The sequence below is a fragment of the Zea mays genome, chromosome 5 (assembly GCF_902167145.1).
Source record: "Zea mays cultivar B73 chromosome 5, Zm-B73-REFERENCE-NAM-5.0, whole genome shotgun sequence".
Classification (NCBI taxonomy): domain Eukaryota; kingdom Viridiplantae; phylum Streptophyta; class Magnoliopsida; order Poales; family Poaceae; genus Zea; species Zea mays.
In genome coordinates this window covers 166,639,821-166,711,402 of record NC_050100.1, presented here as the reverse complement: position 1 = coordinate 166,711,402, position 71,582 = coordinate 166,639,821, and the positions used below count along the sequence as shown (strand labels likewise).

The 71,582-nt window shown below is 44.3% G+C and overlaps 3 protein-coding genes and 1 pseudogene across 5 annotated transcripts; 3 read left to right on the top strand and 1 right to left on the bottom strand.

Annotated features, from left to right (window-relative positions):
- Positions 1-26,378: 26,378 nt before the first annotated feature.
- Positions 26,379-31,025, top strand: LOC103627191 (endo-1,4-beta-xylanase 1). Its single transcript, XM_008647488.4, has 3 exons — positions 26,379-26,754; positions 26,978-27,565; positions 28,207-31,025. Exons 1-3 carry the CDS (start codon positions 26,587-26,589, stop codon positions 29,227-29,229), a joined length of 1,779 nt encoding a protein of 592 aa, XP_008645710.2. The 5' UTR covers positions 26,379-26,586; the 3' UTR covers positions 29,230-31,025.
- On the bottom strand, positions 29,514-36,142 carry LOC103627192 (ankyrin repeat domain-containing protein 50). 3 transcript variants are annotated; one of them, XM_035959189.1, is made up of 6 exons: positions 34,849-35,982; positions 32,885-33,945; positions 31,153-31,460; positions 30,411-31,046; positions 30,281-30,332; positions 29,514-29,773 (listed from the first exon to the last, which is right to left on the bottom strand). In XM_035959189.1, the coding sequence occupies exons 1-3, from the start codon at positions 35,965-35,967 to the stop codon at positions 31,451-31,453; spliced, it is 2,190 nt and encodes a 729-aa protein (XP_035815082.1). In that variant the 5' UTR covers positions 35,968-35,982; the 3' UTR covers positions 29,514-29,773; positions 30,281-30,332; positions 30,411-31,046; positions 31,153-31,450. The 3 variants fall into 3 exon arrangements, with proteins under 3 accessions (XP_035815082.1, XP_035815083.1, XP_020394131.2); XM_035959190.1 differs by adding an exon at positions 36,024-36,131 and having other exon boundaries at positions 29,545-29,773; positions 31,153-33,945; positions 34,849-35,641; XM_020538542.2 differs by having other exon boundaries at positions 29,545-29,773; positions 31,153-33,945; positions 34,849-36,142.
- Positions 36,143-37,168: 1,026 nt separating this feature from the next.
- LOC103627190 (R3H domain-containing protein 1-like) lies at positions 37,169-43,075 on the top strand (annotated as a pseudogene).
- Positions 43,076-43,274: 199 nt separating this feature from the next.
- On the top strand, positions 43,275-45,488 carry LOC103627189 (casein kinase I). Its single transcript, XM_020537746.2, has 8 exons — positions 43,275-43,843; positions 43,933-44,003; positions 44,297-44,358; positions 44,480-44,543; positions 44,626-44,723; positions 44,825-44,907; positions 45,001-45,107; positions 45,372-45,488. The coding sequence occupies exons 1-6, from the start codon at positions 43,817-43,819 to the stop codon at positions 44,851-44,853; spliced, it is 351 nt and encodes a 116-aa protein (XP_020393335.1). The 5' UTR covers positions 43,275-43,816; the 3' UTR covers positions 44,854-44,907; positions 45,001-45,107; positions 45,372-45,488.
- The last annotated feature ends 26,094 nt before the right edge of the window (positions 45,489-71,582 follow it).

Sequence of the window (71,582 nt, the reverse complement as noted above, 5' to 3'; positions counted from 1 at the left end):
GTCCATTGTGCCAATGTGGTCTCAGAAACAACCTAATGCTTGCAAGAGCCAAGAACGTCGTGACGTGCTTGGGCTGTAGCCTCGGCCCGACACGATTATATATTTTTATTTTACAAAAAACATATACACATATATACAATTTATATTCGATATTAAAAATATCTAAGCATGATGTTCTACTGGTTAGACAGCTTCACCCAGTGTCTCCCCCCTTCATCCATCAGAGCATGGGTTTGAACCCCACCTCTTGCTGATTTAATCAAATGGGCCGACGGGCTAACTGGCTGGCCTGACACAGTCAGCAGGTCGGCATGACGTGCCTGAGCCAGAGTTGTGGCCCGCGGGCGTCTGGTCCGTGTCGGGTCGCCGTTTGGCCATCTATAGGCGTGCATCGGGTTAGTTTAAAATAGCTGTGAGGGGTTATTTGTAAAAAAAAATGACGAGGGCGACCATTGAAACTGGTGCTTTAAGTATAATATAGATTTTGTAGAAAACATGATATCAGGATACATTTTACTATTTTTAATTAAAAATAGTAGTACAAATTAAAATTGTGAAAGGCAATCTTGAGTAATAATCACTAATCATCATTAGTTCGGTACATACAATTGTGGTCACGTTTGGTTCACATAATTATCACACGTAATGATAACATGATGGGTACAAATAACGTTAAATCATGTTTGTTTATGTCCAATTATAATCAAATATAATACTAAAAACTAATACCGATATATTCACACTAGTAGAAAAGCGCTCTAACCTTGGGTAGATTCTACTTTTTATAGGCGGTTTCGATTATCGCGCGCCAGTAATAATAAGTCGGTGGGCTCGAATAGGCAACCGCCAGTCAAAATCGTCCATCTCCACTAGCGATTAATCAAATCACATGTGACCTTTATTGTATAAATACTCTCGCGTCCTCCCCCGACAGGATTGTAACTAGTAGTCAACTTCCCTTGGAGGCGATTTTGGAGGTCCAGATTTCAAAAAATACAAAGGAGTATTTTGATCTTCATTTCAATTTTTTTGGAAGAAGGTTGCTAAGAAAGGCTGGTTTATGTTTCTCGCTCAATTTTAGCCACATTTTGGATCTATGTTTTTACCATGTGAAAGAGAAGAGTTAACTAGGTTATATGTTCTCTATTTCCTCAAATGAGGTTGCTTAAGATGGCTAGATTTTGTCTATCATTTCTCTCTTTTCATGTTTAGTTCTCAAATTAGTTTATCCATGATATACTTAGTTGTTAAATGAATGGTGTATGTGTTTTTATAGAGAGAGAGGAATGTAGGTTTGGTAACTAAGATTTTTTTGATAGTTGCTATGAAAGGTTGGTTTATTATGCTCTAATTGTCAATTTTGTTCATTTTTGCTTAATTTTAGCCACATTATGGAACTAGGCTTTCACAATGTGTTAGAAAGAAGAGTATAGCTAGGTTTTTTTACATATTTATTCAAATGAGGTTGGTTAAGATGGTTAGATATTATTTGTCCTCTCCCTCCTTTTCATGATTAGTTCTCAATTCAGTTTATCCAATATATATTTCGTTGTTTAATGATTGGTGCATGTGTTTGTATGGAGAGAGAGGAAGATAGGTTTGGTAATTAAGATTTTTTTTGTTTATTAGTTGCTAGGAAAGTTTGGTTTATGTTTCTATTGCCAATTTTTGTTTATTCTTCCTCAATTTTAGCCACATTTTGGATCTAGGGTTTCACCATGTGTTAGAGAGAAAGTGGCTAGGTTTTTGTCTCTATTTTTTCAAATGAGGTTGTTTAAGAGGGTTAGATATTGTCTCTCCTCTCTCACCTTTTGAAGTTTAGTTCTCAAATCAGTTTATCCATGATATATTTAGTTGTTTAATGAATGGTTCATGTGTTTGTATGTAGAGAGAGGAAGATAGGTTTGGTAATTAATATTTTTTGTTTATTAGTTGCTAGAAAATGTTGGTGATTCCATTTGAGATCATAGGACTTTATTAGGAGGTGTTTGAATGCACTAGAGTAGTTAGTTGGCTAAAAATTGCTAGCTACAAATAGCTAGCTAACTATTAACTAAACTGTTTGGATGTCTTCAACTAATTTTAGCAGTTAACTATTAGCTCTAGTTTATTCAAATACCCCTTAGTCAAGTATCCTTGCAACGTAGGAGCCACTTGCCCACTTATACAAAACGATTTATAGAGTTGACTCAAAATCTAGTTGACCTTGGAATCGTGTTTTAGAAATCATCAATTGGGCAAAACAACAACAAAGTTTTTAAATTTAGGGAAGCCCTAAACCCTAAACCCTATAGACAAGTCACAAGCGACATGATATTTGGCGTGAAATACTTGTGTGTGATTGCGAGGCTCAAAATTGCATGTACCTCCTACAACCACTCCACATCAAACTCACTTGTGTGAATAAGGGGTATATTCATTTCTGTTGTATTCACTTTACTATGCTTTGGAAGGAATATTTCAGACCCTAAACAAATTTAAATGAAAACCTTTGAATTGGCAAGTTGTAGGTATCATTGAGTACTAGAATTTCTTTTTGTGCTAGTATCTGGTGCACATGGAAGTTTAGTGCACATGGTGCACATATTAAATCAGTAACACTCATTTTAGATCTAACGTCTCTAGTTATTTGGTATATTTTGCTAAGGACACCCTCCGACGTGGCGTGATGTAATGGTGGAAGGTGTTTGATAGTCGCCTAGAGGGGGGGTGAATAGGGCGAAACTGAAATTTACAAATATAAACACAACTACAAGCCGGGTTAGCGTTAGAAATAAAAACAAGTCCGCGAGAGAGGGTGCAAAACAAATCTCGAGTAAATAAGGAGTGTGACACAAGGATTTGTTTTACCGAGGTTCGGTTCTCGCAAACCTACTCCCCGTTGAGGTGGTCACAAAGACCGGGTCTCTTTCAATCCTTTCCCTCTCTCAAACAGTCCCTCGGACCGAGTGAGCTTCTCTTCTCAAATCACTTTGGGAATCAAACTTCCCGCAAGGACCACCACACAATTGGTGTCTCTTGCCTCAATTACAAGTGAGTGTTTGATCACAAGAAAGAATGCCAAAGAAAAGAAGCGATCCAAGCGCAAGAGCTCAAATGAACACTACAAATCACTCTCTCTAGTCACTAAGGCTTTGTGTAGAGTTGGGAGAGGATTTGATCTCTTTTGGTGTGCTTTGCAATGAATGCTAGCTCTTGTATAGTGGTTGGAAGCTGGAAAACTTGGATACTATGAATGGTGGGGTGGTTGGGGTATTTATAGCCCCAACCACCAAACATGACCGTTGGTGGAGGCTGTCTATCGTATGGTGCACCGGACAGTCCGGTGTACACCGGACATGTCCGGTGCGCCAGCCACGTCACCAAAGCCGTTGCGATTCGACCGTTCGAGTTCTGACTTTTGGGCCCGCCTGGATGTCCGGTGGCGCACCGGACATGCACTGTAGAGTGTCCGGTGCGCCACTACGCGCGTGCCTGACTTCTGCGCGCTCTGGCGCGCATTAAATGTCGTTGCAGGTGACCGTTGGCGCGAAGTAGCCGTTGCCCCGTAGTTACACCGGACAGTCCGGTGTACACTGGACATGTCCGGTGAATTATAGCGGAGCAGCCGTTGGAAATTCCCGAGGCTGCCAAGTTCCAGAGCCGCGTCTTCTTGGAGCACCGGACACTGTCCGGTGTACACCGGACAGTCCGGTGAATTATAGCGTGCTGGCTCTGAGAAATCCTGAGGCTGAGGAGTTCAGCGCGAGGCCCCCTGGTGCACCGGACACTGTCCGGTGCGCCACCGGACAGTCCGATGCGCCAGACCAGGGAGTCTTCCGGGATGCCTTTAGCTCTCTATTTTGAACCCAACTTTGGTCCTTTTAATTGGCTTGTTGTGAACCTTTGACACCTGTATAACTTATACACTAGAGCAAACTAGTTAGTCCAATTATTTGTGTTGGGCAATTCAACCACCAAAATTATTTAGGAACTAGGTGTAAGCCTAATTCCCTTTCAATCTCCCCCTTTTTGGTGATTGATGCCAACACAAACCAAAGAAAATATAGAAGTGCATATTTGAACTAGTTTGCATAATGTAAGTGCAAAGGTTGCTTGGAATTGAGCCAATAAAAATACTTACAAGATATGCATGGATTGTTTCTTCATTTTAACATTTTGGACCACGCTTACACCACATGTTTTGTTTTTTTCAAACTATTTTGTAAATTCTTTTCAAAGTTCTTTTGCAAAAAGTCAAAGGTAAATGAATAAGATTTTGCAAAGCATTTTCAAGATTTGAAATTTTCTCCCCCTGTTTCAAATGCTTTCCTTTGACTAAACAAAATTCCCCCTAAATGAGATCCTCCTCTTAGTGTTCAAGAGGGTTTTGATATATCATTTTTGAAATACTATTTTCTCCCCCTTTTGAACACAATAAGGTACCAATTTGAAATTTACTAATTGAAAATCCTTAGTTTTAAAATTAGGTGGTGGTGCGGTCCTTTTGCTTTGGGCTCATACTTTCTCCCCCTTTGGCATGAATCGCCAAAAACGGAATCATTAGAGCCCTTGAAGTGCTTTCTTCACCTTTGGTCATAAATAAATGAGTTAAGATTATACCAAAGACGAAGTCCTTTTGCTCTCTCCCCCAAAGATGGAGAGTGGCTCGGAGCGACGGCGAAGGATGAGTTACGGAGTGGAAGCCTTTGTCTTCGCCAAAGACTCCAATTCCCTTTCAATACGCCTATGACTTGGTTTGAAATAGACTTGAAAAACACATTAGTCATAGCATATGAAAGAGACATGATCAAAGGTATACAAATGAGCTATGTGTGTAAGTTAGCAAAAGAAATTGCGCGAATCAAGAATATTGAGCTCATGCCTAAGTTTGTTAAAAGTTTGTTCATCAAGTGGCTTGGTAAAGATATCGGCTAATTGATCTTTAGTATTAATGTAAGAAATCTCGATATCTCCCTTTTGTTGGTGATCCCTAAGAAAATGATACCGAATGGCTATGTGTTTAGTGCGGCTATGCTCGACGGGATTATCCGCCATTTTGATTGCACTCTCATTATCACATAGCAAAGGGACTTTGGTTAATTTGTAACCGTAGTCCCGCAGGGTTTGCCTCATCCAAAGCAATTGCGCGCAACAATGGCCTGCGGCAATGTATTCGGCTTCGGCGGTGGAAAGAGCGACCGAATTTTGCTTCTTTGAAGCCCAAGACACCAAGGATCTTCCCAAGAACTGGCAAGTCCCCGATGTGCTCTTTCTATTGATTTTACACCCCGCCCAATCGGCATCCGAATAACCAATCAAATCAAATGTGGATCCCCTAGGATACCAAAGCCCAAACTTAGGAGTATAAGCCAAATATCTCAAGATTTGTTTCACGGCCGTAAGGTGAGCTTCCTTAGGGTCGGCTTGGAATCTTGCACACATGCATACAGAAAGCATAATATCCGGTCGATATGCACATAAATAGAGTAAAGAACCTATCATCGACCGATATACCTTTTGATCCACGGATTTACCTCCCGTGTCGAGGTCGAGATGCCCATTAGTTCCCATGGGTGTCTTGATGGGCTTGGCATCCTTCATCCCAAACTTGTTTAGAATGTCTTGAGTATACTTCGTTTGGCTAATGAAGGTGCCCTCTTGGAGTTGCTTCACTTGAAATCCCAAGAAGTACTTCAACTCCCCCATCATAGACATCTCGAACTTTTGTGTCATGATCCTACTAAATTCTTCACATGTAAACTCGTTAGTAGACCCAAATATAATATCATCAACATAAATTTGGCATACAAACAAGTCATTTTCAAGAGTTTTAGTAAATAGAGTAGGATCGGCCTTTCCGACTTTGAAGCCATTAGCGATAAGGAAATCTCTAAGGCATTCATATCATGCTCTTGGGGCTTGCTTGAGCCCATAAAGCGCCTTAGAGAGTTTATAGACATGGTTAGGGTACTCACTATCTTCAAAGCCGGGAGGTTGCTCAACATAGACCTCTTCCTTGATTGGTCCATTGAGGAAGGCACTTTTCACGTCCATTTGATAAAGCTTAAAGCCATGGTAAGTAGCATAGGCCAATAATATACGAATTGACTCAAGCCTAGCTACAGGTGCATAGGTTTCACCGAAATCCAAACCTTCGACTTGGGAGTATCCTTTGGCCACAAGTCGAGCTTTGTTCCTTGTCACCACACCATGCTCATCTTGCTTGTTGCGGAAGACCCATTTGGTTCCTACAACATTTTGATTAGGACGTGGAACTAAATGCCATACCTCATTCCTAGTGAAGTTGTTGAGCTCCTCTTGCATTGCCACTACCCAATCCGGATCTTGGAGTGCTTCCTCTACCCTATGTGGCTCAATAGAGGAAACAAAAGAGTAATGCTCACAAAAATGTGCAACACGAGATCTAGTAGTTACCCCCTTATGAATGTCGCCGAGGATGGTGTCGACGGGGTGATCTCGTTGAATTGCTTGGTGGACTCTTGGGTGTGGCGGCTTTTGTTCTTTATCCTCCTTATCTTGATCATTTGCATCTCCTCCTTGATCATTGCCGTCATCTTGAGGTGGCTCATTTACTTGATCTTCTACTTCATCAACTTGAGCTTCATCCTCATTTTGAGTCGGTGGAGATGCTTGAGTGGAGGAGGACGGTTGATCTTGTGCATTTGAAAGCTCTTCGGATTCCTTAGGACACACATCCCCAATGGACATGTTCCTTAGCGCGATGCATGGAGCCTCTTCAATACCTATCTCATCAAGATCAACTTGCTCTACTTGAGAGCCGTTAGTTTCATCAAACACAACGTCACAAGAAACTTCAACTTGTCCAGTGGACTTGTTAAAGACTCTATATGCCCTTGTGTTTGAATCATATCCTAGTAAAAAACCTTCTACAGTCTTAGGAGCAAATTTAGATTTTCTACCTCTTTTAACAAGAATAAAACATTTGCTACCAAAGACTCTAAAATATGAAATATTGGGCTTTTTACTGGTTAGGAGTTCATAAGATGTCTTCTTGAGGATTCGGTGTAGATATAACCGGTTGATGGCGTAGCAAGCGGTGTTGACCGCCTCGGCCCAAAACCGATCCGAAGTTTTGTACTCATCAAGCATGGTCCTTGCCATGTCCAATAGAGTTCGATTCTTCCTCTCCACTACACCATTTTGTTGTGGCGTGTAGGGGGAAGAGAACTCATGCTTGATGCCCTCCTCCTCAAGGAAGCCTTCGATTTGAGAGTTCTTGAACTCCGTCCCGTTGTCGCTTCTAATTTTCTTGATCCTTAAGCCAAACTCATTTTGAGCTCGTCTCAAGAATCCTTTTAAGGTCTCTTGGGTTTGAGATTTTTCCTGCAAAAAGAATACCCAAGTGAAGCGAGAATAATCATCCACTATTACAAGACAATACTTACTCCTGCCGATGCTTATGTAAGCAATCGGGCCGAATAGATCCATGTGGAGTAGCTCAAGCGGCCTGTCGGTCGTCATGATGTTCTTGTGTGGATGATGAGCACCAACTTGCTTTCCTGCTTGGCATGCGCTACAAACCATGTCTTTCTCAAAATGAACATTGGTTAATCCTAAAATGTGCTCTCCCTTTAGAAGCTTATGAAGATTCTTCATCCCAACATGGGCTAGTCGGCGATGCCAGAGCCAACCCATGTTAGTCTTAGCAATTAAGCATGTGTCGAGTTCAGCTCTATCAAAATCTACTAAGTATAGCTGACCCTCTAACACACCCTTAAATGATATTGAATCATCACTTCTTCTAAAGACAGTGACACCTACATCAGTAAAGAGACAGTTGTAGCCCATTTTGCATAATTGAGATACAGAAAGCAAATTGTAATATAATGAATCTACAATAAAAACATTGGAAATAGAATGGTCAGGATATATAGCTATTTTACCAAGACTTTTGACCAAACCTTGATTTCCATCCCCGAATGTGATAGCTTGTTGGGGATCTTGGTTTTTCTCGTAGGAGGAGAACATCTTCTTCTCCCCTGTCATATGGTTTGTGCACCCGCTGTCGAGTATCCAACTTGAGCCCCCGGATGCATAAACCTACAAAACAATTTTAGTTCTTGACTTTAGGTACCCAAACGGTTTTGGGTCCTTTGGCATTAGAAACAAGAACTTTGGGTACCCAAACACAAGTCTTGGATCCCTTGTGTTTGCCCCCAACAAACTTGGCAACTACCTTGCCGGATTTGTTAGTCAAAACATAAGAAGCATCAAAAGTTTTAAATGAAAGACTGTGTTCATTTGATGCACTAGGAGTTTTCTTCTTAGGCAACTTAGCACGGGTTGGTTGCCTAGAGCTAGATGTCTCACCCTTATACATAAAAGCATGGTTAGAACCAGAGTGAGACTTCCTAGAATGAATTCTTCTAATTTTGTCCTCGGGATAACCGGCAGGGTATAAAATGTAACCCTCGTTATCCTGAGGCATGGGAGTCTTGCCCTTAACAAAGTTAGACAATCTTTTAGGAGGGGCATTAAGTTTGACATTGTCTCCCCTTTGGAAGCCAATGCCATCCTTGATGCCAGGGCGTCTCCCACTATAGAGCATACTTCTAGCAAATTTAAATTTTTCATTTTCTAAGTTATGCTCGGCAATTTTAGCATCTAATTTTGCTATATGATCATTTTGTTGTTTAATTAAAGACATGTGATCATGAATAGCATTGATATCAACATCTCTACATCTAGTACAAATAGATACATGCTCAACGATAGATGTAGAGGGTTTGCAAGATTTTAATTCTACGACCTTAGCATGTAACATGTCATTCTTAGTTCTAAGGTCGGAAATAGTAGCATTGCAAACATCAAAATCTTTAGCCTTAGCAAGCTATTTTTCATTTTCAATCCTAAGGCTAGCAAGAGAAATGTTCAATTCTTCAATCCTAGCAAGTAAATCATCATCATTATTTCTAGAATTGGTAATTGAAACATTACAAACATGAGAATCAACCTTAGCTAACAAATTAGCATTTTCATTTCTAAGGTTGTCTATTGTCTCATGGCAAGTGCTTAGCTCACTAGATAATTTTTCACATTTCTCAATTTCTAGAGCATAAGCATTTTTAACCTTAACATGTTTCTTATTTTCCTTAATTAGGAAGTCCTCTTGGGAATCCAAAAGGTCATCCTTTTCATGGATAGCACTAATTAATTCATTTAATTTTTCTTTTTGTTCCATGTTAAGGTTGGCAAAAAGGGTACGCAAATTATCTTCCTCATCACTAGCATTATCATCACTAGAGGACTCATATCTAGTGGAGGATTTAGATTTAACCTTCTTCTTTTTGCCATCCTTTGCCATGAGGCACTTGTGGCCGACGTTGGGGAAGAGGATTCCCTTGGTGACGGCGATGTTGGCGGCGTCCTCGTCGTTGGAGGAGTCGGTGGAGCTCTCGTCGGAGTCCCATTCGCGGCACACGTGGGCATCGCCGCCCCTCTTCTTGTGGTACCTCTTCTTTTCTTTCCTCTTGCCCTTCTTGTCGTTATCCCTGTCACTGTCACTTGATAATGGACATTTAGCAATAAAGTGACCGGGCTTACCACACTTGTAGCAAACCTTCTTGGAACGGGATTTGTAATCCTTCCCCTTCCGTTGCTTGAGGATTTGGCGAAAGCTTTTGATGATTAAAGCCATCTCCTCGTTGTCGAGCTTTGAAGCGTCGATTGGTTGTCTACTTGGTGTAGACTCTTCCTTCTTTTCCTCCGCCGCCTTGAAAGCCACCGGTTGTGCTTCAGACGTGGAGGGACCATCAAGCTCGTTGATTTTCTTTGAGCCCTTGATCATACATTCAAAGCTCACAAAATTCCCGATAACTTCCTCGGGGGTCATTAGTGTATATCTAGGATTACCACGAATTAATTGAACTTGAGTGGGGTTAAGGAAGATGAGTGATCTAAGAATAACCTTAACCACCTTGTGGTCATCCCATTTCTTGCTCCCGAGGTTACGCACTTGGTTCACCAAGGTTTTGAGCCGGTTGTACATATCTTGTGGCTCCTCCCCTTGGCGAAGACGGAAGCGACCGAGCTCCCCCTCGATCGTTTCCTGCTTGGTGATCTTGGTGAGTTCATCACCCTCGTGCGCGGTCCTGAGTAGATCCCAAATCTCCTTTGCATTCTTCAACCCTTGCACCTTGTTATATTCCTCTCTACTTAGAGAGGCAAGGAGTATGGTTGTGGCTTGGGAGTTGAAGTGCTCGATTTGGGCTACTTCATCCACATCATAGTCTTCATCCCCTACGGATGGTACCTGTGCACCAAACTCAACAACATCCCATATACTTTTGTGGAGTGAGGTTAGATGAAATCGCATTAAATCACTCCACCTAGCGTAATCTTCACCATCAAAAGTTGGTGGTTTGCCTAATGGGACGGAAAGTAAAGGTGTATGTTTGGAAATGCGAGGGTAGCGTAGGGGAATCTTACTATACTTCTTACGCTCTTGGCGCTTAGAAGTGACGGACGCCGCGTCGGAGCCGGAGGTGGATGCCGATGAAGAATCGGTCTCGTAGTAGACCACCTTCCTCATCCTCTTTTTCTTGTCCTCACTCCGATGCGCCTTGTGGGAAGAGGACTTCTCCTTCTTCTCTTTGTGGTGTGAAGAAGATTTCTTCTCCTTCCCTTTGTAGGAGTCCTTCTTCTTCTCCTTCCTTTTGGAGGAGTCCTTCTTCTTCTCCTTCCTCTTGGTGCGGGACTCTTCCGATGAAACGCTCCCGTGGCTTGTAGTGGGCTTTTCGCCGGTCTCCATCTCCTTCTTGGCTTGATCTCCCGACATCACTTTGAGCGGTTAGGCTCTAATGAAGCACCGGGCTCTGATACCAATTGATAGTCGCCTAGAGGGGGGGTGAATAGGGCGAAACTGAAATTTACAAATATAAACACAACTACAAGTCGGGTTAGCATTAGAAATAAAAACAAGTCCGCGAGAGAGGGTGCAAAACAAATCTCGAGTAAATAAGGAGTGTGACACAAGGATTTGTTTTACCGAGGTTTGGTTCTCGCAAACCTACTCCCCGTTGAGGTGGTCACAAAGACCGGGTCTCTTTCAACCCTTTCCCTCTCTCAAACGGTCCCTCGGACCGAGTGAGCTTCTCTTCTCAAATCACTTTGGGAATCAAACTTCCCGCAAGGACCACCACACAATTGGTGTCTCTTGCCTCAATTACAAGTGAGTGTTTGATCACAAGAAAGAATGCCAAAGAAAAGAAGTGATCCAAGCGCAAGAGCTCAAATGAACACTACAAATCACTCTCTCTAGTCACTAAGGCTTTGTGTAGAGTTGGGAGAGGATTTGATCTCTTTTGGTGTGCTTTGCAATGAATGCTAGCTCTTGTATAGTGGTTGGAAGCTGGAAAACTTGGATACTATGAATGGTGGGGTGGTTGGGGTATTTATAGCCCCAACCACCAAACATGACCGTTGGTGGAGGCTGTCTGTCGTATGGTGCACCGGACAGTCCGGTGCGCCAGCCATGTCACCAAAGCCGTTGCGATTCGACCGTTGGAGTTTTGACTTCTGGGCCCGCCTGGATGTCCGGTGGCGCACCGAACATGCACTGTGGAGTGTCCGGTGCGCCACTACGCGCGTGCCTGACTTCTGTGCGCTCTGGCGCGCATTAAATGCCGTTGCAGGTGACCGTTGGCGCGAAGTAGTCGTTGCCCCGTAGTTACACCGGACAGTCCGGTGTACACCGGACATGTCCGGTGAATTATAGCGGAGCAGCCGTTGGAAATTCCCGAGGCTGCCAAGTTCCAGAGCCGCGTCTTCTTGGAGCACCGGACACTGTGTGGTGTACACCGGACAGTCCGGTGAATTATAGCGCGCTGGCTCTGAGAAATCCCGAGGCTGAGGAGTTCAGCGCGAGGCCCCCTGGTGCACCGGACACTGTCCGGTGCGCCACCGGACAGTCCGGTGCGCCAGACCAGGGAGTCTTCCGGGATGCCTTTAGCTCTCTATTTTGAACCCAACTTTGGTCCTTTTAATTGGCTTGTTGTGAACCTTTGACACCTGTATAACTTATACACTAGAGCAAACTAGTTAGTCCAATTATTTGTGTTGGGCAATTCAACCACCAAAATTATTTAGGAACTAGGTGTAAGCCTAATTCCCTTTCAGTGTTATTTATAAATTGCAATAATCAACCAGAGACGTTAGATCTAAGATGAATGGTGATGATTTAATATGTGCACCATGTGCACTAAGCTTCCATGTGCACCATATATGTCCTCTTTCTATTTTGGTATTTACTCCATCCAAATTCATTTGAAAATCTTGAAATTTAAAATGTAAGAAATTTGAAAATATATTTTCTTGGATAAATGATTTAAATGAACAAGTTATCAACTACATGTTGTATATATAGCTAGATCTATAACTTTGCTTTTGATTTTTACTCCGTTGATGGTCACTAAACATCATTTTGACAATCAATATTGCACCTAAATTGAAGGTATAGTCAACATCATAGTGATAATATCTATTTAAAATAATATAGTTCCACTTCTACAAGAAATAGTTTGAAAGCATGAACAAACACTCAAAAATCATCAAATAAAGCATCAGGAGCAAGTGTGATGTGTTAGGGACACTTGGTATAACTCACACATTGATTGAAGGGCCCACAAATTGGGTTTAGACACATGATCAACCATCAAACCAACCTAGGATCTTGCCAACGGAAATCTAGGAGCTTTGTGGAGCCTTGTATGCAAAGCTGGTGCATCTAAGGGGGTCAAATGCTCCCCCAATGTCTATCGACCCCATGAGGGCTCCACCACCTTTCACTCGGCTGCAAAATACCCCTAAACTTATACACTATAGATAGGGGATATTGGTGCCATATCTAAATCATCTTCAAGTGAAAGGAGAAGATCACTCCAAGGAAGTGATATAGTCCGTTGCTTTAGTAGTTAGACAAGTAGTGGGAGTTAGAGTCAAGTTGAGCTTCTGCATGGAGTGTAGAAGTAGTTTTTTAGTCTACTATAGCTTTTGTAGCTTTCCTATTTTGTAAGACTTTCCATGTTCAAATGTATACTTCTACATTTACTAATGCATTTCATTCATGTGCCCTTGCTTTAGTACTATACTTGGAGCTTCGCTCATTATCATAGTTAACTATCCTATTTAGTGTGTGAAGGGATCGTTATGCCTAAGGGGGTGCGAATTAGACAACTTAAAACTCTTCTTCTAAACTATGACCTCTAATTTTCTCCTAGTTAAAACCCATGCAATAAATTCTGTCCATATGTGCAACTATGGTTTTGCTAGATGTGTTGATATCTCTACCACAAAAATATGCAAAACTAGATTCCAATTATATGAACTTGCATATTAACTAATATAGGAAGGTAAAGCACACAACCAATGTACATAATATAAATATAGAAGCTTAATTGAGATAGAGATGTAAACTTTCACTGATGACTCTGGTATTTTTATTGAGGTATAGAGACGTATGCAAGCTCCCCCATAGTCCTCGTTAGAGCCTCTCGCAAGGATGTCCTCACGAGGGACAACCTCTAAATCAGGTAAGTCTATGGATTTCCTATAGACCTTTACTGTACACAAGTGGATATTTGAGATGGCCTCTCTCAGAACGCTTATCACCGTCTTCAATATCAAGCTTCTTTCCAAACCATTGTGGGCCTTGTTCTCTTTAGTATATGGTGGCGGCCACACCACAAATGCAATTAGTGTGGTCTTGCAAGACTACAAGCCCCTCTGATGTATACCAATGGTGCGTGCAAGAACCTAGTGGTAAGGAGTATGCAAACCTCACTAAACACTAGGCCTAAACCTAGAGTAGAAACTAAACCAATGGTCGAACTAACCTAAACACTTCACAAAGAACTTATGCTAATCACCTAATATTTCACTAAGTACTTAGATGGATAAAGCTACTAGAGATGAGCCTCAACTCAACTCATATAATACTTCCTTGAGATCCACATCCTCTTCGATGGTTATCCAAAGGGGTATATTTATCCTCCAAACCAAATGTTGCCATTAGGCATATGCAATAGCTTTTACAGAGTCAGCACACATGTCCAGTGCACCCGTCAGACATATTCGATGAGGTCACATCAGCTAGCCAGTGGTGAAATTCTGTAGTTTGGTTTAGGTAATTGTGTGAAAAAACAAGTGGACCAATTTTAGGTCCAAAGACTTTAGGCGTTCAAAGAAAACTATGCTGAGGTGTACAACTATACCCACACAGAGATTAGGAGTGAACCTACATATTAATTCCTAATAAGGGTTGCCTCTAGGTTCTAGCATTTTCTTAACATGCCTTTCTATCTCATGAATGATACAACAATAATCCAAGATATTTTCATGAGCTATCACATACTACATCCTGAGCTAAATGCACACAATTAGTAAATACCCATCTTGTAGCTCCCATATGCAACATGAGATCTATATGAGGGGTTACTCCAACTTACTATCCTAGGAGACAATCTTTACCTACTGAAAGTCGCCTAGAGGGGGGCGTGAATAGGCAAATCTGAAATTTACAAACTTAAGCACACACTACAAGCCGGGGTTAGCGTTAGAATTAAATTCGAGTCCGAAAGAGAGGGTGAAAACAAATCACAAGCAAATAAGAGCGGATGACACTGTGATTTGTTTTACCGAGGTTCGGTTCTTGCAAACCTACTCCCCGTTGATGTGGTCACAAAGACCGGGTCTCTTTCAACCCTTTCCCTCTCTCAAACGGTCACTTAGACCGAGTGAGCTTCTCTTCTCAATCAATCGGGACACTAAGTCCCCACAAGGACCACCACACAATTGGTGTCTCTTGCCTTGATTACAATTGAGTTGGAAACAAGAAAGAAGGAAGAAGAAAAGCAATCCAAGCGCAAGAACTCAAATGAACACAATTGTCTCTCTCACTAGTCACTATTTGATTGGAATGATCTTTGGACTTGGAAGAGGATTTGATCTCTTGTTTGTGTCTTTGAATGAAGTCTAGAGCTCTTGTATGAGGTTTGAAGGCTGAAAACTTGGATGCATTGAAGTGTGGTGGTTGGGGGGTATTTATAGCCCCAACCACCAAAAGAACCGTTGGTGAGGGCTTCTGTCGTATGGCACACCGGATAGTCCGGTGCGCCACCAGACACTGTCCGGTGTGCCAGCCACGTCACCAGGACGTTGGGTTCCGACCGTTGGAGCTTTTGACAACTGGGCCACAGGACAGTCCGGTGGTGCACCGGACAGTCACTATTCACTGTCCGGTGCGCCTTCTGGCGCTGCTCTGACTTCTGCGCACGCATGCGCGCACTGTTCACTTTTACTGTTCCATTGCAGACGACCGTTGGCGCTGTGTAGCCGTTACTCTGCTGGCACACCGGACAGTCCGGTGAATTATAGCGGAGCGGCTCCCAGAATTCCTGAAGGTGGCAAGTTTGGAGTTGGGTTCCCTGGAGCACCGGACACTATCCGGTGGTGCACTGGACACTGTCCGATGGCACACCGGACAGTCCGGTGCGCCAGACCAGGGCTGCCTTTGGGTTGTCTTTTGCTCTTTTTATTTGAATCATTTCTTGGATTTTTATTGGTTTGTGTTGAACCTTTGGCACCTGTAGAACTCATAATCTAGAGCAAACTAGTTAGTCCAATTAATTTGTGTTGGGCAATTCAACCACCAAAATTCATATAGGAAAAGGTGTAAGCCTATTTCCCTTTCAATCTCCCCCTTTTTGGTGATTGATGCCAACACAAGCCAAAGCAAATATAAAAGTGCAGAATTGAACTAGTTTGCATTAATATAAGTGCAAAGGTTGCTTGGAATGAAACCAATAATTATTTCTACTAGATATGCATGGATGTCTTTCTTCTTATTTAAAATTTAGGACCACGCTTGCACCACTCGTTTTGTTTTGCAAATGTTTTGGAAATTCTTTTCAAAGTCTTTTGCAAATAGTCAAAGGTATATGAATAAGATTTTGAGAAGCATTTTCAGGATATGAAATTTTCTCCCCCTGTTTTAAATGTTTTTCCTTTGACTAAACAAAACTCCCCCTCAATGAAATTCTCCTCTTAGTGTTCAAGAGGGTTTTAGATATTAGTTTTGAAAGGGGTTATACCAATTTGAAAATTTTATCAAAAATAAGATACCAATTGAAAAAAAATCTTCTCTTAATACAAATTTGAAAGACTTTATTTTGAAACTGGTGGTGGTGCGATCCTTTTGCTTTGGGCTAATACTTTCTCCCCCTTTGGCATGAATCGCCAAAAACGGATACTTGAGTGAAATATAAGCCCTTTTTCAAACTTTCTCCCCCTTTGGTAAATAATATAGGAGTGAAGATTATACCAAATTGGAGAGCGTTGTGGAGCGACGGCGAATAATGAATAATTTGATGGAGTGGAGCGGAAGCCTTTTGTCTTCGTCGAGGACTCCATTTCCCTTTCAATCTATGACTTAGTATAATATTCACTTGAAAACACATTAGTCATAGCACATGAAAGAAATATGATCAAAGGTATATAAATGAGCTATGTGTGCAAAAGATCAATCAAAGTTCCTAGAATCAAGAATATTTAGCTCATGCCTAAGTTTGGTAAAAGATTTCTCATCTAATGGCTTGGTAAAGATATCGGCTAATTGATCTTTGGTATTAATGTAAGCAATTTCGATATATCCCCGTTGTTGGTGATCCCTCAAAAAGTGATACCGAATGGCTATGTGCTTAGTGCGGCTGCGCTCAACGGGATTATCCGCCATGCGGATTGCACTCTCATTATCACATAGGAGAGGAACTTTGGTTAATTTGTAACCATAGTCCCTAAGGGTTTCCTCATCCAAAGAAATTGCGTGCAACAATGGCCTGCGGCAATATACTCGACTTCAGCGGTAGAAAGAGCTACAAAATTTTGTTTCTTAGAAGCCCAAGACACCAGAGATCTTCCCAAGAACTGGCAAGTCCCTAATGTGCTCTTTCTATCAATCTTACACCCTGCCCAATCAGCATCTGAATAACCAATTAAATCAAAAGTGGATCCCCTGGGGTACCAAAGGCCAAACTTAGGAGTGTAAATTAAATATATCAAGATTCGTTTCATGGCCCTAAGGTGAACTTCCTTAGGATCGGCTTGGAATCTTGCACACATGCATACAAAAAGCATAATATCCGATCATGAAGCACATAAATAGAGTAAATAACCTATCATCGACCAGTATACCTTTTGATCTACGGATTTAACTCCCGTGTCGAGGTCGAGATGCCCATTTGTTCCCATGGGTGTCTTGATGGGCTTGGCATCCTTCATCCCAAACTTGGTAAGAATATCTTGAATGTATTTGGTTTGGCTAATGAAGGTGCCCTCTTGGAGTTGCTTGACTTGAAATCCTAAGAAATACTTCAACTCCCTCATCATTGACATCTCGAATTTTTGAATCATTATCCTACTAAACCCTTCACAAGTAGATTTGTTAGCAGACCCAAATATGATATCATCAACATAAATTTGGGTACTAACAAATCATTAGCAATTGTTTTAGTAAAGAGAGTAGGATCGGCTTTTCCGACTTTGAAGTCATTAGAAATAAGAAAGTCTCTTAGGCATTCATACCATGCTCTTGGGGCTTGCTTGAGCCCATAAAGCGCCTTAGAGAGTTTATAGACATGGTTAGGATACTCACTATCTTCAAAGCCGGGAGGTTGCTCAACATAGACCTCCTCCTTGATTGGTCCATTGAGGAAGGCACTCTTCACGTCCATTTGATAAAGCTTGAAGCCATGGTAAGTAGCATAGGCAAGTAAAATGCGAATTGACTCAAGCCTAGCTACGGGTGCATAGGTTTCATCGAAATCCAAACCTTCGACTTGTGAAAATCCCTTGGCCACAAGTCGGGCTTTGTTCCTTGTCACCACACCATGCTCATCTTGCTTGTTGCGGAAGACCCACTTGGTTCCTACAACATTTTGGTTAGAACGTGGAACTAAATGTCATACATCATTCCTCGTGAAGTTGTTGAGCTCCTCTTGCATCACCAGCACCCAATCCAAATCTTGAAGTGCTTCCTCTACCCTGTGTGGCTCAATAGAGGAAACAAAAGAGTAATGTTCACAAAAATGAGCAACACAAGATCGAGTGGTTACCCCCTTATGAATATCGCCGAGGATGGTGTTCACGGGGTGATCTCGTTGAATTGCTTGGTGGACTCTTGGGTGTGGCAGTCTTGGACCCTCATCATCTTCCTTGTCTTGATCATTGGCATCTCCCCCTTGATCATTGCCCTCCTCTTGAGGTGGCTCATCTTCTTGATCTTCATCTTCATCCTCTTGAGCTTGATTCTCATCTTGGGTTGGTGGAGATACTTGTATTGAGGAAGATGATGGTTGATCTTGTGCATGTGGAGGCTCTTCGGATTCCTTAGGACACACATCCCCAATGGACATGTTCCGTAGCGCGACGCACGGAGCCTCTTCATCATCTAGCTCATCAAGATCAACTTGCTCTACTTGAGAGCCGTTAGTTTCATCAAACACAATGTCACAAGAAACTTCAACTAGTCCAGTGGACTTGTTAAAGACTCTATATGCCCTCGTGTTTGAGTCATAACCAAGTAAAAAGCCTTCTACAGCCTTAAGAGCAAATTTAGATTTTCTACCTCTTTTAACAAGAATAAAGCATTTGCTACCAAAGACTCTAAAATATGAAACATTGGGCTTTTTACCAGTGAGGAGTTCATAAGATGTCTTCTTGAGGATTCGATGTAGATATAACCGGTTGATGGCGTAGCAAGCGGTGTTAACCGCCTCGGCCCAAAACCGATCCGAAGTCTTGTACTCATCAAGCATGGTCCTCGCCATGTCCAATAGAGTTCTATTCTTCCTCTCTACTACACTATTTTGATGTGGCGTGTAGGGAGAAGAGAACTCATGCTTGATGCCCTCCTCCTCAAGAAAGCCTTCTATTTGTGAGTTCTTGAACTCCGTCCCGTTGTCGCTTTTAATCTTTTTTATCCTTAAGTTGAACTCATTTTGAGCCTGTCTCAAGAATCTCTTTAAGGTCTCTTGGCTTTGTGATTTATCCTGCAAAAAGAACACCCAAGTGAAGCGAGAATAATCATCCACAATAACTAGACAGTACTTACTCCTGCCGATGCTTATGTAAGCTATCGGGCCGAATAGATCCATGTGGAGTAGCTCCAGTGGCCTGTCAGTCGTCATGATGTTCTTGTGTGGATGATGAACACCAATTTGCTTCCCTGCTTGGCATGCGCTACAAATCCTGTCTTTCTCAAAATGAACATTGGTTAGTCCCAAAATGTGATCTCCCTTTAGAAGCTTGTGAAGATTCTTCATTTCAACGTGGGCTAGTCGGCGATGCCAGAGCCAACCCATGTTAGTCTTAGCAATTAAGCAAGTGTCGAGTTCAGCTCTATTGAAATCAACTAAGTATAGATGACCCTCTAACACTCCCTTAAAAGCTACTGAATCATCACTTCTTCTAAAGACAGTAACACCTACATCCGTAAAAAGACAATTGTAGCCTATTTTGCATAATTGAGAAACAGAAAGCAAATTGTAATCTAATGAATCTACAAGAAAAACATTGGAAATAGAATGGTCAGGTGATATAGCAATTTTACCCAATCCTTTGACCAAACCTTGATTTCCATCCCCGAATGTGATATCTCGTTGGGTATCTTGGTTTTTCTCATAGGAGGAGAACATCCTTTTCTCCCCAGTCATGTGGTTTGTGCACCCGCTATCGATGATCCAACTTGAGCCCCCGGATGCATAAACCTACAAAACAAGTTTAGGCCTTGTTCTTAGGTACCCAAACGGTCTTGGGTCCTTTGACATTAGAAACAAGCACCTTGGGTACCTAAACACAAGTCTATGACCCGTTGTGTTTGCCCCCAACATATTTGGCAACTACTTTGCCTGATTTGTTAGTGAGTACATAAGATGCATCAAAAGTCTTGAAATATTACGTTCATTTGATGCAATAGGAGTTTTCTTTTTAGGCAATTTAGCACGAGTGGATTGCCTAGAACTAGATGCCTCACTCTTATACATAAAAGCATGATGAGAGCCAGAGTGAGACTTCCTAGAATGAATTCTCCTAATTTTGTGTTCGGGATAACCGACAGGGTATAAAATGTAACACTCGTTATCCTGAACCATGGGAGCCTTGCCCTTAACAAAGTTGGCCAATCTTTTAGGAGGGGCATTAAGCTTTACATTGTCTCCCTATTGGAAGCCAATGCCATCCTTAATGCCAGGGCGTCTCCCACTATAGAGCATGCTTCTAGCAAATTTAAATTTTTCATTTTCTAAGTCATGCTCATTAATTTTGGCACTAAGTTGAGCTATGTGATCATTTTGTTGTTTAATTAAAGCTAGGTGATCATGAATAACATCAACATTAATGTCTCTACATCTAGTGCAAATAGTAACGTGCTCAACGATAGATGTAGAGGGTTTGCAAGTATTTAGTTCATCAATCTTAGCATGTAAAATAGCATTCTCATCTCTAAGATTGGAAATAGAAGCATTGCAAACATCTAAGTCTTTAGCCTTAGCAATTAATTTTTTATTCTCATTTCTAAGGCTAGCAAGAGAGGCATTCAATTTTTCAATCTTAGCAATTAAACTAGCATTATCATTTCTAAGATTGGCAATTGAATCATCACAAATATTTGACTTTTCAACCTTAGCAAACAAATTAGCATTCTCAATTCTAAGGTTGGAAATAGTGTCATGGCAAGTGCTTAGCTCACTAGTTAATTTTTCACATTTTTCTACCTCTAGAGCATAAGCATTTTTAACCTTAACATGCTTTTTGTTTTCTTTAATAAGAAAGTCCTCTTGGCTATCCAAGAGTTCATCCTTCTCATGAATAGCACTAATCAATTCATTAAATTTCTCTTTTTGTTGCATGTTAAGATTGGCAAAAAGCGTAAGCAAGTTATCCTCATCATCACTAGAATTTTCCTCATCACTAGAGGTTGCATACTTAGTGGAGGATCTTGATTTTACCTTCTTCTTCTTGCCTTCCTTTGCCATGAGGCACTTGTGGCCGACGTTGGGGAAGAGAAGACCCTTGTTGGCGGCGATGTTGGCGGCTTCCTCGTCGGAGGAAGAGTCGGTGGAGTTCTCGTCGGAGTCCCACTCCCAACAAACATGGACATCGCCGCCCTTCTTCTTGTAGTATCTCTTCTTTTCCTTCTTCTTTTCCCTCTTGTCATCGCCCCTGTCACTGTCACTAGAAATAAGACATTTTGCTATAAAGTGACCGGGCTTACCACATTTGTAGCAAACCTTCTTGGAGCGAGGTTTGTAATCCTTCCCCCTCCTTTGCTTGAGGATTTGGCAGAAGCTCTTGATGATGAGCGTCATTTCCTCGTTGTCGACCTTGGAGGCGTCGATGGGGATCCTACTTGGTGTAGAGTCCTTCTTTTCTTCTTCTATCGCCTTGAATGCGACGGGTTGCACCTCGGATATTGAGGTGGCACCTTGCTCGATGATTTTCTTGGAGCCTTTGATCATCAATTCAAAGCTCACAAATTTTCCTATCACTTCCTCGGGAGACATTAGTTGATATCTTGGATCACCATGAATTAATTGTACTTGAGTAGGATTAAGAAATACGAGTGATCTAAGAATAACCTTGACCATTTCATGGTCATCCCATTTGGTGCTCCTGAGGTTGCGCACTTGGTTCACCAAGGTCTTGAGCCGGTTGTACATGGCTTATGGCTCCTCCCCTTGGTGAAGCATGAAGCGACCGAGCTCCCCCTCGATCGTCTCCCGCTTGGTGATCTTGGTCACCTCATCTCCTTCGTGCGCGGTCTTGAGCACGTCCCAAATCTCCTTTGTGCTCTTCAACCCTTGCACCTTATTATACTCCTCTCGACTTAGGGAGGCGAGGAGTATAGTAGTGGCTTGGGAGTTGAAGTGTTGGATTTGTTCGACCTCCTACGAATCGTAATCCTTGTCCCCCTTCTTTGGTACCTGCGCTCCATACTCAACAATATCCCATATACTTTTGTGGAGTGAGGTTAGGTGATGCCTCATTTTATCACTCCACATAGAATAATCTTCACCATCAAACATAGGTGGTTTGCCTAATGGGACAGAAAGTAATGGAGTGCGTTTAAAAATACGTGGGTAACGAAGGGGCATCTTACTATACTTCTTGCGCTCATGGCGCTTAGAAGTGGCAGATGCCGATTCCGAGCCGAAGGTGGAGGGTGACGAAGAGTCGGTCTCGTAGTAGACCACCTTCTTCATCCTCTTCTTCTTGTCACCCTTCCGTTGGGACTTGATGGAGGAAGAGGATTCCTCCTTGTGCTTGTGGGCGGACTCCCTCGAGTGTGTTCTCCCCGAGCTTGCGGACTTGTCGCCGCCGGTCCCGATCTCCCTCATGGCGGATGCTCCCGACATCACTTCAAGCGGTTAGGCTCTAATGAAGTACCGGGCTCCAATACCAATTGAAAGTCGCCTAGAGGGGGGTGAATAGGCAAATCTGAAATTTACAAACTTAAGCACACACTACAAGCCGGGTTTAGCGTTAGAATTAAATTCGAGTCCGAAAGAGAGGGTGAAAACAAATCACAAGCGAATAAGAGCGGATGACACGGTGATTTGTTTTACCGAGGTTCGGTTCTTGCAAACCTACTCCCCGTTGAGGTGGTCACAAAGACCGGGTCTCTTTCAACCCTTTCCCTCTCTCAAACGGTCACTTAGACCGAGTGAGCTTCTCTTCTCAATCAATCGGGACACTAAGTCCCCACAAGGACCACCACACAATTGGTGTCTCTTGCCTTGATTACAATTGAGTTGGAAACAAGAAAGAAGGAAGAAGAAAAGCAATCCAAGCGCAAGAACTCAAATGAACACAATTGTCTCTCTCACTAGTCACTATTTGATTGGAATGATCTTTGGACTTGGAAGAGGATTTGATCTCTTGTTTGTGTCTTTGAATGAAGTCTAGAGCTCTTGTATGAGGTTTGAAGGCTGAAAACTTGGATGCATTGAAGTGTGGTGGTTGGGGGGTATTTATAGCCCCAACCACCAAAAGAACCGTTGGTGAGGGCTTCTGTCGTATGGCACACCGGATAGTCCGGTGCGCCACCAGACACTGTCCGGTGTGCCAGCCACGTCACCAGGACGTTGGGTTCCGACCGTTGGAGCTTCTGACAACTGGGCCACCGGACAGTACAGTGGTGCACCGGACAGTCACTATTCACTGTCCGGTGCGCCTTCTGGCGCTGCTCTGACTTCTGCGCGCGCAGGCGTGCACTATTCACTTTTACTGTTCCATTGCAGACGACCGTTGGCGTTGTGTAGCCGTTACTCCGCTGGCACACCGGACAGTCCGGTGAATTATAGCGGAGCGGCTCCCAGAATTCCCGAAGGTGGCAAGTTTGGAGTTGGGTTCCCTGGTGCACCGGACACTGTCCGGTGCGCCAGACCAGGGCTGCCTTTGGGTTGTCTTTTGCTCTTTTTATTTGAACCCTTTCTTGGATTTTTATTGGTTTGTGTTGAACCTTTGGCACCTATAGAACTCATAATCTAGAGCAAACTAGTTAGTCCAATTAATTTGTCTTGGGCAATTCAACCACCAAAATTCATATAGGAAAAGGTGTAAGCCTATTTCCCTTTCACCTACTCCATGAGCTACATCACTCAAGATTCAACGTTCACAATAACCTTACACCGTGTTGAGTTGAATCACAACAAATTATGTCAAATCAATTTGAAATTTGACCTTAAGCAAGTTCAAGGTTAATTAAAATTGAACCCTTGCAATTTATAATGTTGGTATACCTAGTGAAAAATATACACGTGTGAGAGTGAGTTCCCTCTCACATTCTAATGCTACCGATTCTAGCCAACTAAGCATATGAGTCATCCCAACCCATTTATTTGTTGAAGAGGCCAACATTACCTAGGTGAATTGAGCTAGCTTGATTGAAAGTATAGTTGATTAAACAACATTGGAATGGTATGCACATATAATGAACTTGTATAAAATAGGGATAATTGGGAATGATGCCTCAACTTTCATGAAGTCTGAGTAATCATGGATGATCATGTCAACTCATACACGTACCTCACATCATACCTATCCTGCAAGAAAGGGTTGAAGGGAATGGGATTGAGATTGGTGATGAAGACAAATGAAATCAAGCGAAAAAGATTCATAAAACTTGGTAATCCAAAATGGGGAACTTGTTGGATGAACCTATAGTACAGTTTGGTGTTCCTTTGGATAGTCCATGAGGACGTCGATAGGACCTATCTAGGTTGTTTTTTCTAGGTATGATGTTCTTGATGTTTGGTCTAGGATTTGTGAGTAATGTTTCCTAGGAGTGATTGGTGATCATCTAGGGGTATTTCAGTGAGGTATTGGGGTTGTGTAACCTATGGTTTAGCCTTGTATATAGAGGATGAAACTAGTGATTGAGATATGAACAAATCTTGAATAAAGAGATATAATCCATGTAATTGAACTTTGGTAACTTAACTTTGGTGGATGGGATACCCTTGGGTCATCAATCCCATGATTGTGCCTTGCTCCTTCTTGCTTCCAAATGAGAGAGACAGACTCGAAGGGATTTTTAAGATTACATTGCATGAAACATACACTTCCATGTAGAGAGATATTTGAGAAATTCACGATATGATTGAGCGAGAGTGGAGTAGGCCTTATGCTTGAGATGGATTGAGTTGCAAGCACCTCCAACTTCTGATCATGCACTGACCATACTGAAGCCATAGGTCGACAATGATAGCTATAGATACATTATTATTAGCGTCAGCTGATGCTTTTGACTTAGTGTTGTGCGTATTATCACTACTGGATCACCAAACCGACAGTGATAGGAGTGGTTGTTCAATCATGTAATTTTCACTCTTATGTAATTTTCCGAAGAGCTTTTCTTAGAATCTATATTCCTTGATAATCTAGATGTGATAAGAATTTGGATATCTTGGGGCTTACGTGTGGACGAAGATGGGTCTGCATGGTTTAGGGTTTAGGAAGTGGTGGATTACTCCTGTCGCGACGACTCGGTGGATTGTACATTCACGTTGATGTGCTGGTTATGCTACATAGTTACTAGGCATTCATCCATGTTCAACAAATGGCCCTCCCTACTAGGCTGAATCCAACAATTCTTCCTCTCAAATCCCCTATCTGTACTATCTATTCATATTTTAATATATACCTCCCCTTATTCCTCTCACTCTCCAACAATTCTCTGGTTCAACTTCCCATATACGCTCTAACTCAACTATTTAACATTTCTATACCAGTTTTTAAGGTTAAAAAATTATATAATATTTATACTACCGTAATACATATTGTTATCAGGTTATATAAACATGTTAATTTTACAAATAAATATAGCGATTAGCGAACGGGTGGGGATTATTAGCTTAGAGCTCCCCCGGCCGGTTCCGAGAGGGATCCGCAGACGTTCGGACGCCAAATAGGGTGAGCGAGCAGGGGAGTTTGAGTACCGCGGAGGGGGAGGACAAGAGTGAGCCGTTGGAGGCCGCCTTAAACTGGTCAGTGCACGGAAGTCGGCACGGCGAGAGCGATGTCGCGGTGCATCACCATAAAATATGTGCGCGCACACACACACACTGACACACATGACACAACACAATTCATGCACGCACGCGACGCTTTTGCTAGCTTTTAGCCGCTATCCGTGCCTTGAAGCCATGCATGCCGTAGCAGTCTTGGCGACGCTGTACGCCTAATAAACTGATGGGCGCATGCAGTGCGGGCGGCGGCTGCAACTTGCGACTGGTGCCTGCCATGCATATGCGCTCGATCATCATCTATATACTTGACCTGCACGCTCCATATAAACATGTGGTTTTGTACATTAACGTATATGCTTTCAACTGCCAAAGATTTATATGTACTTGATATAGAATTAATAAAATAGGGGTAGCGTGGTCGCTCGATATATATAGTTTATCCTGGGGTAGTTATGTTTTTCCAGCGGAAATAAATGATACTCCCTCCGTTTCTTTTTAGTTGTCGCTGGATAGTTCAATTTTGTACTATTCAGCGATAACTAAAACGAAACCGAGGGAATACTCTGCAGTGAACTGATGTGGCAGCAGGTACGCGCGACACTACCAGGTGCATGCTGTAATCGGTTTGTGACACACATGCAGCGATCGAATCAGTGTAAGAGAGACAGAGTATGTGCCGAGATATACAGTACAAGAGAAGAAACCTAATTGATAAACACCCACTGCTTGCTTTGAAAAAGGCATGTATACATCATCATCATCTCTAGAAATTTGTTGTGTCTGGCCAATTAGAGTGCAGCTGCACGTACGGGGTGCTCTTGCTTTGATCACCTTGAGTTTTTTTTTTAAAAAAAATAAGAATGGAGAGTGAGAGAGCGTTCGCTTGGTAACAACAATCGTCGCAACTAGCTAGTTGCTTGCAGTTTGTTCTTTGAATCAACTGGGGGTAACAAGTCAGTTGGTCTTTGCTGTACTACGTACGCATTGCCGCAAGCAACTCCAGCGGTAGTATACATTTGATTTTCCTGTCATGATATAGATAATGATGATATGTGACGGCCGCCGGTTGCCTTTAAATACGGCTGCGTCCTCGGGTCCCGTTTCCTCGCAACAAGTCAGGAGAGCAAACAAGTTTCCCCTCCATCCCAACACCAAACTCCTCCGACGACCCAGCTTGCCGACGACCATGGCCTGCAGTCCTCACCACCAGGTATGCAAACTCATGTGGCAGCTAGCAGGCCAGCCTGCTGCGTCGTCTGACGTACGTGTATAATTACCAACAAAGATGATATGATACATGCAGGTAGCGGCGCTTTAATTTCAATCCGCTGGCCGCGCGCTGCCACGCTGCCCACTTGTATTGCACTACAGTACAGTGCAGTTGCGGAAAAGAAGCGCATGCATACTTGTCCGTCTCATGATCTCTGTTGCAGGGTGACGTGGTGTTCGAGGCGAACGCCATCGGCTGGGCTCCCTCGGGCGCGCGCACGGCGCTGTCGCTGCGCCACGAGCGGGACCCGGCCAGGCTCCCCGCTGCCGCCGTCGGGGGCGAGCGCACGCCCAGCAGCGGCCGGTACGTCCTGGCGGCGGGCCGCGGCGGCGAGGAGGACGGGCTGCGCCAGGCGATCCCGCCGGGCGCGCTCAGGCCCCGGGTCACGTACCGCGTCGCGGGCTGGGCCAGCGTAGCCGTAGCGGCGGCGGAGGAGGAGGAGGAGGGAGCCCGCCAGCAGTACCGCCATCACCCCGTGCGCGTCAGCATCCGCGTCGACGACGGCGTGGTCGTCGAGTGCGGCGCTGTCGCCTGCTCGGCCGCCTCCGACTCCGACTCCGGGTCGGCGGCGGCAGGGTGCAGCAGGTGGGCGGAGATCAAGGGCGCGTTCCGGCTCAGGGAGTGCCCCCGCAGCGCGGCGGTGCACGTGCATGGCGCGCCTGCCGGCGTCGACGTCAAGGTCATGGACCTTCGGATCGTTGCCACGGACCCGAAGGCGCGCTTCGGGTACCTCAAGGACAAGACGGACAAGGTGAGCGACACGCGCTTTCTCGCTTCGTTTTATTCACGTACGTCCTGAAATGACCACCGGGTTATTATTATCTCCGACGACTAATTAACGTTACGTGTGTTCCTTCCTTCTAGTATTATCACGGCCAAGGCCAGCCAACCTAATGTTTCATACGTGCTCTTTCTAGTATGTCCACCTAGCAGCAGCAGCAGCAGCAAACCTGTTTGCCTTTGCTGTCATATATACTGCAATGATGATGAGAGTGAACATCAACTTGGCTTGACAAACAATTCCATCGAGGATTATCTAGTGCCATTTTGGTTGTGATGTGCGTAAAATTTAAAATAGCCACGCACAAGTGTCGTTTCCTGTGTCTTCCACGGCTACCGGGCCGGGCCGGGAGAAATGAAGAGTGCTGCATATCGTTGGTGTCCCGTACGCATTCTTCTCTTGTTGTTAGGCGTGCGCGTGTTGCGTTATGACGTATACGGGTGCTGACTGCGGACTGCCGATAGTGACCGCGCCAAATGAAGGCACACGTAACGGGAGTACGGGGACGACGACATTGTTTTGCTATTGCAGTTGCAGACCGGCCGGCCTCTAATAATCACTTAATTAATCAGTGCACATCACTCTCAAATATATGCACGGTTGGCATGCAGGTGCGCAAGCGTGACGTGGTCGTGAAGCTGAGCGGGGCGGCGGCGGGCGCGTCGGTGCGCGTGGTGCAGCTGGACAGCGCCTTCCCCATCGGCAGCTGCATCAACGGCACGGTGATCCAGGACCCTGCGTTCGTGGACTTCTTCACGAGCCACATGGACTGGGCCGTGTTCGAGAACGAGCTCAAGTGGTACTGGACGGAGGCGGAGCGCGGGCAGCTCAACTACGCGGACGCCGACCGCCTGCTCGACTTCTGCGACCGGGCGGGCAAGCCCGTGCGGGGCCACTGCATCTTCTGGGCCGTGGACGGCGAAGTGCAGCAGTGGGTCAAGGACATCGGGCGCGACGACCCCGACCAGCTCATGGCGGCCGTGCGGGACCGCCTCGGGGGCCTCCTCGGCCGCTACGCCGGCAGGTTCCCGCACTACGACGTGAACAACGAGATGCTGCACGGCCGCTTCTTCCGCGACCGCCTCGGCGACGGCGTGCCCGCGCTCATGTTCCGCGAGGCCGCGCGCCTGGACCCGGCCGCCGCGCTCTTCGTCAACGACTACAACGTCGAGTGCGGCGGCGACCCGGCCGCCACGCCGGAGCGGTACGTCGACCTCGTCCGAGCCCTGCAGCGGGGCGGCGCGCGGGTCGGCGGCGTCGGGATGCAGGGCCACGTCACCCACCCCGTCGGCGAGGTCATCTGCGACGCGCTCGACACGGTCTACGCCGCCACCGGCCTGCCCGTCTGGTTCACGGAGGTCGACGTCTGCGAGCCCGACGACGCGCTCCGCGCCGACGACCTCGAGGTGGTCCTGCGCGAGGCGTTCGCGCACCCGGCGGTGCAGGGCGTCGTGCTCTGGGGGTTCATGCAGGGCCACATGTGGAGGCAGGACGCCGCGCTCGTCAACGCCGACGGCACCGTCAACGACGCCGGCCAGAGGCTCATCGACCTCAGGAGCGAGTGGATGTCCGACGCGCGGGGCCGCCTCGACGCCGACGGACAGTTCAGGTTCAGGGGCTTCCACGGCACCTAAGACATCCTTTGGTGACCGGGGCCAATAAAACACAGGGGAGCTAGCACCGGAGGGGGCAAATTCCTGTCATACGAATTCCCTGGGTGGGCATTGCCCAGCGGGGCTGCGCTGCCCTGACATCCTTTGGTGCCCCATGGGTCAGCTGCCCTGCTGCCCTCTGGAGCCACACATCGGCAGCTGCTAGAAGTGTGATCATCATCAAATCACAAGTAAAATAGAAAAAATAAAAATCAACAAAATCAAACAGAAATTTGTACGCAAAAACAACAATATGCCCCTCAAAATTTGTACGCTGAAGCAACTTTCTTTTAAAAATAAACAAAATCAAACAGAAGTCTCCTAAGATTTTTTGATTCATGCCACTTAAATAAACAACTTTCTTTGACCACAGAAATAGCTCATAAGAAATTAGTGACAAATTTAACATATGTTTGACAGACTCATAACAAAAAAAAGTACTTGGTATGCCCAAAATGTTAACACAACAATAACGTTCTTTTGAACATCTTGTATTTATTGTCGCAGAGCTCCATCCATTGCCTCCCTGCAACAACAGAAGAAATATATACTATTAACCAAATCAGAAATTAAGCAAGAATCTGCGGGCAGTAGTAACTTGAGTGAGAAATTAGGCAAGAAGAAACAAGAAAAGTGGGATAAGGAAATTATAGATGGTTGTAGTGCAGTGTAGAATAAACAAGAAGAAACAAGAAAAGTGGGATAAGGAAATAAGCGGTTGACCTACTGTGTGACACAGTTTATAGAAAAGGATCTAGAGCTCGCAAGCCCAGTGATAATTGGTTTGTTAAGGTACTGGCCAATAACAAATTGTCAAAAGGAAGTGACGTTTTTCAGCGAGATCGAAGAGATCTTGGAGGCTACCAGCCAGACAGAATTCCAGAAATGCATAGAATAAGTAAGGCCAGCAGCAACAACAAGCTGTCAGCACCAAACAAGCATTTAGAAATAGTAAATGTGACCATACAACTGAAGGCTATTTTTCAATATGCTATTGGCTGAAAGAATATTATTGAATTATTTTTTTGCTTACCAGGAAACTAAAGGCTTGGTGGACATCTGAAAATATTGAGATTGGTGGACATCTGAAAATATTGCAGAAATTAGTAAATGTGACCATGAAGCAAAAAAAATTGTAGAAATTGAGTGCTTTATATAACTACCTGCTTGTGGATCTCGTTTCTAAGCCACAACAATCGGACACGTGGCCTCTGGCTGTTCAGAAATATTTCTCTGTTCTCCTCGCACTTAAACACACCCATTGCCGCTGCCATCTCCTCTTCAGTTATATCTTCCATCGACTCTAACACACGAACACACTTTCCAATACAATATTCTTCCTTCTTGTTACATCCCTCAGCTTGTTGATCAATCTGATTTACCACATCAAGCAACTTATCATTATGTTGCCTTTTGTAATCCAAATATTCCTCAAGAACCCCAGCAATCTGACTTTGCTTACGCTTCCTTCCATGACTCTCCGCTCGCTGTTCTGAAGATGCCGGGGTGCGGTCATGTCCACCAATCTCAACACGGGTACTTGAAGATCCCAACCCATGCAAATTTGAAGAGATTTGGTTCAAATCAGGGTTAACCCCGAGGTCATCATCAATCCTGAAAGAGCTCATAGCTTCAGCTTCAACTTCAGCTTGAATATGTAATTGTTGTCGGGATGATGTATGTTGCTGAGTTGATGTAAAATTGAGATCACCGGTGGCACAACTGCCATCATAGAGTGCTGACAACTGATTATACAAAGGGAATGGCCTTGACTGAAATTTCTTGACCTTTGGATTACTCTATTCATTATATAAAAAATATACTACAATTAGATTGTAACCAAAATCAAAAGTAAATAAGAATGATTAGTCGAATGAAATAAGAATGATTAGTAAAAAAACTTACAACAATTATATTTGCCCATATTGGTGGTTCAGCAATGATCATACCCATGGCCTCATTCCATCCAACACCACTTTGCTTGCGGGCTTCCTTCAGCACCTTATAGTTTGCCTTAAGTTCCTTTTCTTTTTCCTGGATCTGTGCCTTTGTAAACTTAGCCAACGGGCACTTCTCATTGAACATTTGTGTCATAGAACGCCAACCTTCTGGTGCCCAACCATTCTGGCCCCGGTACTTCACATGATTGTGCTCGTGCAAGATGTCAACAAGAACCTTCTCATAGTTCATATTCCATGAAGCTCTAGCCATGACTACATAGTATACAATAACCAATGACTATTACATCAAAATAATACTAATGATTATTATAATCATTCCACATCTGCATAGCAATTTGATCTCTAAGAGCATTTCCAGCATTGGACTGACTACTATACTGATAATTGCTATCTCCCTCTGGTAATTCAACAAATTGACTAGAATTGATGTTAGTTGGGTGCTGATCCAACCATCCATCTTCACCATTTAAACCTCTAATCATGTTATGAAATGAAACTGCTGCTGATGGAATCAAAACCTGAGTCTCTATGGGATAAAAGGTGCCCACTTTGAGGATGGGAAATCGCTTCTTCAAGACACCAATGGACCTTTCTATGTGGTTGCGAAGGAGGGCATGAGAATGATTAAATAACTCCTTATAATCAGCATATACAGTACTTGACCCTCGCCTTCGATATTCACTTAGATGGTAAGAAACTCCTCGATATGGGGCAACAAAAGAAGGAGTGTTTGCATATCCCCCATCTACAAGATAGTATTTACCATCTGGCACTCTGAAACCCTTTCTTAAAGCTGATTGAAGAACCCCTGCATCAGATGCGGACCCTTCCCACCCACATGAGATGAATGTGAAATTCAAATCGAAGTCGCACGCCAACATCACGTTTTGAGAAAGGGTTCCTTTTCGATTTCTAAATGGAGGGGCTCTCTCTTCACTAATAGTTATGGGGACGTGTGTCCCATCAATTGCACCAATACAATTCTGAAAGTAAGGCCAAAACCGAGGATTGGATGTAATCTTCACATGTGGATGGTTTACACTTGGGAGCTTCACAAATCTTTGAGTTAGAGTAGGGATTATACCAAAGAACTCGCTTATCTTTCTATGTATGGTTTCCCCGCTATGCTGAAATTCTTTTTGCAAGATCGCATTGCTAGCATTTTGAGATATCATGTACATGAATATCCCAAGATCGCATTGCAAGATCGCATTACTCGCATTTTGAGATAACACAAACACTAAGGGCTTGTTTGGTTATTCTCAATACACATGAATTGGATGGGATTGGAAAAAATTGTGAAGAAGTTTGAGCTGTTTGGGATTCAAACCCATCCAATCCCGCTCAATCCACATGGATTGAGAGCTAACCGAACAAGCCCTAAGTAAGCTCAAACCCACTCTCCGGCAACCACAGAGATACAAACCTGCTGCTGTGGCAGGGCGGCTAGATATTTAGAATTATCTGTGTCTGCTACCAGTGAAGCTGTAAAATGTAACCAGCTAGCTAGTGAGGGAAGCAAGAAGCCTTGTCGATGTTGCTGCCTATCTTAGGCCCTGAGGCGCAAGGACTGGTTCATAAGTCTACTGTTGAGAGATCCAGATTTCTTAGGTGTGTGCCTGATCAACCTACTGACATAAGGAGACTGATCGTTGTCCTGATGAACAGATTCGAACCTGTCAACCAAGGACGCCGACGACGACGACAGAGATGTCGAAAGTAGAGTAGAACCAGCTGGCTGTACCACTCCACCCTTCTTCACTGCTTCGCTAGGTGAAGCCCTGCCTGCTGCGTAGGTCCGCTTGTTGAACAGCGAGCCGATCCTGGAATACCTCTGCCTCAGCGGTGTCGGGGTCTCCTCGTGGCTCCAGGTCTTGGCAGAGTCCACAGACGAGGCATCGTCGTCGTCCAGACCCTTTCGGCCGCCGCTGCCTGACTTGTTCCATCCGCGGCGAGGCCATCTGAATAGGACCTTGATATGCTTCGCCGCGTCTTGGAAAGAGTTGAGCCTCTTCAGTTTGGGTCCATGCAGGACGTCAGCCCTAGCAATAACGGAGGAAAACGGTACTGCTGCTCCTCCTTCGCCGATGCCGCCCGACACGTCGACTCCAGCAGCGTGGAGAAAGAAGATCTCGCCGTCTGGTATCTTGAACGATGTCCCCGGGCTTCCTACAATGGAGTGCATCTTCAGCTGAGAAGCGATAGCCGACCTAGTCTCGTGGTCCCTTGAGCTTGTGAACCCACCGGCCAGGATCAGTTGTTTGATCAGTATCTCTGACGCCGTCGTCCGTGGCTGCTTCCTGAGTAGATCCAGAGGAGTCATGCCGTCCTTGTCGCAGATGTTGAGGTCAATACAAGGCACGCTCATCAGGAGCTTAACGACGTCCGAATGCAGGTTGCAAACCACGGCCAAGTGAAGAGCTGTCTTCCCGTCGTCATTCTGCGCGTTGATAATAGTGCTGCTGCTGATATCCACGATTGCTCCACTCGCTAATTGCCTAATGAGCTCCGTCTGGCGATCAAGCCTTTGGAACTCGGGAGTCCCGAAGCCAGTCAGTGCCATGTGAAGGAACGTGTCGCCGGCTTCGTTTGTTGCTGATATAAGAGACGGAGATGCGGTGATGAGAGCCTCGACCACTTGGACATGGCCTCGGAAGGCTGCTATATGCAGCGCCGTGTTCCCTTGGTCATCTACACAGTTCGCTATATCGAAAGATGCAATCAGATCCTTCACAACCTGCAGCGTACAGTATTTTTTTTGTTCATAAATTTAGTTTAGTAGTACTTTGTAAACTGTGTGTACATAGAAAATTGAGCACAGGACCCATCCCAAGGTCTAACTTTGGAGCAACAGAAATACAGAATGAAGGAAAATACTTTTAACCCTTCTAATCATAATAAAGAGCCATCTCGAATGATCATCCTTCAATCAGTGAACATAACAAACTACAAATGGTTCCATGACAGCAACATAAATGTACTAATGACTAGGGATGTCAATGGAAATTTCCATCGCCAAAGGCATCAATTTAATTCACGTGCTACCAAGCAAACCTTAAGTACCCTTTTGCTGTGAAATTTTGATGGCAGACAACATTTTATGAAGCTCCAATCCGGTGTTAAAAGATAATATGTGAATGCCAACAACAACAGGTACAACCATTAGATTAATCGAGTCATTCCACAAGTTTAATCCATATTCGCATGATCAACTAACAACCTGGCAATGGCAAGCAAGCATGTGCACCGAATCAACTCTAAGGGCCAAAGTGGGAATAAAGTCAAACAAAACAGGGATGAACAATTCTTAGATTATAGATCAGAGAAGCAGTATTGGCTTGAATCAACTTTAATGCTCAACATGTTTTGTTCACTCAATTAAACTATGCAAAATAGAACTTTTCTAACAAGCTGACAACCTGGCTAAAATGTTCAGTCATATTGCAAGTAGAAGCAAGTGAAAGGCAACATATGTTTGTACAGAATTACTAGTCTATATAGATCAAACCGTACGGATAATTTCAAATCAAGCACTGAAAATGTTAAACAGACGGGACATACATTGCATGGTGCTGCGGATGACGACGTCCATCCATCTTGAAAGAATAAAGCTGACAAGGAAAAAAACTGCAAGACATACCTCAACTTGGCCCTTTGCAGCCGCGGCGTGCAAGATCGTTGATCCCTGCGCGTCCCTGTATGCCGCGGCGTCGGAGCAGCCGCGCAGGAGGTCCCTGAGCACGGCAAGGCTGCCTCCCCTCGCCGCGGCGTGCACGGCGCGGTTCATCATCTCGCGCCTAAACTCGCCGTCGTCACCCCCGACCGGGCACGCCGGCGCCGCGGACAGCACCGCGTCGAACAGGAGGCGGAACACCTCGGGGCGTCCGCTCCTCGCGCCGGCGTACAGGATGTCGGTGACGCCGTACTCCCCCTCGCCGAAGACGAGCAGCGGCTGCGCCGCGAGCAGCTCCCGCGCGAACCTCTCGTCCCCGGCCGCGGCCGCCGTGTAGAGGAGCCATCCGCCGTAGCCGGCGCGGAGGAGGCGGTTGGCGGCGTCGCCTCCGCCTCCGCGGGATGGGGGCTGCTTGTCGTTATCGGGCTCGCAGTCGAGCAGCAGGCGGCGGGCGACGGCGGCGCGGTTCCTGGCGGCGGCGTCGAGGCGCGCGTCGTCGTCCCAGACGGACTCGAGGCGGCGGATGCGGCGGAGCGAGGTGAGCTTGACGAGGAGGTTGGGGTCCAGGCGCAGGAGCTCCCGGACGAGGTCGTAGTGGCCGTTGGCCGCCGCCCAGTCGATGGGCGTGGCGTACCACCACTGGTCGCCCGTGCTCTCCCACCGCAGCGGCAGGAACGGGTCCCCCGGTTGCTCCGTCGCCAGCTGCACCTCCATGGGCTCCAGCAGACTATACTGACTAAAAGCTGGGAGGTGGTTTGCGCTGTGGAAACGAACCATGGGAACCCAAGTAAAAATCAGGCGCCTGACCTGAGACGCATCCGGTTTCCGGAGCCAACCGTCCAGCAAGCTTTTCTGGCCGGCCCCGCCAAGAGGAGGAACACGGACACCACGAGCACGAGATGAGACGGCGGTATAAAGTGATGGAGCAGTTTGGGAATGTGAATGAAGGACAAAAGGCCCAGCCAGGACCAGGTCATTCCAGTCCAACCTCTCATTTTTTTTCTCTAGTAAAAAATTATGAAACACCATAGCAAGAGCCAGGAATGCAGGCGCAAGTTTTGCAGCGGAAGCAACGTTTAGATCCATAGAAGAAGAAAAAAAACAGCAAGTAAACAAGAGAGCAGGCACGGATTTGGGCTCACCTGCTTCTCCTGTTGCCTGAAGCTATTTTTACCGGCTGGCTTTCTGTCCATTTTCCCCCCTGCTATTCGGCATCAGTTTTTGTACAGCAACGTGGAGCACGCTAGCAGAAAGTAAAAAAAAAAACCTTGACGAGTTATTACACTTTATTTATACAGACAGAGAAAAATTCTGCGTCTTGCAGGCGTTCACGTACCGGCGTCCGGCGGTGGAAAGTTCGAGTGAGACACGAGAGACGGGAAGGGCCCAAGGAATACGCGCTCAGGATAATGATGTAGACCGGCATCTCGGAAGCCAGCTTCTCTCTTGCTTGCTATTTTTCCTTGGAAATATCGGTGATAAGCGAACCTACAAAAGGATAAGGTTGGGTTTTTTTCTCAGAGCCGATTTGATGATCAGCTTTCACGGAAAGATCCATACAGAGAAATCGTTGTCATTCAATTTTAAATAAAAAGAAGATTTTTTTTCTATAGATCTATTCGTGATCTCTGGACACCAAATCAACCCTCAGGATGTTAACCGCCCGTGTTGTTTTCGCTTGTGTTTGGATTCTCAATAAAAAAAACCAGAATTCCAATATTTCTTAAAAAAAATCTGGGACGTTGAATTCTGAACGAAAAAAGCATACGCTATAGGTTATAAGTGGGAAAAATCTTCTCTATTGGATCTATTAGAAATTTGAAATAATTTATAATAGAATTTGAAGAAAGCCATATAAATTTAGAGATGTAAAACTTTTGTTAGTAGTAGCCATATGTCTTAACCTCGCAACATGTGCATTGTATCAATCTATATAACTTTTTTTTGTCAATTTTTAAAAGAATCCCGTTCTGTTTTTTAATTGAGTGACAATCTAGGTAGATTAATGAGCGTTTATGTTGAGATACATAGAGATTAGTTTATAATATAGTAGAGTGAGTATATTGTTTTTATGTGATTATCAAGCCATGGAAGACTTGTTCATTGCACGTGGCTTGATGGAGGTTGATGCTTGTGTAGCATCTCCACTGAAGGAGATGGAATCGAATGTATAGGGTAAAGGTGTAAGTGCAATCAAGCTCTAATATGGGTTTTGATGATAATGACCATATCGTTAGAGTACTGATAATAAAATTTGAGTTCAAAAGCTAGTGATAAAAGTATGAGGATGTGCTACGATTTTGTGGAGCCCCCATTTACAAAGATGTGTAGTGACGATTCCAAAAGAACAGTTTCAATTCTTTTATATTTTGAATTTGAGTATAGGAACCGCTATAAAGGTAAGAGATTGGAGCACTAGCTCCTCCACGTAGTTGGAGGCACACTCTATTAGTAAGGATGTCTCTGTAGCAAGTTAAATATCACTCCCAGTAAGAAAGATAAAAGAGAACAAGGAGTATCATCTTTGTAAGGTACTACTCCAAGAGTAGTGTCACTCCTAGTTATCGATGTAGTTGTTTTTTCCAAGAGTTGTGTCGTTGTTGTGAGCATGATATTCACCCTTGGGAACATGAATCGAGTTAGAGCAAACCCTAATGAGATGTTGAACACACCAAAGAAGCCTTTGTATCTCCTCATCCTTGGTCCCCACCTTTGGATCCCAACAAGGGTGTCTAAGCCAAGTTGGAGGCTAAGTCTGTATCAAGTTTGAGCCCATCTCAGAATCTAGGACTAACCTAAAGGAAAGTGGACACCCGGAAATACAGACTCCATTCTTGATGATCCACCTGTGGAAGTAAATATAATTTCATAGGATAACTGATGACTTTGGTTTTACATTGAAATTCCATCACAATCAACATAAATTATCAAAATAATTTAGCATCCATAATTAAGACAGGTGTTGTGTCGCCATCTTTTTATATTGTCAGGACATGTAATGTGTAGGCCCACTAGTGGAGTATGAATAGGGGTTCGTGGTTGCCCCTTAAACTATATAATCAGTATCCACCACCCACGATAGGTTTTGATTTTGCTTCATATCAACCTATCTTTGGACAATCATTGTTATCATTGTGAAATCTCAAATTCAAGTGCTTAATCATACACCGACAATTGTCACTATAGTTTATTTGCATTTTATCTTGTTCTTGCTTGTGTTCTTACATTCATAGTAGAGATTAGCCTTCTTGGCTAGGTCAACTAGATTGTAAGATATTTTATAACAAAACGATACATGGTCCTAAGATTGTATGGTTTTGAAAGGGAAATAGGGTCACACCTTTTCCTAAATAATTTTGGTGGCTGAATTGCCCAACACAAACATTTGGACTAACTAGTTTGCTTTAGAATATATGTTCTACAGGTGCCAAAGGTTCACAACAAACCAATACAAAGTCAAAAGAAAGGGTTCAAAACAAAGGAGCAAAGAAAACCGAAGGCTACCCTGGTCTGGCGCACCGGACTGTCCGGTGTGCCACCAGACAGTGTCTGGTGCACCAGGGAGATCAACTCTGAACTGCTCAGCTTCGGGTTTCTGGAAATTGCTCTCCGCTATAATTCACCGGACTGTTCGGTGTAGCACCGGACTGTTTGGTGTAGCATCGGACTGTCCGGTGTGCCAGCGGGAGCAACGGCTAGCGCGTCAACGGTCGTCTGCAAAAGGTGAACAATGAGCTACAGTGCGCGGACTGCGCGCGCAGAAGTCAGAGCAGGCACCAGAAGGCGCACCGGACAGTGAACAGGACCTGTCTGGTGCATCACCGGACTGTCCGGTGGCCCCACAAGTCAGAGCTCCAACGGTCGAACCCTAACGGTTGGGTGACGTGGCTGGCACACCGGACAGTGTCCGGTGGCGCACCGGACTGTCCGGTGCGCCCGTCGACAGCAGAGTTCCCAACGACCACTTTGGTGGTTGGGGTTATAAATACCCCCAACCACCACACATTCAAGGCATCCAAGTTTTCAGCCATTGCATTCAATACAAGAGCTCTAGACTTCACTCCAAGACACAAACAAGAGATCAAATCCTCTCTCAAGTCCAAAGATCATTCCAATCAAATAGTGACTAGTGAGAGAGAGATATTTGTGTTCATTTGAGTTTTTGTGCTTGGATCGCTTTTCTTCTTCCTTCTTTTTTGTTCCCAAGACACTTGTAATCAATGCAAGAGACACCAAGTTGTGGTGGTCCTTATGAGGGGTCTAAGTGACCCGTTGATTGAGAAGAGAAAAGCTCACTCGGTCTAGGTGACCATTTGAGAGAGGGAAAGGGTTGAAAGAGACCCGGTCTTTGTGACCACCTCAACGGGGAGTAGGTTTGCAATAACCGAACCTCGGTAAAACAAATCACCGTGTCACACTCTTCATTTGCTTGTGATTTGTTTTCGCCCTCTCTTTTTGGACTCGATTTTTATTCTAACGCTAACCCCGGCTTGTAGTGTGTGCTTTAAGTTTATAATTTTCAGATTCCGCCTATTCACCCCCCTCTAGGTGACTTTCAATTGGTATCAGAGCTGGTACTTCCTTTGAGCCTAACCGCTCGAAGTGATGTCGGGAGATCACGCCAAGAAGGAGGTGGTGACCAGCGAGAAGCCCGCCACAAGCCATGGGAAGACTCCATCGGGAGAGTCCAGCAACAAGGGGAAAGGATCCCCTTCACACACCAAGTCGCATCGGAGCGGCGACAAGAAAAAAAGATGAAGAAGGTGGTCTACTATGAGACCGACTCTTCGTCGCCAGCTACCTCCGGCTCTGACGCGCCGTCCGTCACTTCTAAGCGCTACGAGCGCAAGAAGTTTAGTAAGATCCCCCTACGCAATCCTCGCATTTCCAAACGTACTCCTTTACTTTCCGTCCCACTAGGCAAACCACCTGTTTTTGAGGGTGAAGATTATAACATGTGGAGTGATAAAATGAGGCATCACCTAACCTCACTCCACACAAGTATTTGGGATGTTGTTGAGTTTGGAGTGCAGGTACCATCACCGGGGGATGAAGATTATGATTTGGACGAGGTTGCCCAAATCCGGTACTTCAACTCCAAAGCCACTACTATACTCCTCACCTCTCTAAGTCGAGAGGAGTATAATAAGGTGTAAGGGTTGAAGAGTGCCAAAGAGATTTGGGACGTACTCAAGACCGCGCACGAAGGAGATGAGGTGACCAAGATCACCAAGAGGGAAACGATTGAGGGGGAGCTCGGTCGCTTCATGCTCAACCAAGGGGAGGAGCCACAAGCTATGTACAACTGGCTCAAAACCTTGGTGAACCAAGTGCGCAACCTCGGGAGCACAAAATGGGATGACCATGAGATGGTCAAGGTTATTCTAAGATCACTCGTTTTTCTTAATCCTACACAAGTTCAATTAATTCGTGGTGATCCTAGATATAAACTAATGTCTCCTGAGGAAGTGATAGGAAAATTTGTGAGCTTTGAATTGATGATCAAAGGCTCCAAGAAAATCATCGAGCAAGGCGCCTCCTGTAGGATTACGGGGATGCTACACTAGCGCAAAACAAAATTTTCAACCCCATAATACCAAGAACTACTGCGGTTATAGGTCATGGAATTACCACTAGACGCGCAGAGCAGCGGAAGACGTCTCGATGTAGACGAACGCGTCGAGCAGTGCCGTGCAGTCGCCGGCGTCCTTCACGTCCTCGCACGGTTCGTCCAAGTGCTCCAGATGCAGCACCTCCGAGGTATCCACACGTACAGGGAGGAAGCGCCGCGTACCGAACTGCTAGGTTCGCGACGGCGGCTTGGCGAGGGCGAGAGGCAAGCGGCGGCTGCTGGTTTCACTACAAGAAACTAATAAATGTTCGTGGGTTAACTTAAGAACGTGGGTACCGACGTTCTTAATTGAGTTAAGTTCACGGGTTTGTTGAAAAACGTGAGTACCCACGTTTTTAGTTTAAATTCGTGCGCCATAGATAAAACCGTCGAACTTATAGTATTAGGAACGTGGGTACCCACGTTCTTAATTTAAGTTCGTGGGCCACGTCGACACCGTCGAATTTAACCCAAACTAAATCCCTAGCGACCCACGCGTCTATCTTCTATCCCGCCTACGCGCGCGCCACCGGTCCCTGCTCCTCCACAGCGCCGCCGCCAGCCCACGCTCCCGCTGCCACCGCTCCTCCACCGCGCCCGCCGCCAGCCGCTCCTCCACCGCGCCCGCCGCTAGCCCGCTCCTCCACCGCGCCCCCACTCCTCCACCTCCACCTCCACCACGCGCGTCCGCCAGACCGCGCGCCGCCACCTCCACCCTAGCTGCGGTTCCTCCTCCAGATCCCGGCGGCCCGGCCCCATGGCCGCCCTCGTTTCTAGCTCCAGCTTCTCCGCTCTCTAGCTCCGGATCGCACGCGCACGTAAAGACACGGAGCCCGCAGCCAAGGATGCCGCAGCCGCTGTGCCGGACTCGTGGGAGACGGCCGACATAGACGGGCCCTTGAGCCGGCTCATCCTCTCCGCGCGACGCATGTCGTCTTCGCCGGACTTCGCTGACGGCCAGGACCCGCCCCAGCCGCCGCCCACACTACAGCCGCAGGGCGCTCCTTCGGCTCCCTCAGATGTGTGCGAGGGCCTGGTAGCCCAGGTCGATCAGTTCCTACGAGAGGCCCTCGAGAAGCCAAGGGAGAGGCTTTCTGGTAAAATTAACGCCTCCTCCGCAGTTAGTTTACCATTCCATTTGTTTGTTATGTGATTCTACTAACTTGATTAGGCGACAAAAAGGTTAGCTTAGAATTCGTGCAGAGTGTTCCTTGCTTGTTTTGAGATGTGCCCAGGCGGCTAGCTGCTTTATTCATAGGGTACATGTATTCTTGGTCTTACTTATATACTGTGTGGTATTTTTATGTACTTCATCCCTTATGGCTTGCTACTATAGTGAGGTATCTGGAAAATGTGACTGGTGTTTTCCATACAATTTATGTCCTTTTCATTTGTGCAAACATGCTGGTCCCATAGGATAAGAGATTTTGTACAGCCATCAGATAGTAAAACCCCGTTCGAAAAATTATGAATTGCAAGTGTTTGTTCCAAGCAGCTTGTGCATCTGATGGTCGCGTGGTTCTACTATTTAACCCAATTATCACCAACTAGAACTTTACATTTTACTGTTCCATTGCCTAATGCTTTAATATTAATCGACAAAATACGCCTAGTCCTTGTATTTGACTCCAGTCTATTCCTTTCTGCAGTGCTAAGAATGGAGCAAGAAATTTTGAAGTTCATTCATGACCCTAGTCGTACAGAGTATGAATTCAATGGCCTTCCAACTTCGTATCTGCGTCTTGCTGCACATCGCCTGGCGCAACATTACTTCCTGCAGTCCATTGCCATACCAGACAACAGTTTGCCTGATGGAACTGGTTCACGTATCATCCTTCGTAAGACAACATTCGACTGTCGACTGCCTGCTGTCCGCCTTGCAGATATTCCAGTTAATCTGCCACAAGAAGACATCTCTGTGGCGAAAGTAGCTATTAAGCAGAGACCTCAAAAGAATTTCCATGGCATGAAAAGCTCAAGTGCTCACTCTTCTAGAGACAACCTCCAAAAAAGCGTCGAAGAAAGAAAAGAGGAATACAACAAGGCACGAGCGCGGATATTTAACAACAGAATAGGATAGGTCCACTTCCTTGGAGTTGAACCCAAGCAATAGAATAGGTCAAGGGGCCGAAATTACTCTTGAGAGGAGCCTGACTACCACTTCAGCTAGCAGCAGGTCAAATAGAATCAAGATTGATAAGGAGCATGCAGTCAATAGAAACAAGCAGAACAATAGGTTTGCAATTTTCAGAGATCGTGAGCTAGAGCGCAAGGATCCTGATTATGACAGAAGCTATGACAGGTCAGTTTCTTTTGTCGTAACACATCTCTTTGATGCTAAACTCTTAGCGCACCGTAGACAGGAAAGCTTTTATGGCTATTTTTACCATGCTTCTGCTCTGTAGTTTCTTATGCATTGTATGAAGTTCTTCATTTGACTATCGTCCAAAACTTTTCAAGTCAACTGCAAAATATCAGTTTGATTGCTAATGATGGGATCCTAGTGAAGCATGTCAATAAGAGGATTCTTTCTTTTTATAGGAAACACTAAATCTTGTGATGTACTCCCTCTGTTCCTAAGTCTCCAGCATATTAGTCATCTGCACAGTGACCAAGGAGCGCCGATATGCTTTTACTCGCAGTCTTCTTAGCCGTGCACTTTCGAATAAATCTGCAATTTTGGATCGTATCAGAGATGCAGTGTTTGAGAAAGTGAGTTTATTTCCTGAATTTTATATTTCCACCAAATGTCATTGATTAGCATTGTTCTCATGGGCATGGTTCTTAAGGCGGTAAGGCGAGATAAGGCGCCGGACCACCGCCTAGACGCCTAGGCGACGCCTAGGCGACGCCTAAGGCGAGCAAGGCGACGCCTTATCAACCTGAGAATCAGCAAAACAGCCCCATGGAGGAGGAAGAAAAAGAAAAAAAGAAAAAGAAAAAAAGGAGAAGGAAGGGGTAGGAGGCCCAGCCCACCAGCCAGCCCATATAATCCTTCCTCTGGCAACCCTAGGTTGCCTCTCTCCCCCACGATTCAGCTGCCGCTGCCCCCAATTGAGCCGCCGCCGCCTCAGATTCGCCGTCGCCGCCTCAGATTCGCCGCCGCCGCCGCCGATTTGGACGCTGCCGCCAACGATTTGGCCTCCGCCGCTCCCGATTCGACGCTGCCAACCCGAAACAGCGCCGCCCCTTTCCCTTCCCCTCTGCCCTATGCCCTCTTGCTGCTTCTTACCTAGGCGACGGGGACACCTTGGATCTTTCGGGCGCCTGGACGCCTAGGCGACGCCTAGGCGTCGCCTAGGCGACGCCTTTAAAACAAGGCTCATGGGTCTCGGGAAAAGAGAAAACCAGGTTGATTAGCTATATTCCCTCAATCTACATTTATTTATGGGTCTATTAGTAGGTACACACATTAATAACTGATTTTAATCTCTGTATAGGTTTATGTTATCGATTTTAGACTTGCAAAGAAGTACAGAGATACATCAACACACCAGCACATTCCATACAGGTAAGCATGCTGTGTGTGTGAAATTTGAATGAAATTGATGTGCAACGTCTTGTTTATTTCTGCCTTTACCGTAAAATAACTGTACTTGGTCCGTAGTGTCACCAACAATATATTCTACTTCTGTAATTTCTGATGCTGCCACACCAGGTCCATAATTATATTATGCCCATGTTTGATATTGTTCCATGTACCACTAGAAATTCAAATATCTGGAAAATGTTCTCTTAGCATGATTTGAGACAGCACCTCGATTTAAAATATCTGAACCTTCAGTGTTGTCCATGTAATTGTAGAGAGAACAAGAACTTGACTGGAACAACAAGATATGCAAGTGTAAATACCCACCTTGGAATTGGTAGGTTTAATTCAATTGGTGGTAGCTAGTTTCCAGGCATGCTGTTTCTGGATTCCTGAAAAACTTCTCTTACCTTTCCATGACATTTCATTTCTATATTATAATTGATGTCTTCTCGCAGAACAAAGCCAGAGGGATGACATGGAATCTCTTGGATATGTACTGATGTACTTCTTGCGAGGAAGGTTGTTTACTGTAACATGATTCACCATTTCACCTCTCATTTTCTGATATGTCTGGGTTAATACATAGTTTGCCTACTGTCAGCCTTCCATGGCAGGGCCTGAAAGCTGGGAACAAAAAACAAAAGTATGAAAAGATTAGCGAAAGGAAAATTGCATTTAATACACCCAATATTCGGGAAGGTTGGTTTAATACACCCAATATTTCATTTAATGATAAACCATGTATGCATTTCTCAGTGTAGCAAAAATGCTAAATCGGAATTATGTTATCCATTGGGCAGGTTTTCAGTTTGATTATGTTTTTAACTAGACCATTCTAAAGTACCAACAGGCACAGATGACCACTGCTCCACCTCGTGCAATTGTCTGTACAAGGAATAAACTTACCCTCCTAACTTTCTTTAATTGCGCACACGTGGATATTTTTTCCTGACTACACTTGTGCCTTCTTATTTAGGCTCCAGCAGTAGGACAAAGCTCTAGGATGGCTCCTGTGGCTCAAGGACGAGAAGCTGCTCGTGTACGATTACTACAGCCGGGGAAGCGTGTCCAACATGCTCCATGGTATGATCCACACTGACATCTCTCCTTCGTCCTGTCACTCTCATAAGTTCAATGCTCAATTTGGAATTCTCAATTTGCAATGGGCGTCATAATAACTACCCATGTCTGTTTGGGATTACAATCGTCATAATAACTACCCATGTTTGCAAAAGGCTACCAAGTGTGGAAAAGGTCCTTGTTTCTTCCCTGCTTCTGTCTAGGTTCACATTTTAATCTTCTGATGACTGTAGCATTTTAATCTTCTGATGACGTGGTCTGCTGCAGTGCTGCCGCTTCTCTATGTCCAGCCGACGTCTGCTGTAGTGCTGCCGCTTCTCTGCTTCTCTATGTATTTGGACTTGTGTGAATTTGTGATATGTATATATATCCATGTGTTTGAAATCTGTATTGTATGTGATATTCTGTGTTGCATGATATGTTATTATGTGTGTCTAATTTTTTATTTCTGTATTTTTTATTTTTTTCTGGAAAAGGGTTAAGAACGTGGGTACCCACGTTCTTAAGGTTAAGAACGTGGGTACCGTCGAACTTAATGGGCAGCCCTTGCCGACCCACGTAGGACCCATAAATTCGACGGCCACGTGGCCCCGTCGAACTTAAGGTTAAGAACGTGGGTGCCGTCGAACTTATGGGAAAAAATTCGACGGCCCCCGTCGAACTTAAAAACCCACGTTCTTAACCTTAAGTTCGACGGTACCCACGTTCTTAATGTTAAGTTCGACGGTACCCACGTTCTTAACCTTAAGAACGTGGGGGCCGTCAAACTTACTTCTTTAAGTTCGTCCAAAAATCGTCGTCGGCTATATTCGTGGGTAAACCCACGTTCTTATGGTAAGTTCGACGGCCTATTACATTAAGTTCGACGGTTTTTCACCCACGTTCTTTAACCAGTTTCTTGTAGTGTTTGTAGGTGGCAAATTAGGTTATCTCTTAACCGCGCCCCCGCCCCTCATTATATAGGTGTTATGGTGGGCTTCTGACGCCGAGGCCCATCATTAACCCTAAAGCCCAGTCTAATTTCGGATCTAATCCGAATTAGGCTTCCTTCCCCTTAAGTGTGTGACCCTATAGGTTCACGTACAAATAGACATAGCCCGAGTACTCTTACTTGGCCCAATAATTGACAGCGGCCTCTAGCAAGACATGTCAACTCCTATGTGTACGTAAAGATCATATCAGACGAACCATTGCGACATTAAGTACATGCTGTTCCCTTTGTCTCACGATATTTGGTCTGGCTCTAAGCTGACCTCTCTTTCTCGATACTGTGAATTGGAATCCTTTCAATGGTTAACTCTTAACCCGAGCACGGCCATGCATTTCTTGATCCAATCACTCGAGGGGCCCAGAGATATCTCTCTCACAAAGAGAGGGACAAATTCCATCTTGACTAACCATGCCTCAGAGCATGCTTCCTGACAAACCCAAAACTACCTTTATAACTACCCAGTTACGGGATAGCGTTTGATAGTCCCTAAGTAAGTCAATTGACATCTTGAGAACATGCGACAATCTCAGGTCTAAGGATACAATATTCATGTTGCAAGAAGAGAACTATATTACAATATCTCACGTTGGGTCGGTCCAGCCTCATGTCATACATGCGCCCACATTATTAGTTTAATATCTCCATGTTCATGACTTGTGAAATGTAGTCATCAACTAATACATATGCTAGTCATCGACTCTGACTAGGGACATCATTTAGAATAACCATATAAGTAAAGAATCTCACAAACAATTCACATAATTGCTAATCAATACAAGGTGTCTTCCATGGATATTCAATTAAGCAATATATATATCATGGATACAAAGAAATATGCTCATCTCTATGATTATCTCTAGGGCATATTTCTAACAGTCTCCCACTTGCACTAGAGTTAATCTAGAAGATATCTAATACCCATAGATCTCACGTGTGCCTCATGCTTAGGTTGTGGAAGAGGTTTTGTCAAAGGATCAGCAACATTCAAATCTGTATGTATTTTGCATATCTTTATCTCACCCCGCCTAATGAATTCCCATATGAGGTGAAACTTCCGCAGTACGTGTTTGTTTTTCTGGTGGTTCCTTGGCTCCTTAGCTTGCGCAATAGCCCCATTGTTGTCACAGTAGAGGTTCAATGGGCTAGATGCATTAGGAAACACACCAAGCTCGATGAGGAACTTTCTTATCCAAACACCTTCCTTCGCAGATTCAGAAGCTGCAATGTACTCGGCTTCTGTTGTAGAATCAGTCACAGTCTCCTGTTTGGAACTCTTCCAACTAACAGCACCACCATTTATTGTGAACACAAAACCTGATTGCGATTTTAACTCGTCTGGGTCAGTTTGGAAGCTAGCATCGGTGTAACCAGTTACAACGAGCTCCTCCTTACCCCCATATACCAGGAACATATCTTTAGTCCTTCTTAAGTACTTAAGAATGCCTTTTACCGCTGTCCAGTGATCCTCACCTGGATCAGCCTGGTATCTACTCGTAGCACTGATAGCGTATGAAACATCTGGGCATGTACTTATCATGGCATACATGATTGAACCAATTGCTGAGGCGTATGGTACCTTACTCATGCGCTCCCGCTCATTAGCCGTTGTAGGACATTGCATCTGGCTAAGGTGTTTACCATGTGACATAGGTATGAACCCTTTCTTGGACTGTTCCATGTTGAACCGTTTCAAAACCTTGTTAATGTACGTATCTTGACTTAACCCTATAAGCCTCTTCGACCTATCTCTATAGATCCTTATGCCCAAAATATATGCTGCTTCCCCTAAGTCCTTCATAGAAAAACTCTTTTTCAGTGAAGCCTTGACGGACTCCAGCATAGGAATGTCATTCCCAATCAATAATATGTCATCCACATACAAGATCAGAAATACAACAGCGCTCCCACTTTCCTTCTTGTAAACACAAGCTTCTTCTTCATTCTGATGAAAACCAAGCCCTTTGATCACTTCATCAAAACGAATGTTCCAACTCCGAGATGCTTGCTTCAACCCATAAATGGATTTCTGAAGTTTGCATATCTTTCCAGCATTGATCGGATCGACAAAACCCTCGGGCTGTATCATATACACGTCCTCATCTAGGTTTCCATTAAGGAAAGCTGTTTTGACATCCATCTGCCAAATCTCATAATCGAAATATGCGGCAATAGCTAGAATGATCCGAATAGATTTAAGCATCGCTACTGGCGAGAATGTCTCGTCATAGTCAACTCCTTGAACTTGTCGAAAACCCTTTGCAACAAGTCGAGCCTTATAGATGTGAACATTTCCATCCATGTCTTTCTTCTTCTTATAGATCCATTTGCATTCTATAGGTCTAACACCAGCAGGCGGGTCAACCAAGTTCCAAACTTGATTTTCTCCCATGGAATCTATCTCGGATCTCATGGCGACATGCCATTTCTCAGAATCTGGGTCCATCATCGCTTCTGAATATGTTGCAGGTTCATCGTTGTCTAACAACAACACTTCCCCATTGCCCAACAATAGCACTTCTCCTCGTGCCTCGCGAAGCCTTGCTGACCTTCGTGGTTGTGGTGGTGATTCTCTTGCCATAGACGTCTCAACTTGTTCTGCTACATTAGCATCACTTGTTGAATCTTGTCCCACTGGCTCATCCTGAACTTCTTCAAGATACACCTTTTGTTTACTTTTCTCTCTTTTGAGAAACTCTTTCTCTAAGAACACACCGTTCCGGGCGACAAACACTTTGCCCTCTGACCGGTGGTAAAAGTAATATCCTAAAGTTTCCTTTGGATATCCCACAAACATGCACTTGTCCGATTTTGGAGTGAGTTTATCTGACTGTAGTCGCTTGACGTAAACCTCACAACCCCAAATCTTCAGAAAAGACAAGCTGGGAGTCTTCCCAGTCCACATCTCATATGGTGTCTTAACTACGGACTTAGACGGTACCCTATTTAGTGTGAAAGCTGCTGTTTCTAGAACGTATCCCCAAAACGACAAAGGTAGGTCCGACTGGCTCATCATTGATCGAACCATATCCAATAAAGTCCGATTACGTCGCTCAGACACGCCATTCCTCTGAGGCGTTCCAGGCGGCGTAAGCTGTGGAACAATTCCACAACTCTTTAGATGATTGCTAAACTCATGACTCAAATATTCACCACCACGATCTGATCGCAGTGCTTTAATTTTCTTGCCACGCTGATTTTCTACTTCATTCTGAAACTCTTTGAACTTTTCTAAGGATTCAGACTTGTGTTTCATTAAGTAGACATACCCATATCTACTAAAATCATCAGTGAAGGTTATGAAGTATTGGAATCCTCCCCTAGCTGTCGTACTCATTGGTCCGCACACATCAGTATGTATGAGTTCCAATAAATCTAACGTCCTCTCCGGTAAACCCGTGAAGGGCGCCTTGGTCATCTTACCAAGTAAGCAAGCTTCACATGTCTCGTATGATTCAAAATCAAACGAAGTTAAAAGCCCATCAGAATGAAGCTTCTTCATGCGATTCTCACTTATATGACCCAAACGACAGTGCCACATGTAAGTAGGACTTAAATCATTAGGCCGAGGCCTTTTAGCACTAATATTACAGATAGGTGCATCATCAAGATTTAAAATGAATAACCCATTCATAATGGATGCAAAAGCCACAAACATGCCATTCTTAGAGATCACACAACCATTGTTTTCACTCACAAATGAATAACCATCCTTCATCAAACATGAAGGAGACATAATGTTTCGACTCATACTAGGAACTAGATAACAATTATTTAACTCCAAAATAAATCCTGATGGGAGGTGGAGTTGCATCGTCCCGACGGTCAACGCAGCAACTCTTGCATTATTGCCTACCCGGAAATCAACTTCTCCTCTTTTCACGCTTCTACTTCTTATCATTCCCTGCATCGAATTGCAAATATGGGCAACCGATCCGGTATCAAATACCCAAGAATTAATATAAGAATCAGCAAGAAAAAATTTTGTAATGTGAATAGCAAGTGTACCTGCTGCGGCTGTACCCTTACCGCCGCGATCCTTAATAGAGGCCAAGTACTGCTTGCAATTCCTTTTCCAGTGACCAAGTTCTTTGCAATAAAAGCACTCTGCATCTGCAGCTGGTCCAGCCTTGGGCTTTTGATTTGGCTTGGATACTGTATCCTTTGCCTTGCCCTTCTTCTTTTGAGATTTACCCTTCTTCTTAAAGTTGGGTTTGTTTTGGACCGCCATCACATGGCCGCTGCTGCCAGCGCTTTTCTTTATGTCCCCCTCTGCTGTTTTCAGCATGCCACATAGTTCATTGAGGCCCCTCTCTGCCCCATGCATATGGTAGTTCGTGATGAAGTTTCCATAGCTGGGCGGAAGAGATGCCAAAATGAAGTCAGTGGCCAACTCTTGGCTTATTGGGAAGCCTAGCTTCTCCAACCTCTGACTGTAACCAACCATTTTGATTACGTGTGGCCCAACTGCTGCGCCTTCTGCTAGCTTGCATTCCAGAAAGGCTTTGGACACATTGAACCTTTCTGTCCTAGCCTGAGTCTGGAACATATCCTTGAGCGCCACGATCATATCGTGCACCTCATGGTTTGTCTCAAACTGCATCTGCAGCTCAGGCTCCATGCAAGCAAGCATTAGGCAACTCACTTCAAGATTAGTATCCATTGCTTTCTTGTAAGCGGTTTTAGATGCAGTAGTTGCATTTTCACCAGGATCCTCTGGTAGTGGGGTGTCTAGAACGTCTTCCTTTTTTTCAGCCCTGAGAACAATTCTCAGGTTACGGATCCAATCCGTATAGTTTGTTCCATTTAACTTATCCTTTTCAAGAATTGATCGCAAAGTAAATGTTGGTGTGCTAGGTGCCATTTATCTACAACAAAATAATGCAAAATACTAAGACAAAAATATCCATGACAGAGTAAATCATATTAAACATTTAATAGTCTACTCCCACTAAAATCAATATCCCTCGATTGATACTTAGTGATTCAGAACCCACAACTAACAAGTCTACTAGTGAGCTTTAGCATCACCGCTAGAAGACAAGGTAGATCGGTAAGCAACTCCTTGCTAATCATATCATATATATGACTCCTGTTGTTGGGTGACATCTCTATGTCTCGGCTCCCAACCTTATGCCTCAAAGTCCTTAACCATTAAGCTGACTTTGTTTAAGTTAACCAACCCTTTCTGCAGTTCGTATCCGATACAAACCTATCTAGTCAAGGAAAACTGGTGGCACCCTAATTTCATAGACCCACCACCAATTGTACAAGACTTATGATAGTGCAAGGTTTGGAGAGGCATTAAAGCTTAAACATTTATGAGGGATCGTCCTACTTATAACATCGCACGCAAGGACATATATGCAATATAAACAAGTAGAACAATAAGAATGGCATTCACACAACAGTTGTGATTCGGTATGGCTTGCTGTCACATGGTGATCCCCATCTCCAATAATCTATCCATCACGATGATCTCTATCTCCATGATATAGGTATTGCCATCCTCCAGGTGATGAGTCCTTCAAGACCTATCTAACGTATGTTGGTAAACAAATTACATATACGCTTTGGATCATCACATGTTGACACGCAGGTCATTACATTAAATTTGGACAATACATGTGGCTCCAGTCGTATTGCCCTGGTCACGACACGCAGGTCATGAATAATTTATTAACATGCATCATATACACAATAGTCATACCGATCACAAGATGTCCTGCAAAAACAGGTTATACAAACACGTTTATATACGTTCGCCACTTCAGCAGATAGCCACGACTCACAGGATTCCATGCATCGTATGTATGGAAATTCCACTGGAAATCTCATGCGGTTGATCAAATCAACCCAAATCCGAGACTTTCGACCCGAAGAAGATTACACTCATGACGTTGATCTGTTATGTCAATCTGCTGGTTGTGTACGCAGTTAGCCCTGATGGTGATTCCAGCCGGTAGGGGCAAGTCGCGCATACAACAGAGAAGGACGAACTGATCTCTCCAGTCATATCCGATGTAATCTACTTCAACCCTTTATTACCAATTGATCTAATCAAACCGTGCATCAAGTAGATCCATCTCATGAACCTAGATCCAGACCTAAAACTACGCAGAACCTGCCTCTGATACCACTGTAGGATTACGGGGATGCTACACTAGCGCAAAACAAAATTTTCAACCCCATAATACCAAGAACTACTGCGGTTATAGGTCATGGAATTACCACTAGACGCGCAGAGCAGCGGAAGACGTATCGATGTAGACGAACGCGTCGAGCAGTGCCGTGCAGTCGCCGGCGTCCTTCACGTCCTCGCACGGTTCGTCCAAGTGCTCCAGATGCAGCACCTCCGAGGTATCCACACGTACAGGGAGGAAGCGCCGTGTACCAAACTGCTAGGTTCACGACGGCGGCTTGGTGAGGGCGAGAGGCGAGCGGCGGCTGCTGGTTTGCAGGTGGCGAATTAGGTTATCTCTTAACCGCCCCCCCGCCCCTCATTATATAGGCGTTATGGTGGGCTTCTGACGCCGAGGCCCATCATTAACCCTAAAGCCCAGTCTAATTTCGGATCTAATCCAAATTAGGCTTCCTTCCCCTTAAGTGTGTGACCCTATAGGTTCACGTACAAATAGACATAGCCCGAGTACTCTTACTTGGCCCAATAATTGACAGCGGCCTCTAGCAAGACATGTCAACTCCTATGTGTACGTAAAGATCATATCAGACGAACCATTGCGACATTAAGTACATGTTGTTCCCTTTGTCTCACGATATTTGGTCTGGCTCTAAGCTGACCTCTCTTTCTCGATACTGTGAATTGGAATCCTTTCAATGGTTAACTCTTAACCCTAGCACGGCCATGCATTTCTTGATCCAATCACTCGAGGGGCCCAGAGATATCTCTCTCACAAAGAGAGGGACAAATTCCATCTTGACTGACCATGCCTCATAGCATGCTTCCTGACAAACCCAAAACTACCTTTATAACTACCCAGTTACGGGATAGCATTTGATAGTCCCTAAGTAAGTCAATTCACATCTTGAGAACATGCGACAATCTCAGGTCTAAGGATACAATATTCATGTTGCAAGAAGAGAACTATATTACAATATCTCACGTTGGGTCGGTCCAGCCTCATGTCATACATGCGCCCACATTATTAGTTTAACATCTCCATGTTCATGACTTGTGAAATGTAGTCATCAACTAATACATATGCTAGTCATCGACTCTGACTAGGGACATCATTTAGAATAACCATATAAGTAAAGAATCTCACAAACAATTCACATAATTGCTAATCAATACAAGGTGCCTTCCATGGATATTCAATTAAGCAATATATATATCATGGATACAAAGAAATATGCTCATCTCTATGATTATCTCTAGGGCATATTTCTAACACCTCCTCCGTACCCGAGGTACAACCCGTCGCATTCAAGGCAACGGAGGAGAAGAAAGAAGAGTCTACATCAAGTAGACTCCCCATCGACGTCTCCAAGCTCGACAACGAGGAGATGGCGCTCATCATCAAGAGCTTCCGCCAAATCCTCAAGCAAAGGAGGGGGAAAGATTACAAGCCTCGCTCCAAGAAAGTTCGTTACAAGTGTGGTAAGCCCGGTCACTTTATAGCAAAATGTCCTATTTCTAGTGACAGTGACAGGGGCGACGACAAGAGGAGGAAGAAGAAGGAGAAGAAGAGATACTACAAGAAGAAGGGCGGCGATGCCCATGTTTGCCGGGAGTGGGACTCCGACGAGAGCTCCACCAACTCCTCCGACGAGGACGCCGCAAACATCACCGTCAACAAGGGTCTTCTCTTCCCCAACGTCGGCCACAAGTGCCTCATGGCAAAGGACGGCAAAAAGAAGAAGGTAAAATCTAGATCCCCCACTAAGTATGCAACTTCTAGTGATGAAGATAATTCTAGTGATGATGAGGATAACTTGCTCACTCTTTTTGCCAACCTAAACATGCAACAAAATGAAAAATTGAATGAATTGATTAGTGCTATTCATGAGAAGGATGAACTCTTGGATAGCCAAGAGGACTTCCTTATTAAGGAAAACAAAAAGCATGTTAAGGTTAAAAATGCTTATGCTCAGGAGATAGAAAAATGTGAAAAATTGACTAGTGAGCTTAGCACTTGCCATGACACTATTTCTAACCTTAGAAATGAAAATGCCAAATTAATTGCTAAGGTTGAGAAATCAAATGTTTGTGATGATTCAATTGTTAATCTTAGAAATGATAATGCTAGTTTAATTACTAAGATTGACATGTTGAATGAATCACTTGCTAGCCTTAAGATTGAGAATGAAAAATTAATTGCTAAGGCTAAAGATTTAAATGTTTGCAATGATGTTATTTCCAATCTTAGAGATGAGAATGCTATTTTACATGCTAAGATTGATGAATTAAATGCTTGCAAACCCTCTACATCTACTGTTAGTGAAAGTCGCCTAGAGGGGGGTGAATAGGGCGAAACTGAAATTCTCAAAAAACAATCACAACTACAAGCCGGGTTAGCATTAGAAATATAATCAAGTCCGCGAGAGAGGGCGCAAAACAAATCGCAAGTGAATGAAGAGTGTGACACGCGGATTTGTTTTACCGAGGTTCGGTTCTTGCAAACCTACTCCCCGTTGAGGAGGCCACAAAGGCCGGGTCTCTTTCAACCCTTCCCTCTCTCAAACGATCCCTCAGACCGAGTGAGCTTCTCTTCTCAAATCACTTGGGAATCAAACTTCCCGCAAGGGTCACCACACAATTGGTGCCTCTTGCCTCAATTACAAGTGAGTGTTTGATCACAAGAAAGAATCAAGGAAGAAGGAAGCAATCCAAGTGCAAGAGCTCGAAAGAACACAAGCAAATCACTCTCTCTAGTCACTATGGCGTTTTGTGGAATTTAGAGAGGATTTGATCTCTTTGGTGTGTCTAGAATTGAATACTAGAGCTCTTGTAGTAGTTGGGAAGTAGAGAACTTGGATGCAATGAATGGTGGGGTGGTTGGGGTATTTATAGCCCCAACCACCAAACTTGACCGTTGGCTGGGCTGTCTGTTCGATGGCGCACCGGACAGTCCGGTGCACACCGGACAGTCCGGTGCCCCCGCCACGTCACCAGTGCCGTTGGAAATCGACCGTTGGAGTTCTAACTTCTGGGCCCGCCTTGATGTCCGGTGGCGCACCGGACATGCACTGTTCACTGTCCGGTGCGCCGGCATGGGCGACTCTGACTCTGCGCGCGCTGCGCGCGCATTAAATGCCGTCGCAGGTAGCCGTTGGCGCCTGTCGTAGCCGTTGCTCCGCAGATGCACCGGACAGTCCGGTGCACACCGGACAGTCCGGTGAATTATAGCGGAGCGACTGAAATGAAAACCCGAGGCTGGCGAGTTCCTGAGGCCGCCCTTCCTTGGAGCACCGGACATGTCCGGTGCACACCGGACAGTCCGGTGAATTATAGCGCGAGTGCCTCTGGAAATTCCCGAAGGTGGCGAGTTCTGGTTGGAGTCCTCTGGTGCACCGGACACTGTCCGGTGGCACACCGGACAGTCCGGTGTGCCAGACCAGAGGTGCCTTTGGTTGCCCCTTTGCTCTTTTGTTGAACCCAACTTTTGGTCTTTTTATTGGCTAAGTGTGAACCTTTAGCACCTGTATAACTTATACACTAGAGCAAACTAGTTAGTCCAAAGATTTGTGTTGGGCAATTCAACCACCAAAATTATTTAGGAACTAGGTGTAAGCCTAATTCCCTTTCAATCTCCCCCTTTTTGGTGATTGATGCCAACACAAACCAAAGCAAATATAGAGGTGCATAATTTGAACTAGTTTGCATAATGTAAGTGTAAAGGTTGCTTGGAATTGAGCCAATATAACTACTTACAAGATATGCATGGATTGTTTCTTTCTTATTTAACATTTTGGACCACGCTAGCACCACGTGATTTGTTTTTGCAAACTCTTTTGTAAATCCTTTTCAAAGTTCTTTTGAAAATGGTCAAAGGTAAATGAATAGGATTTTGCAAAGCATTTTCAAGACTTGAAATTTTCTCCCCCTGTTTCAAATGCTTTTCCTTTGACTAAACAAAACTCCCCCTAAAGGAGATCCTCCTCTTAGTGTTCAAGAGGGTTTTGATATATCATTTTTGAAATACTACTTTCTCCCCCTTTTGAACACAATAGGATACCAATTGATAAATACTCTTGGAAAACACTAAGTTTTTGAAATTGGTGGTGGTGCGGTCCTTTTGCTTTGGGCTCATACTCTCTCCCCCTTTGGCATGAATCGCCAAAAACGGAATTATTAGAGCCCTCGAAGTAACGTCTTCTTCTTTGGTTATAAACAAGTGAGTTAAGATTATACCAAAGATGAAGTCCTTTTGTTCTCTCCCCCAAAGTTGGAGAGTGGCTTGGAGCGACGGCAAAGGATGAGTTACGGAGTGGAAGCCTTTGTCTTTGCCGAAAACTCCAATTCCCTTTCAATATACCTATGACTTGATTTGAAATAGACTTGGAAACACATTAGTCATAGCATATAAAAGAGATATGATCAAAGGTATATAAATGAGCTATGTGTGCAATCTAACAAAAGAAGTTGCGGGAATCAAGAATATTGAGCTCATGCCTAAGTTTGGTAAAAGTTTGTTCATCAAGAGGCTTGGTAAAGATATCGGCTAATTGATCTTTAGTGTTAATGTAAGAAATCTCGATATCCCCCTTTTGTTGGTGATCCCTAAGAAAATGATACCGAATGGCTATGTGCTTAGTGCAGCTATGCTCGACGGGATTGTCGGCCATTTTGATTGCACTCTCATTATCACATAGCAAAGGAACTTTGGTTAATTTGTAACCGTAGTCCCGCAGGGTTTGCCTCATCCAAAGTAATTGCGCGCAACAATGACCTGCGGCAATGTACTCGGCTTCGGCGGTTGAAAGAGCGACCGAATTTTGCTTCTTTGAAGCCCAAGACACCAAGGATCTCCCCAAGAACTGGCAAGTCCCTAATGTGCTCTTCCTGTTAATCTTACACCCCGCCCAATCGGCATCCGAATAACCAATCAAATCAAATGTGGATCCCCGAGGGTACCAAATCCCAAACTTAGGAGTATAAGCCAAATATCTCAAGATTCGTTTTGCGGCCGTAAGGTGGGATTCCTTAGGGTCGGATTGGAATCTTGCACACATGCAAACGGAAAGCATAATGTCCGGTCGAGAAGCACATAAATAGAGTAAGGAACCTATCATCGACCGGTATACCTTTTGATCCACGGACTTACCTCCCGTGTCGAGGTCGAGATGCCCATTGGTTCCCATGGGTGTCTTGATGGGCTTGGCATCCTTCATCCCAAACTTGCTTAGAATATCTTGAGTATACTTTGTTTGGCTAAGGAAGGTGCCCTCTTGGAGTTGCTTTACTTGAAATCCTAGGAAATACTTCAACTCCCCCATCATAGACATCTCGAATTTCTGTGTCATGATCCTACTAAATTCCTCACAAGTAGATTCGTTAGTAGACCCAAATATGATATCATCAACATAAATTTGGCATACAAACAAATCATTGTCAAGAGTTTTAGTGAATAGAGTAGGATCGGCCTTGCCGACTTTGAAGCCATTAGTGATAAGGAAATCTCTAAGGCATTCATACCATGCTCTTGGGGCTTGCTTGAGCCCATAAAGCGCCTTAGAGAGCTTATAGACATGGTTAGGATACTTACTATCTTCAAAGCCGGGAGGTTGCTCAACATAGACCTCTTCCTTGATTGGTCCATTGAGGAAAGCACTTTTCACGTCCATTTGATAAAGCTTAAAGCCATGGTAAGTAGCATAGGCTAATAATATGCGAATTGACTCAAGCCTAGCTACGGGTGCATAGGTTTCACCGAAATCCAAACCTTCGACTTGGGAGTATCCTTTGGCCACAAGTCGAGCTTTGTTCCTTGTCACCACACCATGCTCATCTTGCTTGTTGCGGAAGACCCATTTGGTTCCTACAACATTTTGGTTAGGACGTGGAACTAAGTGCCATACCTCGTTCCTTGTGAAATTGTTGAGCTCCTCTTGCATCGCCACCACCCAATCCGAATCTTGTAGTGCTTCCTCTACCCTGTGTGGCTCAATAGAGGAAACAAACGAGTAATGCTCACAAAAATGTGCAACACGAGATCTAGTAGTTACCCCCTTATGAATGTCGCCGAGGATAGTGTCGACGGGGTGATCTCGTTGTATTGCTTGATGGACTCTTGGGTGTGGCGGTCTTGGTTGTTCATCCTCCTTGTCTTGATCATTTGCATCTCCCCCTTTATCGTTGTCGTCATCTTGAGGAGGCTCATCTCTTTGATCTTCTCCTTCATCAACTTGAGCCTCGTCCTCATTTTGAGTTGGCGGAGATGCTTGTGTGGAGGAGGATGGTTGATCTTGTGCCTTTGGAGGCTCTTCGGATTCCTTAGGACACACATCCCCGATGGACATGTTCCTTAGCTCGATGCACGGAGCCTCTTCATTACCTATCTCATCAAGATCAACTTGCTCTACTTGAGAGCCGTTAGTTTCATCAAACACAACATCACATGAGACTTCAACTAGTCCAGTGGACTTGTTAAAGACCCTATATGCCCTTGTGTTTGAGTCATAACCAAGTAAAAAGCCTTCTACAGTCTTAGGAGCAAATTTAGATTTTCTACCTCTTTTAACAAGAATAAAACATTTGCTACCAAAGACTCTAAAATAAGAAATATTGGGCTTTTTACCGGTTAGGAGTTCATATGATGTCTTCTTGAGGATTCGGTGTAGATATAACCGGTTGATGGCGTAGCAGGCGGTGTTGACCGCCTCGGCCCAAAACCGATCCGGTGTCTTGTACTCATCAAGCATGGTTCTTGCCATGTCCAATAGAGTTCGATTCTTCCTCTCCACTACACCATTTTGTTGTGGAGTGTAGGGAGAAGAGAACTCATGCTTGATGCCCTCCTCCTCAAGGAAGCCTTCAATTTGAGAGTTCTTGAACTCCGTCCCGTTGTCGCTTCTTATTTTCTTGATCCTTAAGCCGAACTCATTTTGAGCCCGTCTCAAGAATCCCTTTAAGGTTTCTTGGGTTTGAGATTTTTCCTGTAAAAAGAATACCCAAGTGAAGCGAGAATAATCATCCACAATAACTAGACAGTACTTACTCCCGCCGATGCTTATGTAAGCAATCGGGCCGAATAGATCCATGTGTAGGAGCTCCAGTGGCCTGTCGGTCGTCATGATGTTCTTGTGTGGATGATGAGCTCCAACTTGCTTCCCTGCCTGGCATGCGCTACAAATCCTGTCTTTCTCAAAATGAACATTTGTTAATCCTAAAATGTGTTCTCCCTTTAGAAGCTTATGAAGATTCTTCATTCCAACATGGGCTAGTCGGCGGTGCCAGAGCCAACCCATGTTAGTCTTAGCAATTAAGCAAGTGTCCAGTTCAGCTCTATCAAAATCTACTAAGTATAGCTGACCCTCTAACACTCCCTTAAATGCTATTGAATCATCACTTCTTCTAAAGACAGTGACACCTACATCAGTGAATAGACAGTTGTAGCCCATTTGACATAATTGTGAAACAGAAAGCAAATTGTAATCTAATGAATTAACAAGAAAAACATTGGAAATAGTATGGTCAGGTGATATAGCAATTTTACCCAATCCTTTGACCAAACCTTGATTTCCATCCCCGAATGTGATAGCTCGTTGGGGATCTTGGTTTTTCTCATAAGAGGAGAACATCTTTTTCTCCCCTGTCATGTGGTTTGTGCACCCGCTGTCGAGTATCCAACTTGAGCCCCCGGATGCATAAACCTACAAAACAATTTTAGTTCTTGACTTTAGGTACCCAAACGGTTTTGGGTCCTTTGGCATTAGACACAAGAACTTTGGGTACCCAAACACAAGTCTTGGAACCCTTGTGTTTGCCCCCAACAAACTTGGCAACTACTTTGCCGGATTTGTTAGTAAGCACATAAGAAGCATCAAAAGTTTTAAATGAAATGGCATGATCATTTGATGCATTAGGAGTTTTCTTTCTAGGCAACTTGGCACGGGTTGGTTGCCTAGAGCTAGATGTCTCACCCTTATACATAAAAGCATGATTAGGGCCAGAGTGAGACTTCCTAGAATGAATTTTCCTAATTTTGCTCTCAGGATAGCCGGCAGGGTACAAAATGTAGCCCTCGTTATCCTGAGGCATGGGAGCCTTGCCCTTAACAAAGTTAGACAAGTTCTTAGGAGGGGCATTAATTTTGACATTGTCTCCCCTTTGGAAGCCAATGCCATCCTTAATGCCAGGGCGTCTCCCATTATAAAGCATGCTACAAGCAAATTTAAATTTCTCATTTTCTAAGTTGTGCTCGGCAATTTTAGCATCTAGTTTTGCTATATGATCATTTTGTTGTTTAATTAAAGCCATATGATCATGAATAGCATTAACATCAACATCTCTACATCTAGTACAAATAGATACATGCTCAACAATAGATGTAGAGGGTTTGCAAGAATTAAGTTCAACAATCTTAGCATGAAGAATATCATTTTTATCTCTAAGATCGGAAATTGTAACTTTGCAAACATCATAATCTTTAGCCTTAGCAATTAAATTTTTATTTTCTACTCTAAGGCTAGTAAGAGAAATATTCAATTCTTCAATCCTAGCAAGCAAATCATCATTATTATCTTTAGGATTGGAAGTTGAAACAATGCAAACATGAGAATCAACCTTAGCATTTAAACTAGCATTTTCATTCCTAAGGTTGTCAATCATCTCACGGCAAGTGCTTAGCTCACTAGATAATTTTTCACATTTTTCTACTTCTAGAGCATAAGCCTTTTTAACCTTAACATGTTTCTTGTTTTCTTTAATTAGACAATCCTCTTGGGAGTCCAAAAGGTCATCCTTTTCATGAATAGCACTAATCAATTCATTTAATTTTTCTTTTTGCTCCATGTTAAGATTGGCAAAGAGAATACGCAAATTATCCTCCTCATCACTATCATTATCATCACTAGAAGACTCATATTTAGTGGAGGAGTTAGATTTAACCTTTTTCCGTTTGCCGTCCTTTGCCATGAGGCACTTGTGGCCGACGTTGGGAAAGAGAAGTCCCTTGGTGACGGCGATGTTGGCGGCGTCCTCGTCGTCGGAGGAGTCGCTTGAGCTTTCGTCGGAATCCCACTCCCGACAAACATGGGCATCGCCGCCCTTCTTCTTGTAGTACTTCTTTTTCTCCTTTCTTCTCCCCTTCTTGTCGTCGCCTCGGTCACTGTCACTTGATATAGGACATTTAGCAATAAAATGACCGGGCTTACCACATTTGTAGCAAACCTTCTTGGAGCGGGACTTGTAGTCTTTCCCCCTCCTTTGTTTAAGGATTTGGCGGAAGCTCTTGATGACGAGCGCCATCTCCTCATTGTCAAGCTTGGAGGCGTCGATTGGTTGTCTACTTGGTGTAGACTCCTCCTTCTTTTCTTCCATCGCCTTGAATGCGACGGGTTGAGCTTCGGATGTAGATGGATCATCAAGCTCGTTGATCTTCCTCGAGCCTTCGATCATGCACTCAAAACTTACAAAATGCCCGATTACTTCTTCGGGGGTCATTTTAGTATATCTAGGGTTACCACGAATTAATTGAACTTGAGTGGGGTTAAGGAAAATGAGAGATCTTAGAATAACCTTAACCATTTCGTGGTCGTCCCACTTGACGCTCCCGAGGTTGCGCACTTGGTTGACCAAAGTCTTGAGCCGGTTGTACATGTGTTGTGGCTCCTCCCCTTTGTGAGGCCGGAACTGACCGAGCTCCCCCTCGATCGTTTCCCGCTTGGTGATCTTGGTGAGCTCATCTCCTTCGTGCGCGGTTTTGAGCACATCCCAAACCTCCTTGGCGCTCTTCAACCCTTGAACTTTGTTATACTCATCTCTACTTAAGGAGGCGAGGAGTATTGTTGTCGCTTGAGAGTTGAAGTGCTCGATTTGGGCCACCTCATCCTCATCATAATCCTTGTCCCCTACGGATGGTACCTGTGCACCAAACTCAACAACATCCCATATACTTTTGTGGAGTGAGGTTAGATGAAATCGCATTAAATCACTCCACCTAGCATAATCTTCACCATCAAAAGTTGGTGGTTTGCCTAACGGGACGGAAAGTAAAGGTGCATTTTTAGAAATGCGAGGGTAATGTAGGGGAATCTTACTAAACTTCTTACACTCTTGGCGTTTAGAAGTTACGGAGGGCGCATCGGAGTCGGAGGTCAATGTTGATGAAGTGTCGGTCTCGTAGTAGACCACTTTCCTCATCCTTTTGTGCTTGTCCCCTCTCCGATGTGGCTTGTGGGAGGAAGATCTCTCCTTCTTTTCTTTGTGGTGTGAAGAAGATTTCTTCTCCTTCCCTTTGTTGGAGGAGCTCTTCTTCTTCTCCTTCCTCTTGGTGCGGGACTCTTCCGATGAAGTGCTCCCGTGGCTTGTAGTGGGCTTTTCGCTGGTCTCCATCTCCTTCTTGGCGTGATCTCCCGACATCACTTCGAGCGGTTAGGCTCTAATGAAGCACCGGGCTCTGATACCAATTGAAAGTCGCCTAGAGGGGGGGTGAATAGGGCGAAACTGAAATTCTCAAAAAACAATCACAACTACAAGCCGGGTTAGCGTTAGAAATATAATCAAGTCCGCGAGAGAGGGCGCAAAACAAATCGCAAGTGAATGAAGAGTGTGACACGCGGATTTGTTTTACCGAGGTTCGGTTCTTGCAAACCTACTCCCCGTTGAGGAGGCCACAAAGGCCGGGTCTCTTTCAACCCTTCCCTCTCTCAAACGATCCCTCGGACCGAGTGAGCTTCTCTTCTCAAATCACTTGGGAATCAAACTTCCCGCAAGGGTCACCACACAATTGGTGCCTCTTGCCTCAATTACAAGTGAGTGTTTGATCACAAGAAAGAATCAAGGAAGAAGGAAGCAATCCAAGTGCAAGAGCTCGAAAGAACACAAGCAAATCACTCTCTCTAGTCACTATGGTGTTTTGTGGAATTTGGAGAGGATTTGATCTCTTTGGTGTGTCTAGAATTGAATACTAGAGCTCTTGTAGTAGTTGGGAAGTAGAGAACTTGGATGCAATGAATGGTGGGGTGGTTGGGGTATTTATAGCCCCAACCACCAAACTTGACCGTTGGCTGGGCTGTCTGTTCGATGGCGCACCGGACAGTCCGGTGCACACCGGACAGTCCGGTGCCCCCGCCACGTCACCAGTGCCGTTGGAAATCGACCGTTGGAGTTCTGACTTCTGGGCCCGCCTTGATGTCCGGTGGCGCACCGGACATGCACTGTTCACTGTCCGGTGCGCCGGCATGGGCGACTCTGACTCTGCGCGCGCTGCGCGCGCATTAAATGTCGTCGCAGGTAGCCGTTGGCGCCTGTCGTAGCCGTTGCTCCGCAGATGCACCGGACAGTCCGGTGAATTATAGCGGAGCGGCTAAAATGAAAACCCGAGGCTGGCGAGTTCCTGAGGCCGCCCTTCCTTGGAGCACCGGACATGTCCGGTGCACACCGGACAGTCCGGTGAATTATAGCGCGAGTGCCTCTGGAAATTCCCGAAGGTGGCGAGTTCTGGTTGGAGTCCTCTGGTGCACCGGACATGTCCGGTGGTGCACCGGACATGTCCGGTGGTGCACCGGACACTGTCCGGTGGCACACCGGACAGTCCGGTGTGCCAGACCAGAGGTGCCTTCGGTTGCCCCTTTGCTCTTTTGTTGAACCCAACTTTTGGTCTTTTTATTGGCTAAGTGTGAACCTTTAGCACCTGTATAACTTATACACTAGAGCAAACTAGTTAGTCCAAAGATTTGTGTTGGGCAATTCAACCACCAAAATTATTTAGGAACTAGGTGTAAGCCTAATTCCCTTTCAGTTAGTCATGTCTCCATTTGCACTAGATGTAGATATGTTAATGTTGATGCTATTCATGATCACCTTGCTATGATTAAACAACAAAATGATCATATAGCTAAACTAGATGCTAAGATTGTCGAGCATGAACTAGAAAATGGGAAATTTAAATTTGCTCGTAGCATGCTTTATAATGGGAGACGCCCAGGCATTAAGGATGGCATTGGCTTCCAATAGGGAGGCAATGTCAAGCTTAATGCCCCTAAGAGATTGTCTAATTTTGTTAAGGGTAAGGCTCCCATGCCTCAGGATAACGAGGGCTATATTTTATATCCTGATTAGGAGAATTCATGCCAAGAAGACTCATTCTGTTTCTCACCATGCTTTTATTTATAAGAATGAGGCTTATAGCTCTAGGCGTTCTACTCATGTTAAAATGCCTAGAAAGAAATCTCCTATTGCATCAAATGAACCTAATGTTTCATTTAAGACTTTTGATGCTTCTTATGTGCTTACTAACAAATCAGGCAAAGTAGTTGCCAAATATGTTGGGGGCAAACATAAAGGGTCAAAGACTTGTGTTTGGGTACCCAAGGTGCTTGTTTCTAATGTCAAAGGACCCAAGACCGTTTGGGTACCTAAGAACAAGGCCTAAATTTGTTTTGTAGGTTTATGCATCCGGGGGCTCAAGTTGGATCATCGATAGCGGGTGCACAAACCACATGACTGGGGAGAAAAGAATGTTCTCCTCCTATGAGAAAAACCAAGATCCCCAAAGAGCTATCACATTCGAGGATGGAAATCAAGGTTTGGTCAAAGGACTTGGTAAAATTGCTATATCACCTAACCATTCTATTTCCAATGTTTTTCTTGTAGATTCTTTAGATTATAACTTGCTTTTTGTTTCTCAATTATGCAAAATGGGCTACAATTGTCTTTTTACGGATGTAGGTGTTACTGTCTTTAGAAGAAGTGATGATTCAATAGCATTTAAGGGAGTGTTAGAGGGTTAGCTATACTTAGTTGATTTTAATAGAGCTGAACTTGACACTTGATTAATTGCTAAGACTAATATGGGTTGGCTATGGCATCGCCGACTAGCCCACGTTGGGATGAAGAATCTTCACAAGCTTCTAAAGGGATAACACATTTTGGGACTAACAAATGTTTATTTTGAGAAAGACATGATTTGTAGCGCATGTCAAGCAGGGAAGCAAGTTGGTGTTCATCATCCACACAAGAACATCATGACGACCGACAGGCCATTTGAGCTACTCCACATGGACCTATTTGGCCTGATAGCTTACATAAGCATCGGCGGGAGTAAGTATTGTCTAGTTATTGTGGATGATCGCTTCACTTGGGTGTTCTTTTTGTAGGAAAAATCACAAACCCAAGAGACATTAAAGGGATTCTTGAGACGGGCTCAAAATGAGTTCGGCTTAAGGATCAAAAAGATAAGAAGCGACAATAGGACGGAGTTCAAGAACTCTCAAATTGAAGGCTTTCTTGAGGACGAGGGCATCAAGCATGAGTTCTCTTCTCCCTACACGCCACAACAAAATGGTGTAGTGGAGAGGAAGAATAGAACTCTACTTGACATGGCGAGGAACATGCTTGATGAGTACAAGACTTCGGACCGGTTTTGGGCGGAAGCAATCAACACCGCTTGCTACGCCATCAATCGACTCTATCTTCACCGAATCCTCAAAAAGACATCATATGAACTCCTCACCGGTAAAAAGCCCAATATTTCATATTTTAGAGTCTTTGGTAGCAAATGTTTTATTCTTGTTAAAAGAGGTAGAAAATCTAAATTTGCTCCTAAGGCTGTAGAAGGCTTTTTACTTGGTTATGACTCAAACACAAGGGCATATAGAGTCTTCAACAAGTCCACTGGACTAGTTGAAGTTTCTTGTGATATTGTGTTTGATGAGACTAACGGCTCTCGAGTAGAGCAAGTTGATCTTGATGAGCTAGATGATGAAGAGGCTCCATGCGTCACACTAAGGAACATATCCATTGGGGATGTGTGTCCTAAGGAATTCGAAGAGCCTCCACAAGCACAAGATCAACCTTCATCTTCCACTCAAGCATCTCCACCAACTCAAGATGAGGAACAGGCTCAAGATGATGAAGAAGAAGATCAAGAAGATGAGCCACCTCAAGACAATGGCAATGATCAACGGGGAGATAACAATAATCAAGACAAGGAAGATGATGAGGGCCCAAGACCGCCACACCCAAGAGTCCACCAGGCGATTCAAAGAGATCACCCCGTGAACACCATCCTCGGCGACATTCATAAGGGGGTAACCACTCGATCTCGAGTCGCTCATTTTTTGTGAACATTACTCTTTTGTTTCCTCTATTGAGCCACACAGGGTAGAGGATGCACTTCAAGATTCGGATTGGGTGCTGGCGATGCAAGAGGAGCTCAACAACTTCACGAGGAATAAGGTATGGGATTTAGTTCCACGTCCTAACCAAAATGTTGTAGGAACCAAGTGGGTCTTCCGCAACAAGCAAGATGAGCATGGTGTGGTGACAAGGAACAAAGCCCGACTTGTGGCCAAGGGTTATTCACAAGTCGAAGGTTTGGATTTTGGTGAAACCTATGCACTTGTAGCTAGGCTTGAGTCAATTCATATATTACTTGCCTATGCTACTTACCATGGATTTAAGCTTTACCAAATGAACGTGAAGAGCGCCTTTCTCAATGGACCAATCAAGGAAGAGGTCTATGTTGAGCAACCTCCAGGCTTTGAAGATAGTGAGTACCCTAATCATGTGTATAAACTCTCTAAGACACTTTATGGGCTCAAGGAAGCCCCAAGAGCATGGTATGAATGCCTAAGAGATTTTCTTATCACTAATGGCTTCAAAGTCGACAAGGCCGATCCTACTCTCTTTACTAAAACAATTGCAAATGATTTGTTTGTATGCCAAATTTATGTTGATGATATCATATTTGGGTCTACTAACAAATTTAGTTGTGAAGAGTTTAGTAGGATCATGGTACAAAAATTTGAGATGTCTATGATGGGGGAGTTGAAGTATTTTCTAGGATTTCAAGTCAAGCAACTCCAAGAGGGCACCTTCATCAGCCAAACCAAGTACATTCAAGATATACTCACCAAGTTTGGAATGAAGGATGCCAAGCCCATCAAGACACCCATGGGAACCAATGGGCATCTCGACCTCGACACGGGAGGTAAATCCGTAGATCAAAAGGTATACCAGTCGATGATAGGATCTTTATTTATGTGCATCCCGACCGGATATTATGCTCTCCGTATGCATGTGTGCAAGGTTCCAAGCCGATCCTAAGGAAGTTCACCTTAGGGCCGTGAAAAGAATCTTGAAATATTTAGTTCATACACCTAAGTTTGGTCTTTGGTACCCCAAGGGATCCTCTTTTGATTTATTAGGATATTCTGATGCTGATTGGGCAGGGTGTAAAATTGATAGGAAGAGCACATCTGGGACTTGTCAGTTTTTGGGAAGATCCCTGGTGTCTTGGACTTCAAAGAAACAAAACTCAGTAGCTCTTTCTACTGTCGAAGCCGAGTATATTGCCGCAGGCCATTGTTGCGTGCAATTACTTTGGATGAGGTAAACCCTTAGGGACTATGGCTACAAATTTAGCAAAGTCCCTCTCTTATGTGATAATGAGAGTGCAATCTGCATGGCGGATAATCCCGTTGAACACAGCCGCACTAAGCACATAGCCATTGGGTATCACTTTTTGAGAGATCACCAACAAAGGGGGGATATCGAGATAGCCGATATTAACACCAAAGAACAATTAGCCGATATCTTTACTAAGCCACTAGATGAGAAAACCTTTACCAAACTTAGGAATGAGCTAAACATTCTTGATTCTCGGAACTTTGATTGATACTTTGCACACATAGCTCATTTATATACCTTTGATCATATCTCTTTTATGTCTATGACTAATGTGGTTTCAAGTGCATTCTTATGCTTAGTCATAGAATTGAAAGGGAAATGGAGTATTCGGGAAAGACGACGCTTCCACTCAACTCCATCGGTATTATCTACTCTTTGTCAATATTCCGCCATCTCTCCACATTGGTATAATCTTCACTCATATTTATTTATTTGCCATTGGGGAGAAAGTTTGAGGGCTTATATTTCACTCAAGTATCCATTTTTGGCGATTCATGCCAAAGGGGGAGAAAGTATTAGCCCAAAGCAAAAGGACCGCGCCACCACCAATAAATTTTAAAAATGAAGTTTTCAAATTGGTATCTTAATGTATTTTCAAAAGAGGGAGAAAGTACTAGTATCTTCAAAAATTTGTAAAACCCTATTGAACACTAAGAGGAGAATTTCATCGAGGGGGAGTTTTGTTTAAGTCAAAAGAAAAGCATTTGAAACAGAGGGAGAAAATTTCAAATCTTGAAAATGCTTCTTTCAATCTTATTCTTATATCTTTGACTATTTGCAAAAGGATTTTGAAAAGATTTTCCAAAGAAATTTGCAAAAACAAAACTCGTGGTGCAAGCGTGGTCCAAAATTTTAAATAAGAAGAAAACAATCCATGCATATCTAGTAGAAATAATTATATTGGTTTCATTCTAAGCAACCTTTGCACTTACCTTATGCAAACTAGTTCAATTCTGCACTTATACATTTGCTTTGGTTTGTGTTGGCATCAATCACCAAAAAGGGGGAGATTGAAAGGGAAATAGGGTCACACCTTTTCCTAAATAATTTTGGTGGTTGAATTTCCCAACACAAACATTTGGACTAACTAGTTTGCTCTAGAATATATGTTCTACAGGTGCCAAAGGTTCACAACAAACCAATACAAAGTCAAAAGAAAGGGTTCAAAACAAAGGAGCAAAGAAAACCAAAGGCTGCCCTGGTCTGGCGCACCGGACTGTCCGATGTGCCACCGGACAGTGTCCGGTGCACCAGGGAGATCAACTCTAAACTCCTCAGCTTCGGGTTTCTAGAAATTGCTCTCCGCTATAATTCACCGGACTGTCCGGTGTAGCACCGGACTGTCCGGTGTGCCAGCGGGAGCAACGGCTAGTGCGCCAACGGTCGTCTGCAAAAGGTGACCAGTGAGCTACAGTGCATGGACTGCGCGCGCAGAAGTCAGAGCAGGCACCAGAAGGCGCACCGGACAGTGAACAGGACCTGTCCGGTGCACCACCGGACTGTCTGGTGGCCCCACAAGTCAGAGCTCCAACGGTCGAACCGTAACGGTTGGGTGACGTGGCTGGCGCATCGGACAGTGTCTGGTGGCGCACCGGACTGTCCGGTGCGTCCGTCGATAGCAGAGTTCCCAACGGCCACTTTGGTGGTTGGGGCTATAAATACCCCCAACCACCACACATTCAAGGCATCCATGTTTTCAGCCATTGCATTCAATACAAGAGCTCTATACTTCACTCCAAGACACAAACAAGAGATTAAATCCTCTCCCAAGTCCAAAGATCATTCCAATCAAATAGTGACTAGTGAGAGAGAGATATTTGTGTTCATTTGAGTTCTTGCGCTTGGATCACTTTTCTTCTTCCTTCTTTCTTGTTCCCAAGACACTTGTAATCAACGCAAGAGACACCAAGTTGTGGTGGTCCTTGTGAGGGGTCTAAGTTACCCTTTGATTGAGAAGAGAAGCTCACTCGGTCTAGGTGACCGTTTGAGAGAGGGAAAGGGTTGAAAGAGACCCGGTCTTTGTGACCACCTCAACGGGGAGTAGGTTTACAAGAACCGAACCTCGGTAAAACAAATCACCGTGTCACACTCTTCATTTGCTTGTGATTTGTTTTCGCCCTCTCTTTTCAGACTCGATTTTATTCTAACGCTAACCCCGACTTGTAGTGTGTGCTTAAGTTTATAATTTTCAGATTCCGCCTATTCACCCCCCTCTAGGCGACTTTCAGTTTGATTGGTGTGTCTCTCTCAATGGATCAATAATTATCTTGAACTTGATGGAAAATCATGAACCCCATCCCCATCATTGAGGGTTGAAAGGTTGATCGAGGGTGGTTGACACTTGAGGACATTCACAAGCAAGTATACATATGGAGTACTGAAAGGGATGTCACACCCGGCTTTAAGGAACAAAGCCAGGTGCATCTCATACATGCGCCAAGAAGACAACATATATAATAACAGAGTTTATAGAGATAAATGTCACAAAACATCAGAGTATTTATTACATAGCGGAAGTCTTATTACAAAATAAAATAATAAATATAAAACAAACTAAGGATCGTCGGCGCCAATGTCAACTGAGAAACGCCACCTAGATCAGATCATACTCCTCGCCTTGTGGCTCCTCCTGAACCACCTGCTCTTCTCCTGTGTGGGGGGTGTGAGACAGCAAGGGTGAGCTCACACATGATCATAGCTCAACAAGTTGTGGGGAACCAGTGGACATAAACTCACAAAGGTGTGAGTTCATGTGATGTGTAAGGCTAATCAATGACATGGGTTAAAGCTGAGCATTGCTTTTAAGTAGTTGGTCAAACTTTTATTAGCAGTTACTAAGTGTAAGTAAATACCAAACCTTAAATAAAGTAATAGAACAAAATTAATAATAAACCCATGCAATGCAAATGACAAAATTGAATTTAAGTTCCATAATTTAAACATCAGAGAGTCCTGAGCCGCTCATGACCGTGAGCTTGGCTAGTATACCAGTTTTACACTCTACAGAGGTTGTATCCTTTACCCACAAGTCATGTTACCCATCTGCCAAGGGGTCGCGACTCCCATACACCTCTACCTAGGAAGCGCGGCAGGGCAACACTACGAGGCCTTTACAAAGTTCCACTAGCTTTCGAAAACCCGCTACAGTTTATGGGAAGAGCACTTGCAAGAATCCCTCGTCTGACCGCCATCGCAGCTAAATCAACCCGAGAACCTCCTTGCATGCAACTCCCCTACTGCCCTTGCCCCTTTCGGGTAAGGTAGTCTTCCACTAGCTTTCCTAATTAGTCAGCCAAGGGCGTCCCATTAAACCCTTGTGGTGGCACGTGTTTCTCAAGTTAAGCTCTATGTTCCAATTAACATTAATGAACTTGACATGAACATAAATAGAATAACAGAAAGAATTGGAACATAGATGTAATAAATGATTATCCCAAAACCATGTAAAGCAATAGCAAACTACCCAAGTGATTCAGGGGTAAACAAGGTAATGAGATAAACAATCTAGGGTGACCTATTGGGTCCCATCAAAATTAACCTATGCATGGATAAATGATATTAAAGAACATTATTGGGTAAAAAGTGGTCAAGGGCACAACTTGCCTTCAATGAGCTCCTGCTCAGCTACTTCAACCTGCTGCTCACCAGGATCCTCAGCAACGGGCTCTTCTACTCGCCACAATACAAACAAGCACAGTATATAGAGAAAATTAACATCACACCAAACATGTACACAAAATACACAGTAATAATCTACACATTAAATCAAAATCCTAGGAACAGGAATTATAATTTTTGGAGTTATAGATTTTTAAGATATGAATTTTTAAAGGTTTTATGTGTTTAAAATAGGATTAAGTGTGGGATTAATTTTCTTACTATTGTCATGATA

Bases quoted from the DNA above. Each gene is read 5' to 3' on its own strand.
- LOC103627192 (XM_020538542.2), bottom strand. From the start codon at position 35,967: ATGGATCTAAACGTTGCTTCCGCTGCAAAACTTGCGCCTGCATTCCTG. The intron at 33,946-34,848 runs GTATGTCTTGCA...TGTACGCTGCAG, and splicing joins CTGCAAAGGGCCAAGTTGAG to GTTGTGAAGGATCTGATTGC.
- LOC103627191 (XM_008647488.4), top strand. From the start codon at position 26,587: ATGATGATATGTGACGGCCGCCGGTTGCCTTTAAATACGGCTGCGTCC. The intron at 26,755-26,977 runs GTATGCAAACTC...TCTCTGTTGCAG, and splicing joins CCTGCAGTCCTCACCACCAG to GGTGACGTGGTGTTCGAGGC. The intron at 27,566-28,206 runs GTGAGCGACACG...GTTGGCATGCAG, and splicing joins TCAAGGACAAGACGGACAAG to GTGCGCAAGCGTGACGTGGT.
- LOC103627189 (XM_020537746.2), top strand. From the start codon at position 43,817: ATGGGTCTCGGGAAAAGAGAAAACCAG. The intron at 43,844-43,932 runs GTTGATTAGCTA...ATCTCTGTATAG, and splicing joins TCGGGAAAAGAGAAAACCAG to GTTTATGTTATCGATTTTAG. The intron at 44,724-44,824 runs GTTGGTTTAATA...TCCATTGGGCAG, and splicing joins TACACCCAATATTCGGGAAG to GTTTTCAGTTTGATTATGTT.